The sequence below is a fragment of the Mercenaria mercenaria genome, chromosome 17, assembly GCF_021730395.1.
Source record: "Mercenaria mercenaria strain notata chromosome 17, MADL_Memer_1, whole genome shotgun sequence".
NCBI classification, from domain to species: Eukaryota; Metazoa; Mollusca; class Bivalvia; order Venerida; family Veneridae; genus Mercenaria; species Mercenaria mercenaria.
Genome location: NC_069377.1, coordinates 48,023,028 through 48,095,116, shown reverse-complemented (window position 1 = coordinate 48,095,116; position 72,089 = coordinate 48,023,028). Strand labels below are relative to the sequence as shown.

Sequence of the window (72,089 nt, the reverse complement as noted above, 5' to 3'; positions counted from 1 at the left end):
ATACCGAGTTCAGCCGTATCAACGTCCGTGCATATTTTTATTCCACTAGTCTCCAAACAGTATTCCCATAATCCAATGTTGAGAATAACATTCGATAAATTCGCCTCCTCCCAGTACTTTGACGAGAACGACACTATACCAAAAATAAGTGCTAACCCTGAAACTCCGATACCAGCGAGACCAAGAACATTAAATTTTGCCATGATCGAATAAAGTCTTACTCGCTTAAAAGTTTTGAAACTGCTAGACTGATTCTTCAGAGTTTCTTTTATACTTGTACATACGTGTGTTGCCCTGAAACGGCATATAAACAAGGAACAAACAAAAAGAAATAAATTGTTTCTTGTCCGCAGGCTGAAGGATTATTGTATATTTTCGTCTGTGCTTTTAATATTCATATTTAAAAGCTTTCCTGTGTGTTAGATTTTACTCTTCTTAAGTTTATTATAGATGTGAAATGAACATTTGTTTTAATCATCTATTCTTATATATTCAAGTGTTGTAGACTTTCCTATTCTTTATCTTTTGCGTGTTGTATTTTTTCCATGCCCCGTAGGTTCTCCTATCTACACGTATTTGCATGCCGTAGTTCGTCCTAACTACATGTAGCTGCATGTCGTAGTTCCTACTATCTATATGTATTTGCATGTCCTACTGTCTCCTAACTACATGTATTTGCATGTCGTACTTTCTCCTAACTAAATGTATGTGCATGTCGTACTTTCTCCTAACTAAATGTATGTGCATGTCGTACTTTATCCAAACTACATCTATTTGCATGTCTTACTTTCTTCTAACTAAATGTATGTGCATGTCGTACTTTCTCCAAAACTACATGTATTTGCATGTCTTACTTTCTCCTAACTAAATGTATTTGCATACCGTACTTTCTCTTAACTACATGTATTTGCATGTCGTACTTTCTCCTATCAAAATGCATTTGCCTGTCGCAGTTTGCATGTTGTATTTTCTCCTATCTACATGTATTGCCATGTCGAAGCTTCTGCTGTATATGTGTATTTGCAGGTCGCAACTTCTCCTATCTCCATGCATTTGGCTGTTATAAATTTTCCAATTTACATGCATCTGCATTTTGTAGTTTCTGTTTACATGTATTTCCTGTTTTAGTTTTTCGCATTTGTATACTGGACTTTTTTCAATTCGTGTATATTTTCATGTTATAGTTTCTCAAATCTACGAGTATTTGCATGTTGCACTTTCTCATATTAATATTTACATTTGTATGTTGCATATTATTCTGTTTGTGTATAATTTCCTGCTGTTCATTTTTGCTATTCGTGTGCATCTATGTGTTATAAGTGTATCTGCATATCTAAGTTCTTTGATTTTGACTATGCCATACCTTCTACTATGTGTTGCTAACTGCAGATTTATTTTAACATTTGCTATTCATATTCATTATGCATGCTGTGAATTCTCCTTTTTGTATGTATTTGGGTGCAGCTCCTGCTGTTTCATCGTGTGTATAATCATCATTTGAATTTGTAACTTCTCCTAACAACACTTACTCATCAATTCATATGTATGCGTTTACACTACTGATTTAAATATTATTAGTCTTAAAACGTAACAAATTGATGCCTTAAAAGCTTGCTCATTGTACATGGTTACTACGTATGTTTTAGAAGCATGCGTGTTGTGCATGGTACATTGATAATACTGTTGGAACATGGTACAGACATACTTTGAATCCTCTGACACCTCGAATCATTCGTGTTGTACATGGTACTTCAAATGACTTTGGGACATTTGCAGTATACAAAGTAAATACATACCTTGACTACTTTTTTAGCATTTGTGTTTTACATGATGCATAAATATTTGAAATGTTTTGGAGCATTTCTTTTGTACATTAACACCTTGAATATTTTAGAGCATTTGTATTTCAATGAACACTGAATGCAGTTGTATATAGTAGATGGATGCTTTTTGGAGAAACCGTTATGTATACAGAAATGTACTTGAAATAATTATATTTATGTATATAAGTTTTTTACAATAAAAAAAAACAACTTACATTAATTTTAGATAATTGTCTTTTATTATAGCGCTGTGAAGAAGGTGTTTGACGTGGTAACAAGAACCAAACAGGAAAATATGTTTGCCGTGTTTTTACATTTGCATTAATGGCTGCTGATCAACTAAAATGTACGTACTTTGAGATTGTAAAACGACTTTATTGTTAAAATAATTGATTATTCCACATATAGTTAAATTCTCACATGAATGTCCGGGGTGCACAAACTCTTTTTGTAAAGAATAAAAATGCAAATATTGACATTTCCGCTCAGTTACAAATGGCGATAGTTCGTTGGGTCAGTCGGTCAGTTTCGGGTATTTTTCCCTTATTTATATAGCTATATTGTTGTGAATTGGAACCTGTGCCTGTACATTAGTTTGCTACTTGAAACTGTAATAAAATCAGTTCGTTACAAGAGTTTAGCGCCTTTTCAATGCCACATAGGACAACAAGGCTTTTATTAGTAGAGATACAGGACTTGTTTTTGTATAGAATATTCTTAGTTTTTAAGGGCAAGAAAAACAAAGTTAAATATTCTTTAAATTTATTTAGAAGGATTTCTTTCTTTCTGCCGTAACTTCTTTGACATACGAATGTATTGCAGATATTTGTCAGCTAATACATTGATAAATTTTTAGCAATGCTCAGATGAGTTTTTGTGATCACTCGATGCCCGGCGTCTGTCCGTCTGTCTGTCAACATTTAGCTTGTGTATGCGATAGAGGCTGTATTTTTCAACTGATCTTCATGAAACTTTGTCAGAATGATTACATTGATGAAATCTAGGCCGAGTTCGAAAATGGGTCATCTGAGTTCAAAAACGAGGTCACTAGGTCAATTCAAAGAAAAACCTTGTGTATGCGATAGATGCTGTATTTTTCAACTGACCTTCATGAAATTTGGTCAGAATGATAACCTTGATGAAATATAGGCCAAGTTTGAAAATGGATTATCTGGGATGAAAAACTAAGTCACTAGGTCAAATCAAAGAAAAACCTTGTGTATGCGATAGAGGCTGTATTTTTCAATTAATCTTCATGAATTTTGGTCAGAATGATAACCTTGGTGAAATTTAGCTGAGTTCGAAAATGGGTTATCTGGGGATAAAAACTAGGTCACTAGGTCAAATCAAAGAAAAACCATGTGTATGCAAAAGAGGATGTATTTTTCAATTAATTTTCATGAATTTTGGTCAGAATGATTACATTGATGAAATCTAGGCCGAGTTCGGAAATGGGTCATCTTGGGTCAAAAACTAGGTCACTAGGTCAAATCAAAGGAAAACCTTGTGTATGCGATAGAGGCTGTATTTTTCAATTGATCTTCCTGAAATTAAGTCAGAATGATAACCTAAATGAAGTTAAGGCCAAGATTGAAAATGGGTCATCTGGGGTCAAAAGGTAGGTCACTAGGTCAAATCAAAGAAAAACCTTGTGTTTGCGATAGAGGCTGTATTTTTCAATTGATCTTCATAAAATTTGGTCAGAATGATTGCATTGATGAAATCTAGGTCAAATGCAAATATGGGTCATCTGGGGTCAAAAAATAGGTCACTAGGTCAAATCAAAGGAAAACCTTGTGTATGCGATAGAGGCTGTATTTTTCAACTGATCTTCCTGAAATTAAGTCAGAATGATTGCCTTGATGAAATCTAGATAGAATTTTTCAACTGATCTTCATGAATTTTTTTCAGAATGACAGCCTTGATTAAATCTAGGTCAAGTTCGAATATGGGTCATCTGGGTTCAAAAACTAGGTCACTAGGTCAAATCAAGTAAAAACCTTGTGTATGCAATAGGGGCTGCATTTTACACTGGATTTTCATAAAATTTGGTCAGAATGGTTGCCTTGATGAAATCTAGGTCAGATGCGAATATGGGTGGTCTGGGATCAAAAACCAGGTCACTAGGTCAAATCAAAGAAAAACCTAGCGTATGCGATAGAGGCTATATTTTGTAATTGATCTTGATGAAATTTGGTCAGAATGATAGCCTTGATGAAATCTAGGTCAAGTTCAAAAATGAGTCATCTGGGGTCAAAAACTAGTTCAGATCAAAAAAGTACTTGTTTATACTTAAGATTTTTGCTCCAATTTTAATGATAATCGGTAATATTTTTTTCCATGAAATCACTAGGTCAAACATGTTTACACTGTTATGTAATGTTTCTCAGGTGAGCGACATAGGGCCATCTTGGTCCTCTTGTTTAAAGATTGTGTTGGCTTTCTAGAAAAAAACCTTCATATGGTATTTCTCAAGTATTTATAGAAAGTTATAGAAAGTCTCACAAATTCACAATAGATTTTTTTCTGTAAATCTTGTCCAGATACTAGATCTGTAAAAGTTGTCCAGATACTAAATCTGTAAAACTTGTCCAAACATGTCCAGATACTAGATCTGTAAAACTTGTCCAGATACTAGATCTATAAAACTTATCCAGACACTAGATCTGTAAAACTTGTCCAAACTTGTCCAGATACTAGATCTGTAAAACTTGTCCAGATACAAGATCTGTAAAACTTGTCCAGTTTCTAGATCTGTAAAACTTGTCCAAGATACTAGATCTGTAAAAGATCTGTAAAACTTGTCCAGACACTAGATCTGTAAAACTTGTCAAGATACTAGATCTGTAAAACTTGTCCAGACACTAGATCTGTAAAACTTGTCCATATACTTGATCTGTAAAACTTGTCCAGATACTAGATCTATAAAACTTGTCCAGACACTAGATCTGTAAAAGATCTGTAAAACTTGTCCAGACACTAGATCTGTAAAACTTGTTCAAACTTTTCCAGATACTAGCTAGATCTGTAAAACTTGTACAGATACTAGATCTGTAAAACTTGTCCAGATACTAGATCTATAAAACTTGTCCGAGATACTAGATCTGTTAAACTTGTCCAGATTCTAGATCTGTAAAACTTGTCCAGACACTAGATCTGTAAAACTTGTCCAAACTTGTCCAGATACTAGATCTGTAAAACTTGTCCAGATACTTGATCTGTAAAACTTGTCCAGATACTAGATCTGTAAAACTTTTCCAAGATACTAGATCTGTAAAAGATCTGTAAAACTTGTCCAGACACTAGATCTGTAAAACTTGTCAAGATACTAGATCTGTAAAACTTGTCCAGACACTAGATCTGTAAAACTTGTCCATATACTTGATCTGTAAAACTTGTCCAGATACTAGATCTATAAAACTTGTCCAGACACTAGATCTGTAAAAGATCTGTAAAACTTGTCCAGACACTAGATCTGTAAAACTTGTTCAAACTTTTCCAGATACTAGCTAGATCTGTAAAACTTGTACAGATACTAGATCTGTAAAACTTGTCCAGATACTAGATCTATAAAACTTGTCCGAGATACTAGATCTGTTAAACTTGTCAGATTCTAGATCTGTAAACACTTGTCCAGACACTAGATCTGTAAAACATTGTCCAACTGTCCAGATACTAGATCTGTAAAACTTGTCCAGATACTTGATCTGTAAAACTTGTCCAGATACTAGATCTGTAAAACTTTTCCAAGATACTAGATCTGTAAAAGATCTGTAAAACTTGTCCAGACACTAGATCTGTAAAACTTGTTCAAACTTGTCCAGATACTAGATCTGTAAAACTTGTACAGATACTAGATCTGTAAAACTTGTCCAGATACTAGATCTATAAAACTTGTCCAAGATACTAGATCTGTTAAACTTGTCCAGATTCTAGATCTGTAAAACTTGTTCAGATACTAGATCTGTAAAACTTGTCTAGATACTTGTAAAACTTGTCCAGACACTAGATCTGTAAAACTTGTCCAGATACTTGTAAAACTTGTCCAGACACTAGATCTGTAAAACTTGTCCAAACTTGTCCAGATACTAGATCTAGTTTTCAATACAATCTGGTACAAAGTTTTAACCAACAAGGCGAGCTGTTGAATTCTGAGAAAAATCGAGAAAAGACAGTTCATAAATGATAATTTAATTTGCAATATGTCTTAGAATCTACGTGAAAATACAGTGTTGGCTCACTTTATACATTTCATAAATAATTCTAAGTACACATTCCTTTATTTGGAATACATCTTCAAAGCAGTTTACAATTTCATCATGTATGCAGCATAAACATTTGATTAACGTGTATGACTCTAAGTTATCTTTAAAATGAGTTGAACGTTTTTTTTTTATAGGAGTAACGTTAAACATTTACTATGTATTTCGTTGGAAGTAAGTGAAAAGGGTAAAATTCTATCATTCAGAAATTCGCCTATAATAATTTGTGTTTAATAGATATGAAAAAAATAAATAAAATTTAAAAAACAGCAAGAAGTAAGTCATTTTTCAATTCAAATCGTATTGATTCATACTGAATTGTAAGCATTACATAAACATATATCAAACAGGAAAAGGTAGCAAAATATCTAGCTTTTTTATATATATATATAAATATTCATATAAACAAAACAGTTTGGCTTTCTTTATTATTACAGTTCTTAAAAAGTGTTGATATTAAGGATATGAACAACGTGAAAAAAAAGTATTTCAGTTTTGGTCTTTGTGCAGTAATAAGGCCATTAAAAGAAGCCAGGTTAACTGCTTCTTAGTTAAGAAAATACTTTTATAAATGGAGCTACTCATATTGCTATCTTCTTTTTTTTTGGATTTAACGTCGCACAGACACATGATAGGTCATATGGCGACTTTCCAGCTTTAATGGTGGAGAAAGACCCCAGGTGCCCCTCCGTGCATTATTTCATTACGAGCGGACACCTGGGAAGAACCACCGACCTTCCGTAAACCAGCTGGATGGCTTCCTCACATGAAGAATTCAACGCCCCGAGTGAGGCTCAAACCCACCACGATGAGGGGCAAGTGATTTGAAGTCAGCGACCTTAACCACTCGGCCACGGAGGCCCCTGAAACTAGTAAGAGGAATATCTCCACGTATACTGTACAAATTGTTTTTATACAAATCATACAGCCGCTTTATTGTTGTATTGAGAGGGGTTTTTAATTTCTGGATTAGAACTAATGCGAGCAAATGTTACCAATTTAAGTGGCGTGGCTATGGATTTCGCCAAATATTTGTCCATTATATTATTTAAACATTCCTACAAATCTCCGTACTTTTCCACTTTAAACACATAGCAATGGAAATTTAATACTTGTTGTATTGACTTCTGAACAGTGAAATGATATTCTCGGGCAAAAAAAAAACAACATGACAACAAGATTAATCAATTGTTCAAACATATTTCAACAAATACAGTGGAAGCGAGTAAACAAAAACCTGGTACTATAGTTCGTTTTTGTAAACATCATGTTAGTAAACATTAAACAGAACAGAACATTTTATTTAGGATTATAGTAATATGCAATATATAAAATACAACACAAAATTTAGCATTAACGGGAGAGACAAATTTACACCTGAATTAACGTATCGCATATTAGTTCGTTAATTTTAAAAACTAAAAAAAAGCACCCCTGCTTTTCAGTTATTAAGCAGAAATGTATTAAAATACTGATAATAAACTGAATTGTTCTTAATTGATCATTTATTTCTGGTTAATAAAAGTGTTTTAGAAGCAAATAAAACAAACTAACACATAAGATTTCTAAAATGAATGGGTTATATATTACAGGATTGTAAAAAAAACTTTTAAAGAAGTGAGAATGAACTGTTTAACTGCAAAACTTTATCACAAAAATACTTTGATGTTGTACTTGTACACAAATCTAGTGATTGCAACATATTAATTCTGTTCATACGATTCTTAAACTGAATCTGCCAAATATTTTACTGTGAGTGTTACTTATATACCAACAATACGTGAAGATATTACTGTTAGTTCTACGAATATCCATTGAAATCAACCGATGCCACTGATGGGCAACATACTTCCATTGTTTCACAAGAGGGAACTGCCAGACAAACTCACCATATAGGACATTGTTGGGTGTAGAATTACCAGTGCCTAAAAAAGAACCGCATGGCTCTGGACTGAATAGCATTTATACAGGAGTATGACTTTGTACCGCAGACTGACGAACCATGCATAGGCTATGACAGGCCATACTGTGCCGTCATAAAGTAAATGTCATCGAAAGCATCAATAGCCCAAGAGCTCTTCCAGCACTCTGAGCAAAAGGCTCAAGGCGATTACACTGAAGTCTAAATAGTCATCAAACAAAAGACCAAGGTAGGTTTATCTGCCTGTCACTTATAGTTCATGATCATCACATGTGAAATTATATGAAATTCTGTTTACAGACTTTGGTCTAAAATGCACAATAGTTATGCTAGGCCTACTTTTAGACAGATTCATAATCATTGTATTAAACATTACACAATTCATTAAAAAATATTTAAGCATAAAATGCAAATCTTCTTCATTCTCAGCTAAAAGAATAATCGTCTGCATATAAAAGAATGCAAACTTTTTCATATTCTATACGTATACCTCTACCAGCAGCCTTTATTTTTACAGCTAAATCATTAATAAACCATCATATTTATATAGAAAACTTACAAAAAGAATGGGAAAATGATTTTAAATGCAACCACCATTATTGGAATATAATATTAGGCCACACCAAATTGATTACTTGGTCAACGGATTTCCCGCTCCATTTTTATCCAAAATCAAAAACAAATATTTTTTTTTGAAAATCAGCTTCCGCTCGCTTCAGTTTTTGCAGACCGATTTCAAAATTTCATAGCGGGCGTTTTTCACTGTTTAGGGGCCTTATTATCACTGTGAAGCGACAGTAATTCATAAAATTTAATACTTTTAATCATAATTGTTCATTAAAACACCAGAAGAACATGTTTGAGGCTCTGTGTTGTCCCAGTTTGCAAAACTGACAGCCGAAATGACAGTTAGATTGTGTATATAAATCCTTGAAAGATCATCAGAAAGAGTTCCCGTTGAACATTTTTTTCTCAAGATGAACATCAATATCTCATTATTTAAAACAGTGTCATTTGATAATGGCTGGTGATTAAAACAACGTTTTGCTTCAATCCTTAAAATTATACACATATATCAGCAGTAATTTGGTAGTACTTAAATGATGAACAGGCGGTATAATTCAGTTTGGACTTCACATACAGTGTTACATCATAAATAATGTATTGTTGAAATAACTTTGATTTTAAGGACTGGAACATTGCTTCTATCAGCTATGTAAAATGAACATAATTTTCTTGCGGAGAAGGGATACGCACATGGAACTTTATTAGGGCAAAGGAATCCTAAAGAGCTTACAAACTCACAATCCAAGAAAACAAGCATTAAAGGCTTACTTTTTTATTTTTCAAGTGGAGTTGAAAAACAAGAATATTATATAATTGTTTATAGATCCTTTTTCAGATTTGTTTAATGGGTACCATCAGATCTATTTATGAAAAAGAAACTGAAGATGATAATGCATTTATTGTTAAGATTTGCATCATCAAAAGTAAGTTTTTCCTTATCTGCCAAAGTTAAAAGTGAAATCAAAGAACAACAGAAAGTGCAAAATTTGTCATTGAATTTACAAGTGAATTTGGCCATCAGTGGATGATGGATTTCCTGGTATCTTGTGAAATTGCATGGAAAGTTGGCTGACACTATGGTATATAGGTCATGAGTATACCTAATGTACTGATGAGGTGATTGCAGAATTTTCCATATATATATATAATGATTTCTGTTATACACTACATGAGAGTAACAGCTTTCTTATTCTTATGTAGTGGCATAGAATCTAAGACAAAACCCTTTATGTGGCCAGGGTACTGGCTTGCCTAGGATAAAACTTGGCAAACACATTAGTTCTATACACTAGAAATACGGTCAAATTGCCAGATTTTCTTGTATCCGCCTGTTGTCCCCCCCCCCACCAGTTTGTTTAAATGTCTAATTGTTTGTAATGTATTTTGGGAACAGTTTGTAATTTAACCTTCAACATTTAAAGATCTTTGGTTCTTTTATGTCTTTTCAAGCCATTTTGATATGTTTTTGCAGTGCTTGTTGACTTTTGTGACAAGGTTTTTTTATTTTTTTCTTCAAATCGCTCCTCGCCCGCTCCAAAAGTAGGTGAAATCCAAAAACAAATATTTTTATTTTTATTTCGCTCGCTCGCTCCTAAATTTTTTGGAAAAAATCCGATGACCAAGAAATTAATTTGGTGTGGCCTTACTGGATAAATTCAAAAAATTATTGTGTTCTATCTATACTGAATTTTCGATTTCAATAGTAATTTGCTTAAAGTGAATTTAAAAATTTGAATAGACAGAACTTAAAAAAAAAGACTTGCTTTTCCCCCTAAAACGTAATGAAATTTATAACATATTCCTAAATAAATTTCTTATTGTTTTATTATTATGTTTAATCAACAAATATTTTCATTTTCATAAAAAAAATGCCAAAAATAGGTATAACTTTTAAAGTTATCACATATTTATTAAATAAAATACCCTGTTTCCACTTCTCACTAATAGGTAGGCTGACTTTCCAATAAACAATGACCCTTGTTTATTGGAACCATACAGCGATAGCCCCCCACTCCCCCCACCAGCTATGCTAATGAAGACAGAAATCCCTTGGCCCACTGCCAAGATCCAGGCCGTTAAAATTCAACTTAATTTGTACTTAAATAAATGCTGTATTTAACAGTGACTTATAAGCCCATGGGGCTGCCCCGAACCCGTAGTTGGTATCTCAATGATCGTGCGTGGAAAGTAGGGCATCTGACGGTAGATATGTTGGTTGATGCCCTAAATTGGAAGAAACGGTTGGCTCTGGTCGCTTTGTGTCAGTGGACTCTCAGGGACTTCTACGGTGCCATTCGTGATCTTGAAGAGCATCGACAGCCGGGCTATATATCGTCTGTGTTGTAAGGGTTCCCAACCAAGTTCTTTGGTGACGAAACGAGTCACTTTCCTCTGGACCTGTTCAAGGGTGTGTATATCGAAAGTGCAGGCCTGATCCCAGACTGCGGAGGCGTATTCGCTAGTAGGCCTGATGATGGTAGTGTAGGCTGCTGATTTGACCTGTGGTGTTCTGTCGATAAGCCCAAATGTCCTGTTATTTCTCCAAGTGAGGTTATCGCTAACTGCAACACCCAGCTACATGGTGTTTTCAGTCGTCTCGAATATGACCATGTTGAAACAACTCGGATTCAAACAGCACTGGCTACATTGAAGTTTACATAATAATTCCAGTACAAATATTTTTGCCTTTATCCTGTTTTTATCCCTACTAACGTCTTCCTTTCTGCACAACAGTTTATGTGTATGCTGTTTTCTCTATTCTCAGGGGCCTAAGGGGTTGTTTTATTCCCAATAACAGATTAACGATTTCAGAAACAGTATTTGGGTATTATTTTGTAGAAAATTCACTTGTCTTTCAGACGGAGCCATTTGAAGTTACAGAAATTATCCCATTAATTATTTTGTTACTATATTTGAAACCACCCTCAACCACAGAAATGGACCAAGAATTTCTCGTAGTCCCGTGGATTTAGATTTGACTCTTCATCACAAACATTTTTTTTTGTAGAATTTAAAACATTAAAATGACCATGGTGTAATAAAAAGGTATATTCTGTAGTAAAAGCATCAAGAAATTTGACAATAATTGCATTTAGTGAACAATTTATTGCAATTTTGCTTTCGCCATCAGAAAAAAATAAGGATTTTTTTGTTGAAAATTCAGTAAAATGACAATATTTTCATCAATTTGCGTTCAAATCACTTAAAATTTCCAGTGTGTCAGTTTTGTACCATAACTGTCTAGAAAATAACAAACATTATATAATTTGACAACTTTAAGGCAATCCCCACCCCACACCCCCACCCTGAGAATACCCGGCGGAGAAACGGGGAATATAGGCCTATATTTCGCAGTTAATGTGTTAGGTTTCTGCACCTTTTTTATCACAACTGTTAGGAAGCACTAGGTACAGATCGAGTAGCCTAGGAAATCTCTAACCCCCACGCATGGCTTGCCATTACTATTAAAAAGAAGAAGATTTTTATTTTATGCTAACTGATGAAATACTGTGTTTTATCAGTGAGATATAATCCATATCACTCACTGTAAATCATATAGCTTTGCTAAAACAAGATGAAAACTGTAGTCGCACTTTGTTTGGCCTATATTTTTCGATTCAAATTGTTTTACTTATTTTTAAGTTAATGAGAATTTCATAACGTTATGCAACAAGAAATAAAATAAAATTGAACTTTATGTCGTGTGTGTCTTTCTAACGTCACAGCACGTCTTGTCTTTTTGACGTCGCAACACGTCTGACGTCATGTTCGTTTCCACGCGTCTGTTTCCCGCGCTGAGATTAAAAAGTGTTGCAAAATGCAAATCTCAACTTAATTAAGCATAAAATAAAAAGAAAATTTGTCTGTTTTTCGTGAATATAGAATATCTCACCTCAAAGTGAGAAAACGTTCACGCGCTCGTGAAAATATTTGAAATTTTCTCATAGAATCTATTCCATATTCGCTCAAGACAAACAAATATCCTCTATTTATTGATACTATTGTGCTAAATGAAACTTTTTATAATGGTACTGCTTTTTAAAAATATTTTCTTCTTTCAACTGTTAAAAATAATAACACTTAAAAAGATAATAAAAGCGTCGGCTAAAGTATTTACAAATTTTGTCTATCTTAAAAAGAGAAGAGAACTTTCTTATCAACCCTCTAAAGTGATTTACACAGAACAGTAGTTTCATGATTGACCGGAAATTAGGAAAAAAAACAAAACAAAACAGCTGAAATAAAAGAGTAAATTACAACAGAATATTTTTATCCACAGTCATGACCGAAAAGGGATCTGGTAAATATTGCTTTTCATTGAATTAAGGTTTTAGCGTTAGACCTTGACACTGTTGAATGTCATGATTTCTGGTAGAAACTGAATCAGTGAATGCCCTGTTTTTAACCTAATTTTTATACAGGTACAGTGCTTTAGGGTATAGGAGAGATCGTGTTTGTAAACAAATCCATTGTATTTTCTATTTTTAGAACTGATAAGACAAAGACCGGGTGGCAGACGCCGAGCGTCCATGTTTTTTTGTAAACAGTGATGTTTTTCTAACGGCTTAAACTTTCTTAAAACACAAATAATATCAATAATTTTTTGATCAATGGAAAGTGTATAAAACAAGCAATTTATTGATTACTTTTGATTATAATTTCGAAATTAAAAGGATTAATTATGAACGCTTAACTTACAGTGTTTTTTCAAAAAGTTTGGAGGATCGCTACGCCGCTATTAAAATCTTATGTCATTTAAAACGGTTATTCATTTTAAAAAGATATTTAAATGGGAAAATATGAAAATCGTAAGCATTTCAAAACTTTTTGAATTTTTAAAATCCATAAATGAGCGAAAAAGTTATTAAAAATTAAAAATTCAGATCCCATACACAAACGATGTAAAAACATTTGTTTTACCCACCACCAGATAAACAGGTATTTATGCGTGACGTCATGGCGATCTCTCCTATAGCGGATAGCTAACTAATTTTTCTTGCATTCTAATTCAAAGAAACAAAATTTAATAGTTTTTTTTCTGTATATCAGACAGAAAACAGCTATTCTTTTCAAAACATTCAGGTTTTAATAGAAATTCATGTGATTTTTCTCTCCATGCTATTGTTTATGTACGTGGTGGTTTAGGGTGTACAGGATAGCTTTGGTCATGTTTTCCATTATTAGTTTAAAATCCACATCTAAACAAACTTCCCAATATTTTTTTACTATAAATCAGAATAATAATGTATTCTCTTTTCAAAAACATTCAGCTTTTTAAATTTCTATCAAATACTTTTCATTCATTGATGTTTTTTATATACACACTCATTTAGTCAGTAAAGGATAGCCTCGATTTTTATTTGATAACATATGAAAAATAACACAACAAGCAATCATTTAAAATGTATGTCAGAATATCTGTCTGCATGCCAGTTAAAGAATGATATGAAAATTTATACAATAATTCAAGTCTAAATATAAAATTAATCAATCTATCCTCTATACCCTAAAATCCGCTATACCCTAAAGCACTGTATCTGCATATACTTCTTTTATGCTTTTATTCTTTACTCTCTTTGTCAGTTGACGTGCATCAAAGTCTGTGTCCTCGCAAGGGGTTTGACTGTATGGAAGATAGATACTAGTAGATAGAAGGCAGTGGCTAGGGTTACAGTACCGTAATCTTATCCTCCAATTCTAGGATTATGGAAGTTCCGTATTTCTAGACAACCCTATGGGGATAGACTAGGATTACGGAAGTATTTAAGACGCATCAAATATATGTTACAACATGCATAAATGATGTTGTAAACTTACTTATTTCACTTAAAATAGCGACTTTTCATGCCTGTTGTATTATTTCGTGTTATCGATCCGCCATTTTGGGTTAGTAAAGGAAGAAAGAGAAAAGAAAAAAATATAGAGAAGAACGATTAAAAATGAAAAAAAAAATGCAAAATCATGACTATGAAATATTAACATACTCTAAACAAAAAACAAAATTACAACATAATAATACTGGTACTGATGATAAACCCGGACAGATGATAAAGTCGACCACCTTGGAATTATTCGATTGCAATCGGTTATTTATATAATTGAACTTACCATCTAATAGCTGTATCATTATGTAGATAATGTAGTATACTCACAGCGCATGCGTATATTTTATACACACCCAGTTTGGGATGTTGTTTCAGCAGTTGTTAAGGCGCACTCATATAATAAACATATACTTATAGTAAGAATACTGTGTTGGTCATTCTTTACAATAAGACATGGTGTCAGAAAATTAACAATTTTAATACATCCGCATTTGTCAGGATTATTAACAATCATTGTGCATATAGTGCATATAGTGTATCGGATTTAAATAATGGATTTAACCGGTGTACCGACGCCTACAATGGACTGGGACAGTCCGAATTTGTTGGAAACATTCAAAACCTTTAGAGGTCACGCGGAATTGATATTCCAGGGTCCGTTAAAGGGGAAAGATGAACCAGTACAAATCACATACTTGCTCCTATGGATGGGACAAAAAGGAAGAGAAATTTATAAAACTTTAGTGTTGACAGCTGATCAGAAAAAATCAGTAAAAGCTACCGCCGACGCATTTGAAAAACACGTTCAGCCGAAATCAAACCCAGTATTTGCGCAGTTCAAATTTAATAATGAAGTGCAAGGTGAAAATACCATGGAACAATTCATCACACGACTTAAGATACTTGCAAATGACTGTTCTTATGGCGAAGCCTACAAGGAAGATTTGATTAGAGATCGAATCGTGTTCGGTGTAAAGTCTTCCAAAATTAGAGAGAAGCTTTTGACAGTAGGTGAGAAACTAACACTGGCGAAAGCTGTTGACATATGTCAAACTGTAGAATATGCACAAGAGCAAATGAATAACATGCAAGAATCGTCTTCTATTAACTTTGTACGGAAAACTACTCACAAAAAAGAGGAATCGAGAAAACGAGATATAAAGTGCAAAGGCGGGTCGCGGAAATCAACGGAAAACAAGCCCGATGTCGCGCACAAATCGTGCCAAAACTGTGGTCAATTCCATGGGGACAAACAGTGTATGGCAAAGGGAGTGCAATGCCGAAACTGTAAAAAATGGAATCACTACGCGAGGGTGTGCAGGAGTAAACGTGTCAATGAAGTGAGGGCTGATGATTCATCTGAGGATATTTACATTGATACAGTAATTAGTGCTGTGGACAAGATGTGCAATCAGGCATTTGTGGATATTAAAACTGGACCTCTTGGGAAACAAATTTCTTTCAATATAGACACTGGCGCACAAGTGAATATTTTACCTCATTTTGCATTGCAACAATTAGGTGTAAAAAACGCACTTTGTTCCACTGTAACGAAGCTCACAGGTTATAATGGCAACCCTTTAGTATGTCTAGGTTCCATTACCCTGCAGTGTACCCATGAACCTTCTGCACAGACCAAGTATGTAGAATTTCATGTAGTAGTAGAGACACCCAGTCACCACCCTTGTTTGGTTTTCAGACTTCCATAGATTTTGGCCTAGTTAAACTCGCACATGCTGTCACTTCCAATTATGTATCCTCCCCCCTTAACAAAACAGCAGTGCTGAATGAATATTCCCAGGTTTTTAAGGGCATTGGCTCTATTCCAGGGCAATGTTCTATTTATCTGAAACATGATGCTAAACCTGTGGTTCATCCTCCACGTAGGATTCCTGTTGCATTACGAGATAAATGCAAGAAGGAGCTAGATAAGATAGAGAAATGGGGGTCATTACAAAAGTAAGTGAGCCTACTGAGTGGGTCAATTCAATGGTGACAGTACAGAAAAAATCAGGTGACTTGCGAATAGTACTTGATCCATCCGGGTGACTTGAACAGAAACATTCAACGTCCTTATCATCCGACGAAAACACTGGATGACATACTTCCCCAGCTAAACGGTGCTACATTTTTTACAAAATTAGACGCTAGGTCAGGTTACATTCAATACCATATTTGGGAGGTACAGGTATCTGAGGCTTCCAGTGGGTATTTCGTCTGCCATGGATCTGTTCCAAAAGAAAATAGACGAAATATTTGAGGGTCTCCCAGGGGTAGCTGCCATAGTAGACAATATTTTAGTATATGGCAAAACAAGGGAGGAGCATGATGCGAATTTGAGAGCAGTGCTCCAAAGGTCACTAGAACAAGGTATACGCCTTAATCCAGATAAGCTGGAGGTTGGGCAGTCCCAGATTAGTTATTTCGGTCATGTGATATCTAAACAAGGTCTTAGCCCAGATCCAGACAAGGTGTCTGCAATTCGAGAAATGCCTATCCCGGAAAATAGGTCACAACTCGAAACGGTACTTGGCATGAGTCACTATCTCGCTAGATATGCACCTAGGCTATCTGAGGTCACTTTGCCCTTACGAGAATTATTGGCGAAAGATGTAGAATTACTCTGGGGTGAATCACAGCAGCAAGCTTATGATCAGATGATTGATATCATAACGCAAGCTCCTGTCCTTGCTTTCTATGACCCGGCCAAACCCTTAGAGTTGCAAACCGACGCAAGTAGGTCAGGACTTGGGGCCACACTCCTTCAAGAAGGTAGACCTATAGGTTATGCCAGTAAAAGTCTTACGCCAAGCCAAATGAACTATGCTATGATTGAGTTAGAGTGTCTTGGACTGGTATTTGGCTTGAAGAAATTCCACCAGTGGGTGTATGGGAAAAAAGTCAAAATAGTTACAGACCACTTACCATTGATAGCTATATGTAAGAAACCCTTATTTGCTGCACCTGTTAGGTTACAGCGGCTGCTCTTAAACATTTCACAGTATGATATAGATGTCAGTTATAGGCAGGGAACTCAGATTCCTTTACCAGATACTTTGTCTAGATTTCCAGTCAAGGATACAGATCCGTCCCTGACGGAAACTGTAGAAGTCCAGGTTAATATGGTCAAAAGAAGCTTACCGGTAAGTGACCGGAAATTACAAGAAATCAAGGTCAATACTGACAGGGACGAACAACTTTTGTCCCTGAAGCAAGTCATTATTGAAGGTTGGCCTGATGAAAGAAATCACTGCAAGTCAGAACTGCTAGATTTCTGGAATTACAGGGATGAGCTTACCGTCATGGATGGGGTAATAATGAAGGGTCACAAAATTGTTATTCCTAAATCCCTAAGGGCAGACTTATTGTCAAAACTACATTCTTCAAGTCATATGGGAATAGAGAAAACAATAAGTAGAGCAAGTGATATTGTTTTCTGGCCTAGAATCACCCAGGAAATTAAAGGTCTCGTTCTGAAATGTCCTGTATGTTTGCAACACAGAGACTCAAACCAGAAAGAACCGCTTGTCTACACCCAAGTTCCAGAATACCCATGGCAGGTAGTTGGCACAGACCTATTTGAGTTCAATGGCAAAGACTTTTTGATAGTCGCTGACCATTATTCACATTACTTTGAGGTCAAAGAGCTGCCTAACTGTAGAAGTTCGACAGTTATAAGTAGGCTCAAGGGCATATTTGCTAGATTTGGCATACCAGAAATTGTAGTATCTGATTATGGGCCATGCTATGCATCTCATGAGTTTGCAAACTTTGCAAAGCTCTGGGATTTTACACACCAGACCACAAGTCCTTACCACAGCTCCGGTAATGGTTTTGCGGAAGCGTACATGAAAATTTGCAAGCGCATTTTCACGAAGGCCAGAGCATCAGGCACCGACCCAATGATAGGAATACAAGAATATAGGGTTACAAAACTTAAAATAGGTTTTTCACCCAGTGAAATCATGTCCCAACGTCAAATTAGGTCAGTGTTGCCAGTTGCTAAGTCACAATTACTTCCCCGGCAAATCTCACACAAGGTCATTCGTGAGAAATTGTCAGCAAACAAGGAAAGAGAGAAAGTGTATTATGATATGACAGCCAAGCATTTACCACCATTAGAAATAGGAGATTTGGCACGAATTCAGCAAGCAAATAAAAATTGGAGTCCTGCGGTAGTAGTGCAAAAACATCATGATAGGTCATACTCTGTTAAAACACCTGACGGTAACACATATCGTCGCAATAGGAGGCATTTGTTACAAACCAATGAATCAAAAGAGTGCATACCTGAAGTTGACATGCAAAATGTGGAAAATAACAACCTTTCGGCGCCTCAAGAAAATTCTGACTGTATTTCACAATTCTCAGATAAAAGCAATAAAAGGTCAGATAATGAAGCAAGTGAAAAAACATATATGAGTAAATCTGGCAGGGCAGTTAAACCTCCGACAAGGTTAATTGAAACAATGTAATATGATAACATTAGATAGCGGAACACGCGTGCTATGTAAACAGTGAACAGAGATAATTAAGTGCTGATAGCAAAAATATGCCATTCATGGAGAAACAGACTTTATGAATGAAATTTTACGTTATAGTAAATTTGGAGTATTTTGATTTATTTTATTTTAGCTTTCAGAAATTGTGTTTCTTGTTCTTTGCCAAAAGGGAGATGTATCATTATGTAGATAATGTAGTATACTCACAGCGCATGCGTATATTTAATACACACCCAGTTTGGGATGTTGTTTCAGCAGTTGTTAAGGCGCACTCATATAATAAACATATACTTATAGTAAGAATACTGTGTTGGTCATTCTTTACAATAAGACAATAGCAACCACTTACAACACCAACTGGTGTAAACTAAAACAAAATTGGTAAATATGCTGTATAAATTAATGAATAACATTTATTTGTATAACAAATATTTATCCAAAATTACTGGGGAAGAGAGTGTTTTTTTTCACCCATGCTCACTGTCAAAACATAATTAAAGGCCTGACATTGGGTCACTTTTCATTATTTGATAAGAAATGACTGTTGCAGCATTTTTGGGAAAGTTTCAATATAATACTTAGAGGAAAATTTTGTAAATGACAATGTGGTCGAATTTATCATCAGTCAACGCTCGTACAGTCCCCATTTTATATACCCCTTTTGGGGCCTCACTCCATGTGAGTTTGCTTAATAAACATAAATTTGAACTATGTAAAGTTTTCAGCAAATGTTTAGCTTTATTTTGATACAAACCAATGATAACAATTTGCAGAAATAAAAAAGTTACAGGTAAAAAATCTCATTTTCTGTTTGGGTTTATCATCAGTACCAGTATATTAAAAAAAAAACAAAAAAAAAACACGATTATTTTTTATGGAAATTGAAAAGAAAAAGAAATGGGCCATGCACTGAGCGCCTCCTCGTGATGTAGTTTGACAATTATGTAAACATTGAAACAATGGAACATTACTATTTTCATTTAGAAGATTTTAACTTTTATCATTCATAATCATTCATCAACAGCGCATAAATAATTGTCCACCTATATTTTACTTTTAAACCCAAAATGGCGGATCGATAACACGAAATAATATGGCAGACATGAAAAATTGTTATTCTAAGTGAAATAAGTAAGTTTACAACATCATTTATGCATGTACTAACATATATATTTAATTCCTCTTAAATACTTCCATAATCATAGCCTATTCTCATAGGGTTGTCTAGAAATATGGAACCTCCGTAATCCTAGAATCGGAGGCTAGGAAAGGTACCATAACCCTAGCCACTGCCAAGATAGAAATCAAATTGAATAAGCAAAATCAAATTATAAAATTTAAAGTAATGAATATTTTTTAAAATCCTTTGAAGCTTTTATTAAGAAAATAATTCTACGTTTGTATGCCAATTTTCAAGAAAAAATATTTATATTTAGTATAGTCAAAGAGCTATTATGCCTATAAAAATAAATAGATTGGCAACTTGAAAGGCTTACGCAAGATTATCTCCTGTTGCCATTCTGTGTATTCTATACTTCTTTGGTATGGTTTTTAAACGAAAAACGTATACGGGTGTTGATTTTGCCTGATTTTATATTCGCAGAAATCTCAAGTGACAGGCAAAATCAGATCATAAAAAAGAAGGATTTGTTTGCCCGAACCATAACTTTGACATGCATGGAGCAATCTTGTAGAGCCCGCTTGTGAAAGCGAAGATACAGTTGTCCAAATGGCTGTTTGTTGTATGTGCATCAGTTCTGTCTTGTCTGTATTTGGCATGAATGTCGAAGACCTGCGCCAGTCCTACCTTTTAACCTTTCATTGTCACTGAATAAGCATGAAAATCCTGACTATGAACAGTGACGCCTGTCAAAATTGAGTATTTTATATAAAATTCTATATAAAATACAAAATTCTATATAAAATACCTGTGGTTTTGCAAGCTAAAGTGTGGCACGTGGCCGTTAACTGTTACCTACATGTATTGTAATCATGGGTTGCATACACACAATAGAATTTGAATAGCCGCAGAGCAGGGCTTTAACCTCAGTGAGACAGAGTGTCATGCACAAACCTCAGGTTCCTGTCTTAAAGTTCAAGGTCATAGTTAAGAGGTCAAAGGTCATGTCAGATCTTGTCCAGCCCATAACTGCAAACCGCGGGTCCCTATCTCAAATATCAAGGTCACACTTGGGGGACAAAGGTCATTTTAGAGCTTGTGCGGGCTGTAACTTTGCCATGCATAAAGCAACCTTTTTTATTTGGCATAAATGTTAGCCTCAATCAGACGCGTGCAACTCCCAGACCCAGGGGTCACACTGGGAATTTTTTTCTCTGAGCCACTGCTTTTTCCGAAGATAAAATTATGAGGCCAACAACGGCGAAGCGCATAGCATTGACGTTCTTGTAGGACTACATTATATGTACCAAAGTACTACTCAAGAAATTAATGTAATTAATTATAACATATTTCTTAGTAACCCTTTAAAAAGCTATTTAGAAATCAATTTGTGTTAATTTCTAAAATAATCATTTTTTTATAAACATCTGCAATGTAATAAAAAAATTCTGAAAATCACATTTAAAATAAAGATGTCAAAAAAAGAAAAAGAAAAATTGTTTAAAAAAAACAGTGTCTTATTTTGCACATTGCCTATAAGTGGGTGGGGTTCGATGCCTTCGCATGTTTTTTTCTCGAAAAATACTTCAAAATTAGAGCTCCTTTTGCAACAGTTGTCATATTTTCTTAAATGTAGACTTTTTATTGGCTTTTTATTAAGATTGCACTAAAATATCTCGTCAGAAATGACAGTAATATCCGAAAATCACGGTCGCGAAAACGGGTGACAAATTCGGAAAACGTAAGTTGGAATTAAATATTTGATAAAATACCTATGTTTTATTGCTTTTCTATCATCATACCTATTCAATATTTACAATTTCTGCTTGTCTAAAGCATTTTTATTTGTTTTTGCCCAAACTAACCCTCGGCAATCATAGAAAATTTGTCTAACGGCCGACTGCTCATAAAATCGTATCAAGTGCACAAAATGATGATTATAATTATCCAGTTTGTTATTCAATAATCTAATTATCGCCAATTAACTGCCTGATCAAATAAAAAAAATTCAAATTGGCTCCCTCCCTTTCAATAATGGATGTTGTGTCTACACAGATTATCGATTTTTCACACCTTTTGGTTCGTAAAACTGGCAATATTCGTAGTTTTGCAGACAGATATAGCTTCGGGCCATTTTCGCCAATCAGAAAATTTCGGAGCCACATTCAATTTTTTGTCGCAAATGGCTCAAGTGGCGATCGACAGCGTGACCCCTGAGACCCCTACCTCAAAGGTCAAGGTTATACCTTGAGGTTAAAGGTCAAAACTTGTGTAGTTTTACCTTGTCCGATCTGTAACTCAGGCTTGGATTGAGGGTTTCTTAAATAACTTGGCACAATTATTTGCCTGAATGAGACAATCTGTCAAGCGTAAGTATCTGAAAGGTCAAGGTCACACTTAGGGGTCAAAGGTCAAAAGTTGATGCAGTTTTTCTTGTCTGGGCTGTAACTTAGCCATGGATAGAGATGTTCTTAAATAACTTGGCAGAAATGTTTGCTGCAATCAGTCCTTTTGACAGCTGGCGGGCTCGACATGTTGCCCGTCGGCATCTAGTTTATATTTGGCATGAGTGTTAACCTTAGTGAGACTGAGTGTCCTGTGCAAACCACAGGTTTCTGTTTCAATGGTCAAAGTCACAGTTGGAGGTCAAAGGTCATGTCAGATGGATTTGTTTGTCCAGACCATACATGTAACTTTGACCTGCCTAGAGCAATCTTGTTTATATTTGGCATGAATGTTAACCTCAATGAGACGGAGTGTCATGCACAAACCCCAGGTTTCATTCTCAAACGTCAAGGTCATAGTTAGAGGTTAAAGGTCATGTCAGATCTTGTCTACCATAACTTTAACATGCATTGCGGAATCTTGTTTATATTTATCATGAATGTTTGACTCAGTGAGACAGAGTGTCATGTGCAACCATATGTTCTGATTTCAAAGGTAAAGGTCACAGGGCATGCTCGACACCTTGCCGGTGGGCATCTAGTTACCACAGTTATGACCCTTTGATAGTTTTTGCTATATGGAATATAGAGAACTATTTTGTGTGTCCAACTCCTCCCACACTATTAGCCTGATTTGCTTCAAACTTTCACAGATGAACAAGCTTGATGTGCAGATGACCGTACATGAAGGATTTTTTCTATGACTATTTTTACCACAGTTATGGCCCTTTGATAGTTTTTGCTATATAGAATATAGAGAAAAATTTTGTGTGTCCAACTCTTCCCACACTATAAGCCTGATTTAATATAAACTTTCACAGATAAACAACCTTGATGACCATAAAGGAAGGAATTTTTGCTGTGACTATTTTTACCACAGTAAGTTTAAAGGACAAGGAAAGCCTGACAATAAGTTAATTTCATATGAAAGCCATTCTCAAGCATTTCATAACGCTGAGATAATTTTTAAAATTGGACCACTATTGAAAAAGATATGGCAGTTTGAAATTTAAGAAATATGCTGATCGTGGAGGCAGCCATTTTGTGTGTTCATGACGACATTTACACACTGCTGAATTCTTTATTTAAGCAAAAAACATTTTAGATAGATTAATTTTATATGTTTCTTGAGTGTAAGATGTAAAACAAGGTAATTTCTTTTTTTATAGCTGGAAATTTAAGTAGAGAAATTATTTTACAGAAATAAGTTAATACAATTCAAATATGTGTCTAGAAATTTAATAAATCCACCATTTTGTGTTTTGTTGCCATGGAAACAAAATGGCCACCATTTTGATTGGAAATTTAATGCTCATTACTTTCTCATTTTTAAGCCGATTTTGAAAATTCATTCACGTCTTTAAATGATTAAAAAGGTCCCAGCAGATGAAATTAACATCAAAACAACATTGCCCTCCCCTTCAATGTTCAGAAAATTAAATTTTTACAGTCATATGACTGATTATATCTGGTCATGATGAAAAACGATTATGCTAAAACAATTTTGTAGAACACATTTGTTTATTTCAGAGCCACTTATGTCAGACTGTGTGCAGTCACATCAGATTATGGGTTCTCCTCCACCCGTATACCCAGGACAGCCAAACAACATTCCACCTCCTCAGGCAGGATATGTTATACAGGGCCAACCAGCTCAACAAGGATATGTTGTGCAGCCACCTCCACCTTATGGGGTGCAGTATAATAATGCACCGGTAGGTAAAGTAAAGTAGCTTTGGATTCACTAAAACTGCTGATTTTTAAACTTCCTTGGGCGTATTAAATCTTGTTTTGTTAGGTTTAAAGTTTGTAGTTATTATGTCTCCCCCAGGAGACATATTGTTTTTGCCCTGTCCGTCCGTCCGTACGTAAGTCACACTTCATTTCCGAGCAATAACTGGAGAACCATTTGACCTAGAACCTTCAAACTTCATAGGGTTGTAGGGCTGCTGGAGTAGACGACCCCTATTATTTTTGGGGTCACTTCGTCAAAGGTCAAGGTCACAGGGGCCCGAACATTGAAAACCATTTCCGGTCAGTAACTTGAGAACCACTTGACCCAGAATGTTGAAACTTCATAGGATGATTGGTCATGAAGAGTAGATGACCCCTATTGATTTTGGGGTCACTCTGTCAAAGGTCAAGGTCACAGGGGCCTGAACATTGAAAACCATTTCCAATCAATAACTAGAGAACCACTTGACCCAGAATGTTGAAACTTCATAGGATGATTGTACATGCAGAGTAGATGACCCCTATCGATTTTGGGGTCACTCCATTAAAGGTCAAGGTCACAGGGGCCCGAACATTGAAAACCATTTCCGGTCAGTAACCTGAGAACCACTTGACCCAGAATGTTGAAACTTTATAAGATGATTGGTCATGAAGAGTAGATGACCCCATTTGATTTTGGGGTCACTCTGTCAAAGGTCAAGGTCACAGGGGCCTGAACATGGAAAACCATTTCCGATCAATAACTAGAGAACCACTTGACCCAGAATGTTGAAACTTCATAGGATGATTGTACATGCACAGTAAATGACCCCTATCGATTTTGGGGTCACTCCATTAAAGGTCAAGGTCACAGGGGCCTGAACATTGAAAACCATTTCCGGTCAGTAACTTGAGAACCACTTGACCCAGAATGTTGAAACTTCATAGGATGATTGGTCATGCAGAGTAGATGACCCCTAACGATTTTGGGGTCACTCTGTGAAAGGTCAAGGTCACAGGGGCCTGAACATTGAAAACCATTTTCGGTCAGTAACTTGAGAACCACTTGACCCAGAATGATGAAATTTCATAGGATGATTGGTCATACAGAGTAGATGTCCCCTAATGATTTTAGGGTCACTCTGTTAAAGGTCAAGGCCACAGGGGCCTGAACATGGAAAACCATTTCCAATCAATAACTTGAGAACCTCTCGACCCAGAATGTTGAAACTTCATATGATGATTGTTCATGCAGAGTAAATGACCCCTGTTGTTTTTGGGGTCACTCCGTTAAAGGTCAAGGTCACAGGGGCCTGAACATTGATAACCAGTTCCGATCAATAACTTGAGAACCACTTGACCCAGAATGTTGAAACTTCATAGGATGATTGAACATGCAGAGTAGATGACCCCTATTGATTTTGTGGTCAGTCTATTAAAGGTCAAGGCCACAGTGGCCTGTTCATGTAAAATCATTTTTTGGAAATAACTCGAGAACCGCTTGACCAACAATGTTGAAACTTAATAGGATGATTGGACTTGCAGAGTAGATGACCCCTATTTATTTTGAGGTCACTTGATCAAAGGTCAAGGTCACAGAAGCCTGAACAGTGACTTGAGAACCACTAGGCCAAGAGTGTTGAAATTTAGCGGGATGATTGGACATGCCGAGTAGATGATCCCTATTGCAGCCAACCATCAGTGTCTCTTTGACTTTTGCTCCTGACCCCTATTGACTTCTTGCCTATAGGACTTTGCATTGGGGGAGACATGCGCTTTTTTACAAAAGCATTTTCTAGTTTCAGGTGTATTTAACCTTTAGCCTGCTGGTGGCGAGTGAATTTGCCTTTGTGACCAGTGCTGACCAAGATCAGGCTGATCATGGTCTGCACTGTTCACTATTCAGTCAGTAAATTTTCAGAGAACACACCTTTGAATAATAAGTGGTACTGACTAAATTGAATGATGGACCAGTCCATTTTAGAAATTAAGCAGTTTAAGGGTTAAGCTATACACTAAAAGTGAGTGAAGGACAAAGATCTTCAATCTGTCATCTTCATCAGTCATCACAAAGACATTGCCTGGGATTCCAACCTACAATATCCTGGTTCATTTAAAGCTGTGATCTCCTGGTTCATTTAAATCTCTGATCTCCTGGTTCATTGGAAACAACGGCCTCAGGTTTGGTTCATTTCAGGTGCATTTAAACTGATGATCTCCTGATAAATTGTCTTCCGTGATAGCTCTAGTTTATTTGATTTGATTTTTGAGTCGGCTAAACGCTGTCAAGTGTTTGACGAGTCCTTGCTATTGCACGATTTCTCATTCTTAAATGGCCTCACAACACAGCGAAGTGATGTAGTTCCATTGGATTTTCTCTAATTTCAAAGAGTTCATTGATGGAATGAAGTTCATTTATGTCAATCCTATTTGCTATGACCAATATACGATGTAATCTGTCATATTTATGACTTGTAATTGTGCAATACTCGAATAAAGCCATGTATTTTCTTCCGCGGTAACTCATTAAGCATAAACACGCATAACGATTCTACAGGATTTGGTAATACATTTGCGCATATGATTATGGTGACGAATTTTATGCCCTTTTGTCAAAAAATAGCAAATATGATGTTCACAAATTCAAATAAAAACTGCATATTAACTTATTAGCCAAATTATCCATTTGTTACCCTGTCCGTTTCAAAAAATAATCTTTAAAATCATTGCGCAAATAACAAATTTATTGTGCTGTGCATTTTATGAATTGCGCAGACATACAAAGCTTGCGTAACATCCAGCGAAAGACAAAATATAGTTCCAGAACATACTGCTAGTATTTTATTGAGTGGGTACCTCTGAAAGCATTGGAATGTCTCTTATCAAAGAGTTTACCACATCGATGAAATTAAATTATGGCAGCTTCATTTTAAATGACCCGAATAAGATATGTGCAGTACGTTAATTCTTCCGCGGGACTTCGCGGATGAATCCTAACTACATTCTGGACACTTCTCGGCGAACACGCGTGACCTGTTTATAACAATGCTTCTACGACTTTTCGTGGGTTGAATTTTATAGTCAGTAAACGGATAAATTATCGGAAGAAGAAGCTCTTACTGGTTTGTTTAGTTACTACTGATATTAAAAATGATATTAATTCTTATTTTTCGAGAAATAAACAAATCGGCGAAACATTAAATTGTATTTTATTGTAGTTTTTGAAATCGAAAGTAGATCGTCTATGTTTGGCTGCTTTGACGAAACGAAACAACTTTTTTATGAAAAGATTTAAATAAGAGGTAATTTAACCGTAAACTTCAATGTCAGATACTGCCAATTGCTGCTAAATGTCTTCGTATCATCTAAATTTGTAAAATATATTGTTGAAACTGGAGAAAACTGAAAAGTGTAATCGTATCGGATATAATATTTCGGGTAAATATCGAGCTGTGTTATGAAATTTTAACATTCAAGTAACATACATGATAGATATTATTGTAACAGAAATGATTCTAGAATTTATTTTTATTACACCTACATATAATCTATGTCAGACTCGTATTCTAGTCCTGAGGCATGATCTGAAAGTAAAAAGATGAAGTGACAGTCATACTTTGGATATTGTAATACTAGAAAGAATCTAGATAGTAACCTTTCTGGAATTTTGACTGGTTTGGATAATTTGCTTACGATTCAGGTTCGCAAAAAAATGAAACCGTCACCCATTCTGCTTTTCATGATGACACATGGCTTGATTTTTGCAGTCAGTAAGCGGATAAATTATCCCGAGAAAGAGCTCTTACTGATTTGTTTAATTACTACTGATTTTAAAAATGATTTTATTTCTTATTTTTCGAGAAATAAACAAATCAGCGAAACATTAAATTGTATTTTCTTGTAGTTTTTGAAATTGAAAGTAGATCGTCTATGTTAGAGTGCTTTGACGAAACGAAACAATTTTTTTTATGAAATGATTTAAATAATTTCACCGTAAACTTCAATGTCAGATACTGCCAATTACTGCTAAACTGTCTTCATATCATCACAATTTGTGAAACATATTGTTGAAACTGGAGATTTTGGCAGTATATAAGAAAGTGTAATCATATCCGGATATAATATTTTGGGTAAATATCGAGCTGTGTTATGAAATTTAAACATTAAAGTAACAGACATGATAGATATTATTGTAACAGAAATGATTCTAGAATTTATTTTTATAATACATACATAGAATCAATATCAGACTTATATTCTAGTGCTGAGGCATGACCTGAAAGTAAATAATGAAGTGACAGTCATTCATACTTTGAATATTGTAATACTAAAAAGAATCTAGGTAATATTTAGAAATTGAAACATAAAATTTTCAGTTAGAAATCGCACCAAAGGCTGTATCAAGGGTCTACATTTTCAAAATTTCCTTGTGGTGATACCCCAAACCCTACTTGCAGGTGGGGGTATCCTCCCACACCCTCCCCCCATATTGCCACTTTATAGTTTGATACATTTGCCCTTTTACCACCTGCCACAATGTCCATTTCAAAATCTGACTGCAGTTCAAAGCGGGAAGGAACACCCCTCCCCACACCCACCCTGCTACTGACCACGTAAAAATGGCTCAAACATTTTTTCAGCCCAGTCTGGGCCTGACTGTCTACATGAATCAAAACGGATAATTGAAAGTACAATGTACATAGACTTGGGGACTACTGACATGGTTTTGAAGGGGTTAACAGGTCTGAAATAGAATAAATGATGGTTTTAACTAAAAAAGAACTGCATTTATTAATATTGGTTATTTTTTCCGAAATTGGTAGCTAGTCCGAGTAACTTCTCTTAGTTTCGAATGCGCAATTTTCCTGTCAGTGTAAACATTCATGACACTGTATATTGACACTCAGCAACATTTACATATCTTTACAAAAGTAAGTATACTTTAAATTCACATCCCTTATAATATGATTGAACAATACCTAGCGTGTTACACGGTTATTGCCAGGCCCCTTATCTGTAAAATATCTGAACAGTTCTTTCGTCTATCCTTTACAAATTGTATGTGGCAATCCGCGCTATAAAATTTCAATATATAAATTTTCATATTCAAATTTTATCATGTGCGAATATATACCAGCCGATAATTGCCTGTTTTGGTAATGCCAGAGGAAAATGTTTACTGGCAAAATATTTATAGTCATGGGCAGTATCTTAGTGTCACCTGTCAAATTGTAGTTTGTACTTTCAACATTTTTATTTTTGCGAACCACTCTTCAATTTTAGAGAAATATATTGGGTTTAAATACTTGTATAATGTCAATCAAAGTTTTACTAGGCATCGATTGAATGTCCATTTCATCTATTGTAACAAAATCTCTGTTCAGTTGGGAAAAAAACTAAAACCAAACTGAAACTGGTAGACTATACTACCAGTACATCAATCATTAGCCGACTCTCAGGCCCTTCAGGCCTTTGATTTTTTTTTTGCAGCATTTCAAAAATGGGTTAGGTTATAAAAATTGTAGGATTGCATGATTTGATTTTCCTGCAATTTTTACATGTTATTCACACACAAAAAATTCTAAATGTGCATAAAATTTCAAAAGTGTTGATGAAGAAATTTAAGAGATCATGGCAAAATCTAAGTGTTGCATTTGAAGATTTGTCAAGAGTTTATGTTTCCATAGCTACCATTGATGGTTTAAACCTCATACAGTTCAGCCTGTATTAAGCGGCCAGCCACTGAAGTGATACAGTCTGTTTAAGACAAGTTAAAATTAGAACAAGAAATCCATTTAGGAAGTAATGAAGGTGACTGATTGCTTTAGGCAAGTGGCCACTTAATACAGGTTGCCATTAAGGCAGGTTAAGATGTACAAAGTTAAGTTGCATGCTAATGACCTGACAACATAATACAGATATCTCAACAAATGAAATTTTAATCTCAGATTTCAAATGACATTAAAAAGGAAACTTTAGTTTCTCATCTCTGACACTCTTGGAGCTATGAGTCAAGAGTGATCAATATACATGTATCTTGTAGAACTAAATTCTCTGTCAACCTTCAATGGTGACATAAATTAGTATAAACTAAAAGTCACATTTTAACATATGAAAGGTCTACCTGTGATCTCAGGTAATTTTTCTCAGGGACATAAATTCGAAACCCTGATGGATGAGCTTGTAAAAGTCATTTTAAAAAATCAAAAGGCAATATGGCAGAGGAATATCTGCTAGAATTAAAAATATTGCATTTGCCAAAGTGCTTGATAGAAAAGCAGACTATTAAAGTCTCTGATGTCTATTTGAAATGATGTTAAATATTATTACAGACATAGGATGTAACAAATCTGAATATGGGTAAAACTAGACTATATTGTACATGTATATTTCAGCCAACAGTAGCAACAGTGGTACCACAGCCACCTGCCGAGGACCATATGATTGCAGCAATTCTTGTAACAGTCTTCTGTTTCTTCCCTACAGGAATTCTCGCCATTATGAGGGCTTCAGATGTAAGTTATTTTTCCTTCTGTTAAGTCAAGAAAAATAAATCACAGTTGGCAGAATTTTTTAGCTCACCTGTCACATAGTGACAAGGTGAGCTTTTGTGATCATCTTTCGTCCGTCGTCCGTCGTCAGTCCGTGCGTCCGTCCGTGCGTCCGTCCGTCCGTCCGTCCGTCCGTGCATGCGTCAACAATTTCCTGTCTGCACGATAGTGGTTTCATTTATGATTTTATTTTAACCAAACTTGCACGCAACTTGTATCACCATAAGATCTCGGTTCCTTACTTGAACTGGCTAGATCACATTATGGGTTCCAGAGTTATGGCCCCTGAAAGGGCCAAAATTAGCTATTTTGACCTTGTCTGCACAATAGCAGCTTCATTTGTGATTTTAATTTAATCAAACTTACACAAAACTTGTGTCACAATAAGATCTTGGTTCCTTCCTTGAACCAGCCAGATCCCATTATGGGCTCCAGAGTTATGGCCCCTGAAAGGGCCAAAATTAGCTATTTTGACCTTGTCTGCACAATAGCAGCTTCATTTATGATTTTATTTTAACCAAACTTGCACACAACTTGTATCGCCATAAGATCTTGGTTCCTTTCTTCAACTGGCGAAATTCCATTATGGGTTCCAGAGTTATGGCCCCTGAAAGGGCCAGAATTAGCTATTTTGACCTTGTCTGCACAATAGCAGCTTCATTTATAATTTGAAATTAATCAAACTTGCACAAAACTTGTGTCACCATAAGATCTCGATTCTTTTTTTAAACCAGCCAGATCCCTTAATGGGTTCCAGAGTAATGGCCCCTGAAAGGGCCAAAATTAGCTATTTTGACCTTGTCTGCACAATAGCAGCTTCATTTATGATTTGATTTTAACCAAACTTGCACACAACTTGTATTACCACAAGATCTTGGTTCCTTTCTTGATATGGCCAGATTCCTTCATAGGTCCCAGAGTTATGGCCCCTTAAAGGTCCAAAATTGCCTATTTTGGCTTTTTCAGCCATATAGAGACTTCATTTATGGTTTTATTTGATACAAACTTCCAAAATATCTTCAACAACAATAAATCTTGGATTCCATGACAAATCAGATCCAATCGTAGGTTCCAGAGTTATTTTATATTTGATTACCTCCCCTGATTGTAATCAAAATGGATTTATATCAGTAAGTACTTATAGGACTTATTTGAAATTTCATTATTGTCTTTAGTTGGACTGAGCCAATCAGGGTAGATAACTATGGACTGATTTTATGTCAAATTACCTCCCTTTATTTCAAATTAAAACAGGTATTTCTTCGTAACTAACGAAGATACTGATTTGAAATTGCATTTATGTCAACAGATTTATTTGGCAGATCCTTCTTTTGTTCACTTACAATAATTTTTTTTTTTAATTACTTCCCTTTTACGTTACTATAAATAGCTTATTTTTAGTAACTTTTTTATTATTGGCCGTAGGGAAAAACCGAGACCACTTTTCTGTGGTACAACTTGGATGGTACCTCCAATTTTTAGGTGTATTTTGACATATCTATACCTTGTATGAATTTTTTTTTCTTTTTGGTTAAATTTCTTCCCTTTGTTGTTCCTGTCCTTTGGACAGATATTTTTTCTGAGGACCTTCTTGTCCTCAAGTGCAATGATAACAGGTGAGCGATATAGGGCCATCATGGCCCTCTTGTTTGGATAAAATGCCAGATTATTAGTGTCAGGCCTTGAATTTGCCATTGTTTTCCCTATTTTGCTATGAAATATAACTATTTTCCCTATTTTACAATTATTTTCCATTATCTTACTCCCAGATACAAAGTGTATGGGGGCTGTACTTGAATCATGCTTGTCCATCCATTGTTCTATCCATACACAAATGTATGTTCGTGAATTGTGTCAGCTTCTTATTTTCCTAATTATTGGGAAAGTTTTCATAAAATAGTAATGTTTACAAAATGGCCTTTGCTTGGTATATTCTGAAAGGTAACCGTGTTTTGCACTATTTTGCAATTTTTAGCTCGACTATTCGAAGAATAGTCTAGCTATTCTACTCACCCTGGCGTCGGTGTCGGCGTCGGTGTCGGCGTCACACCTTGGTTAAGTTTTTGCATGCAAGTACATACAGCTATCATTTAAAGGCATATAGCTTTGAAACTTATTTATTCTTTTTCTAGGTCAATTACCAACCTCACTGGGTCAAGTTCCATAACTCTAACATGTATTTTGAGCAAATTATGCCCCCTTTTGGACTTAGAAAATGCTGGTTAAAGTTTTACATGTAAGTTGCTATCTCCAAAACTAATGCAGATATTGAATTGAAACTTCACATGTGTCTTCGGGGTTATAAAACTAGTTGATAGCACCAAGTCCCATAACTCTGACCTTCATTTTAACCAAATTATGCCCCCTTTTGGACTTAGAAAATTCTGGTTAAAGTTTTGCATGCAAGTACATACAGCTACTACTAAAAGGCATATAGATTTGAAACTTATTTTTTCTTTTTCTAGATCAGTTACCTACCTCACTGGGTGAAGTCCCATAACTCTGACATGTATTTTGGCCAAATTATGCCCCCTTTTGGAGTTAGAAAATTCTGGTTAAAGTTTTACATGCAAGTTACTATCTCCAAAACTAATGCAGATATTGAATTGAAACTTCACATGTGTCTTCGGGGTTATAAAACTAGTTGATAGCACCAAGTCCCATAACTCTGACCTTTATTTTGGCCAAATTATGCCCCCTTTTTGACTTAGAAAATTCTGGTTAAAGTTTTGCATGCAGCTATTACTAAAAGGCATATAGATTTGAAACTTATTTTTTCTTTTTCTAGATCAATTACCTACCTCACTGGGTCAAGTCCCATAACTCTGACATGTATTTTGGCCAAATTATGCCCCCTTTTGGACTTAGAAAATCCTGGTTAAAGTTTTACATGCAAGTAACTATCTCCAAAACTACTACAGATATTAAATTGAAACTTCACATGTGTCTTCGGGGTTATAAAACTAATTGATAGCACCAAGTCCTATAACTCTGACATGTATTTTGGGCAAATTATGCCCCCTTTTGGACTTAAAAAATCCTGGTTAAAGTTTTGCGTGCAAGTACATACAGCTATTACCAAAAGGCATATAGCTTTGAAACTTATTTATTCTTTTTCTAGGTCAATTACCAACCTCACTGGGTCAAGTTCCATAACTCTTAACGTGTATTTTGAGCAAATTATGCCCCCTTTTGGACTTAGAAAATTTTGGTTAAAGTTTTACATGCAAGTTACTATCCCCAAAACTAATGCAGATATTGAATTGAAACTTAATATGTTTCTTCGGGGTTATAAAACTAGTTGATAGCACCAAGTCCCATAACTCTGATATGTATTTTTGGTCAAATTATGCCCCCTTTCGAACTTAAAACTCTTTTGATATTTAACATTCTGGGTAATAATTTCCTGCTTCTGTGACAATATTTCGAATAGTCGAGCTTGGCTGTCTTACGGACAGCTCTTGTTAAACAACTTTTACCCTGCCGTTTTTTATAAATTTTGTATAACTTACGGTATCTCCTCAAGCTCAAGTAGAGACAAATTTCAAAGTGATAGCCACTGTCCAAAACGTTTGCAGAGAACTCATTTTACCATTAATTTTAATAAAAGAAACATCAAACTACATGTATTGGTAAACAATTATAAAACACAAAATAAAAATGTCCGTATCATTTTTAGCTCACCTGAGCCAAAGGCTCATGGTGAGCTATTGTGACCGCTCAATGTCCGTCGTGCGGTGTGCGTCGTGTGTCAGTCAACATTTTCTAAAAAAATCTTCTTGAAAACCACTGGGCAGAATTACACCAAACTTCACAGGAATGATCCTTTGGTGGTCCCCTTTTAAAATTGTTCAAAGAATTGAATATCATGCAGAACTCTGGTTGCCATGGCAACCGAAAGGAAAAACTTTAAAAATCTTCTTGTCCAAAACCACAGGGCCTAGGGCTTTGATATCTGGTGTGTAGCATCATCTAGTGGTCCTCTACCAAAATTGTTCAAATTATCCCCCTAGGGTCAAATATGGCCCCGCCCCAGGGGTCACATAGTTTATATAGACTTATATAGGGAAAACTTTAAAAATCTTCTTGTACAAAACCACATGGCCTAGGGCTTTGATATTTGGTATGTAGCATCATCTGGTGGTCCTCTAGCAAGATTGTTCAAGTTATCCCTCTAGGGTCAAATATGGCCCCGCCCCGGGGGTCTCAAGTTTTACAAAGACTTATATATGAAAAAAAGTTTAAAAATCTTTTGTCTGAAACCACAACACTTAGACCTTTGATATTTGGTTTGTAGCATTGTCTTATGGTCCTCAAACAAAATTGTTCAAATTGTACCCCTGTGGTGAAAAGAGGCCCTGCCCTGGGGGTCCAAAGTTTTATATAGACTTATATAGGAAAAAAACTTTAAAAATCTTCTTGTCTGAAACCGTACTACCTATGCTTTTGATATTTGGTATGATGCATTGTCTAGTAGTCCTCTACCAAATTTGTTCAGATTATGCCCCTGGGGTTAAAAGAAGCCCCACCCTGGGGTAACTTAGTTACTATGTGAGTTATATAAGAAAAAATACTTAAAATATCATTTGATCCTATTTGCATGATTTGCAAGACTGTTTAATAATAATTACCTGATGAACCCAAGTAATATGATGTCACTTGACTTTGACCTTGACCTACTGACCTTCTTTCTTGTTTTTTAAGATACAGCCTTGAAATTTTGATGACATACACAGTTTTGCACACCAATCGTAAAACTGAATATCATTGACCATTAATGTGACCTGCTGACTTTCTTAATATTTTATCATCAGTTTGATCCTTGAAACATGTAGCTCATATTACTCAGGTGAGCGATCCAGGGTCATCATGACCCTCTTGTTTTCTATGGTGCCTCAGGTAAACGGATTAAATGAGACAGAATTCATACTTCAACATTGAAATAATAAGGGCGAATCCTGTGTTTCTTTTTTGAATTTTGCTTACTTCATTTAGAATTAACCTTAGGGCAGATGTAAAACCCATCTAAATTTCTTCCACAATTATTTATCGAAAGCAATATAGAGAACTTTCACCGCGTGTAACTTAATATTTTTAAAGATGTGTAACTCTACCCCTTCTGCTTAAGTAGTAAATTCACTTTGAACACCAAGAAATCGCTTATAAGATTCATCTTTTTCCATTTTTAGCTCGACTATTCGAAGAATAGTCTAGCTATTCTACTCACCCTGGCGTCGGCGTCGGCGTCACACCTTGGTTAAGTTTTTGCATGCAAGTACATACAGCCATCAATTAAAGGCATATAGCTTTGAAACTTATTTTTTCTTTTTCTAGGTCAATTACCAACCTCTCTGGGTCAAGTCCCATAACTCTGACATGTATTTTGAGCAAATTATGCCCCCTTTTGGACTTAGAAAATTTTGGTTAAAGTTTTACATGCAAGTTACTATCTCCAAAACTAATGCAGATATTGATTTGAAACTTCACATGTGTCTTCGGGGTTATAAAACTAGTTGACAGCAGCAAGTCCCATAACTCTGACTTTCATTTTGGCCAAATTATGCCCCCTTTTGGACTTAGAAAATTCTGGTTAAAGTTTTGTGTGCAAGTACATACAGCTATTTCTAAAAGGCATATAGATTTGAAACTTATTTTTTCTTTTTCTAGATCAATTACCAACCTCACTGGGTCAAGGCCCATAACTCTGACATGTATTTTGAGCAAATTATGCCCCCTTTTAGACTTAGAAAATTTTGGTTAAAGTTTTACATGCAAGTTACTATCTCCAAAACTAATGCAGATATTGATTTGAAACTTCACATGTGTTTTCGGGGTTATAAAACTAGTTGATAGCAGCAAGTCCTGTAACTCTGACCTTCATTTTGGCCAAATTATGCCCCCTTTTGGACTTAAAAAATTCTGGTTAAAGTTTTGCGTGCAAGTACATACAGCTATTTCTAAAAGGCATATAGATTTGAAACTTATTTTTTCTTTTTCTAGATCAATTACCAACCTCACTGGGTCAAGTCCCATAACTCTGACATGTTTTTTGAGCAAATTATGCCCCCTTTTAGACTTAGAAAAGTTTGGTTAAAGTTTTACATGCAAGTTATTATCTCCAAACTAATGCAGATATTGATTTGAAACTTCACATGTGCCTTCGGGGTTATAAAACTAGTTGATAGCAGCAAGTCCCATAACTCTGACCTTCATTTTGGCCAAATTATGTCCCCTTTTGGACTTTGCAAATTCTGGTTAAAGTTTTGCATGCAAGTACATACAGCTATTACTAAAAGGCATATAGATTTGAAACTTATTTTTTCTTTTTCTAGATCAATTACCAACCTCACTGGGTCAAGACCCATAACTCTGACATGTATTTTGAGCAGATTATGCCCCCTTTTAGACTTAGAAAATTCTGGTTAAAGTTTTACATGCAAGTTTCTATCTCCAAAACTAATACAGATATTGAATTGAAACTTCACATGTGCCTTCGGGGTTATAAAACTAGTTGATAGCAGCAAGTCCCATAACTGATATGCATTTTGGTCAAATTATTCCCCCTTTTGAACTTAAAACTCTTTTGATATTTAACCTTTTTGGGTAATATTTTCCTGCTTCTCGGACAATATTTCGAATAGTTGAGCTTGGCTGTCTTACAGACAGCTCTTGTTGTACAAGAAATCAATAATAAGTCTTGAAAGAAGTAAAAACTTACTAGAAAAAAGGAAAATGAGGAAAAAAAATTGGTCCCAGTAGGGCTTGAACCTACGCCCCCCTAAGAATTGCAGTTAAAGTAGGTTTATGGTAGGAATTGAATACTCTTCAAAAAGGAGGTTCTCTATCTTAACCTCATGAAGACAGAATAGAGCCGAGTACATAATCTAGGTCACTACATCCAAGATCATAGTCACACTTGGAGGTCAAATGTCAGTGAGCTTAAGGATGTGTTTGTTGCATTTTGTCTGAAACACTCGAAAGATTTCATAAAACTAGCTGCAGTTATTTACCTCATCAAGATGATGTAGATCACACATCCCCTATCATTAAGTCCAAGATCAAGGTCATCCGTTTTGGTCAAAGGTTAAATAGCTTAACATCATATCTGCTCCATATCTTCTAAAAGGCTTGGAAATTTTGGTAAAACAAGCATCAGTTGTTTAGCTCATCGAGACAACATGCAGAGAAGATGACCTAGGTCACTAAGTCCATCATCAAGGTTAAGTATTTAGAGGTCAAAGATGAAAAAGCTTAAGTTTGTGTCCACTCCATATCTTCCAGAACACTGGAACTATCTTCATTAAACTAGCATCAATTTTTAACCTGAACCAGCCGACATGCAGAGAGAACTAGGTCACTAGGTTAAAGGTCAATTTCAGTCTTAGAGGTCAAAGATCAAAAGGCTTAAGTTTGGAAGGATTTTCATAAAACTAACATCAGTTGTTAACCTCAGCAAGACAACAGTGCAGAGTGCAAGACCCAGGTCAGTATTTCAAGGTTAACACTTGAAGATGAAAGTTCATGATCACATCACTTTACTTTGTCTGGGGGTATTAATTGCATTTAGTGATAGCTCTAGTTTCCCCTGCTATTGTTTTTCCTATTTTACAACTATTTTTCCTATCTCTGTTTTTCTAACTCCATCTTGAGTTGATCTTTAAAATCAGTTATTAATAAAGACTTGGAATACTTGAATAAAAATCTGACATTTCTAAGAAATTCCAGCTTGATAAGAGAAGTGCTTGTAAATGCCTCTCACCTGCCCTATAAGTGTACGATTTTTAAATAGTATTCAACAGAGATATAAATAGTATATCTATAGATCTTGTACAGTCAATTTGATATTTCAGGCTAAAGCAGCAGCATCATATGGGGATATGCAGTCAGCGGACAGGCATGCCAAAAGCGCTAAAAAGATGATTAACATCAGTATCATAGCGGGAATCGTGTGTACCCTCGTAATGATTGCCCTCGTGATTGTTTACGTCATGGTTCTTACGCAGGCCGCGCAGTCAGCTTATGATAACCGTTATGATTAACTTACAACAAATAGGATGCAACTTGTTTTGTGACCTAATTGTTGCTTGTTAAGCCAGAAAAAAAGTCATTCCTATTTAATGGTCCCTTACCATTGTTACTGTTTTCGACCAGTTTCAATAATTTTATACACAGTTGTCTATTTTAAAAATTGCTTATGCTTCACTGAGCAAACACGATTAAGAAGTCTCATTTTGTTGCCCTGGAGATGTTGATTTACTGAGAATTTCAACCAAAGGCCATTTCACATATTGAGGGCTTAGAGCGAAACTGTTCTACCTGCTGCTATTTCTGTATACAGATAAGACCAGTTTCTTTATTTTATATACCATGCTGAATCTGAGTCTGAACTTATGCAGTTTTTCATTTTGGAATCGGCATGGGCTTTCATATATACGCTAATTTGGTCTGAAATCTCTGATTGAAAAAGTGTAAAATAACCAATTTGTGGAAAAACGACTTTTTTCATTCATTTTTATGTCTGATTCGGTAACCAAACTGGGATTGCAATTATTGTTGCATGTTTTTATTTTGGTTTCATTTTTCTGTTCAGTAATGTTCTGTTTCGGCATTTATGTGAAATGGCCTGTTTATTATTATACATGTTAATTTTGTGTATAAGAAGCAAGACAATATATACATGGTATCTATGTAAGAGGTGCTTGCTTTACAGAGGTGTTATTAATCAGGGGCACAGTGTAAATTACAATCTATGTCATATTAAAGTTGATTTGATACTGGTTCTGAATCAATACCATACATTAGCAAACAAAGATAATGCATTGTCTAAAATTCTTTGTGTAGTAGTGATTGTTGAAAAAAAAAAGCCAAATAACTCTGTCTCATCAAAATCTGAAGTTAAAGATTGTTATTACTTCAAGAGTTGATTTTGCATTTTGATTTGATCTGAATTTTGATTAGATACAAGCTTGCCTATATTAATTTGTGGAATATTTTGCAGTATTATTTTATTACCCATTACAATGAAATAAAAGCATTCTTCTGTCAGAAAATGATTTGCGGAATTAATGAATATTGATGCACTTTTGAACAATTATAGTTCATAAAATATAATAAAAGTTGTGGCATGGAGACAGAATGACTGCCAAACAAGGAAGATGCAAGTTTAACAATGTTTTCTTTTCCTTTCTGTTACTAAGGAAGATAAAATACTTCATCTAGTGCTGTGAAAAAGGTGTTTGCTTGTTTTTGTCTTTGATCACTTACATTAATTATTGACATTTTACATAACATATTTTAAATGGTCGACCTCTGAATATAGACTTAACTTATAATGTTTGTCACTAATCAATTCATGTATTGCAAGTCCACAAGATTAGTTTTTGGGAGTGATATTGGAATTCCTTTGTCCCGTCCATCCCCCTGTCCGTGTTTACAAATGGCAACTTACGATGCAAGGAGGACAATACTTTACAGTAGATCTTGTTTATGTTCACTTATATGGCTATAAAGAAATAGAGAGAACAGTATAGTAGCCACCTAAGTATCTTTAGTGCCATCTGTTTGTCATGAAACATTTAACAAAATATTTTGACACCATTTAATATAACTTGTCACACTGATGAACAGTGCAAAAAGTCTATCTTTAATCATTTAAGAACTAGAGATGCTTTTGAGAAAAGCGCATGTCTCCCACAACTGCCCGTATGATTCAAGGGCTGTAACTCCAAAATGCATGGACTGATTTGGCTAGTTATCAAACTTGGCCGAGGTCTCATGGTCAAGAGTAAAAAGGCCAATTTTTCAGTAATTCAAGGGCCGTAACTCAAAAATGCCTGGACCGATTTGGCTAGTTATCGAACGTGGCCGAGGTCTCCTGGTCAGACACATTTTGTTCAAGTTTGGTGAAGATCGGATAAGAAATGTTCGACTTAGAGTGCGGACAAGAGTGAAAAGGCCGATTTTTGGTAATTCAAGGGCTGTAACTCCAATACGGCTGGACCGATTTGGCTAGTTATCAAACTTGGCCAAGGTCTTATGGTCAAACACATTTTGTTTAAGTTTGGTGAAAATCAGATGAGAAATGTTCGACTTAGAGTGCGGACAAGCTTTGTGACAGACACACACACACAGACAGACACACAGACTGGAGTAAATCAATATGTCTCCCACACCACTGTGTGGTGGCAGACATAATGATCTCCCTTGTTGTGCTTAATGCTTTGCAATATTGTGTATTATTTAAGAAAATGAATTTAAATTTTTTGAAAGCAATTTAAGATAACAATATTATGATAGATGGCAAAGAGAAGAAGTGTAAGCACAAGAACCACAACTGTGACTTAAATAATTTTAGGATTTTCTCCTGTTTTGTACTTAAATTTTCACCTTTTTTCAGCAATGAAAATAGCTATAAATCCTGTTGAGGGGAATTTTTAACTTGATACAATAAAAGGTGGAAGTGAGAGTAAGTGTACACCTTTGAGAAACATAACTTTACAACAATTTTAGAATGATCTCCCGTTTTGTACTTACCCGGTACTTTTTCACTTGTTTCTACATTTACTGGTAAAACAGTTACTTTTCCTCCACTGATAGATTGAATATAACTTTACACAAACTTGAGTTAGCCCCTTTTTTGCACATAAATTTTCACATTTTCACATTGTTATAAAGGCAAATATTGGCGCTAAAAGGTAATTTAAAGGTCCATTACTAAGGGAAAGTGAGTTGGCATTTTTTTTCATAGCCAGTGCATAGACTTCTGCAAGACACTAAATAATGAAGATTGGCAGGTCAAAATTTACAGAAGGTCTTTGGAACTCAAAGAAATGTATGTGTATTATGTTGAAATTTCAATGAATTGACAGAATGACCCCCCAGGTCTTTTTAACTTTCTTCATACTTCATAGAAAAATAATTGTACATATACTACGATTTATTTCAAATTTCTACATACCAACTTTCATTTTCCAATAAAATGAAATAGTTTCTGTGCTTTTTAAAAGAAATTAAAATATTCACTTTTCTTAGTATTGGACCTTTAATGTTCTGCATTTGAAGCAGTTTCTTTGGTCAAACACAGTTTTTAACTAGCTTTTCTTGGGCAACACCTCCAGTGATAGCTGAAGTTATACGGTTTTGAAATAACTTGTAAAACTAATTTGGCTGTTGTTTAAGGAGACTGTTATAGCAAGTTGGATATAACAAAAGTGTTGTTTTGTAATAAATAGATATTATTGTGTTTAATGCCATCACTTGTCTGTAGTAATTATTATCTGTTGTATTTCTCTGAGTTTCATCTGTTTATTCATTGTATTTGTGTAACAGAAAAATGTTGTATATCATGCAAGGTACCCTTTACTACCTACCATTACCACCGTTGTTTATATGACTGAAAAATTGTTGAAAAAGACGTTAAACCCGAACACACACACCTACCATTACCACCATGCTGTGCATTGTATTTCATGTAGGAGTTAGCAGTCAGACATGATTATAGAATTCCTTCTTTGTCCTTTCATTTATTAAACTTTCAGCTGAACTTTCCTCCTACAAAATTACATTTGACCTTAATTGCCAGTAAATTTCATATTTTAAGTTCATTAACGTTTAACATTAGTGTGAAAACATTTTAATAGCTGTTTATTAAACTTACGTCTCATTGAATTACTATACAGTCGCTTGATTGTGAAAGTAGAATGTTGCATTTCGACTTGAATTCATCATTTACAGTTAATGTAGTGGATGCATAGTACAAATCAGCTGGTACAAATGGCAAATTAGTCTTTCTTGTATTGGCAATTTTGGTTTCATCTGTATATGGTTTCGGCATTATCTGTTGTTTCTTTTTTAATGAAAAATAATGTTCATGTAAAGCTACATTTAGGACCAAAGAATTCCTAATTGATCAATTCGAAGACACAATTGCACAGTCAACGACCTTAGGAAAAAACACTGCCAGCATGAATCTCAGTAGTAACAACAAGACCTATTTATGCTCTATCATATGATTGGAAGTTCATCATTTTTAACAGTTTCTCGTAAATTTCATCTAGGGTGTGGGAGTGGTGATAGTTTTAAATGTTGCCCACATGAATGGAATTGTTTTCAGTTTAATAGTGAAAAATTCTTACGTTAGGCACCTTTGATCAAAAGTTAAACTACGATCATGTTCAGCATTTTTAAGCACTGAAATTAGTTTCGTTTTAGAATTATATCTCGGTTATTTGGATAAGGTAAACAAACAGTAACTTTTAGTATGGCTGTTTTTTTTAACTACTCAGAATTGTTGTCTCTCTGTAATGGTGAGATGGGGAGAACATTTAGAACTATTGCCCAGGTCAATTAACTTCTTGAAACAGTTTAGCACCATCTCCGCTACATTGTGAATATAGTTTATCACACACGAAAAACTGTTCATTGAATCTCATTATGAAGAGTTTTGACTTGAGTCTTTATTTTGTATATTATATGCATTTCAGGTGTTGAAATACATGTAATAAAAAGTGTCACAATGACTTTGCATATAATGCGCTGCCTCATTTTTTGGCAGTTTTCATCAGATATTTTTCTTCCTTGTATTTTGGATAATAATATTGTATTCTGATTGTCAAAGGACTGAACTTAAGATTTTCATTGTAGAAAGTATTACTGGGTCCATTGTATTTTATTGTCTCCCTTTATGGCTCTGGCTGTAATTGTGTTTGTGTGCAATATTGACAGTAGTGCTCTTCTATCCATTTAGTTATGCATACTCTTTATTTGGAATACTGCTTTATCTGTTTTAACCTTACTACTTAAAACAGTGTAATTTCAGACTAATATATTTTTCATTTTTAGCTCCACTATTCAGAGAATAGGGGGGCAATACTACTCGCCCCGGTGTCGGCGTGACCCTTCTTGGTTAAAGTTTTTTGGCAACCTTTGTTTTTCTGTCATATCTTTGTTACTGTTGCTTATATCTTACTGTAATTTCACATAAACATTGTCCAGTATACAAACAATATATGTGTAGGGGCTGAGCCCATTATACCCAAGGTCAAGGTCACCAGGCTGTTATACTTAGGTTATTTTTAAGTTTAAAGTTTTTCGGCAACCTTTGTTTTTCTGTCATATCTTTGTTACTATTGCTTATATCTTACTGTAACTTCACATAAACATTGTCCAGTATACAAACAAAATATGTGTAGGGGCTGAGCCCATTATACCCAAGGTCAAGGTCACCAGGTTGTTTGTTTTTCTGTCATATCTTTGTTACTATTGCTTATATCTTACTGTAATTTCACATAAACATTGTCCAGTATACAAACAATATATGTGTAGGGGCTGAGCCCATTATACCCAAGGTCAAGGTCACCAGGCTGTTATACTTAGGTTATTTTTAAGTTTAAAGTTTTTCGGCAACCTTTGTTTTTCTGTCATATCTTTTTTACTATTGCTTGTATCTTACTGTAACTTCACATAAACATTGTCCAGTATACAAGCAAAGTATGTATAGGGGCTGGGCCTATTATACCCAAGGTCAGGGTCATCAAGGTGTTATACTTTGAATTATTTTCATGTTAAATTTTTTTGAGAGCTCGTTTATAGACATACCTTTGGTACTTTAAAAGATAATGGCTTGAAATTAAAAGTATTTGTTTATAATCATCTGCATGTGTGGCTACATACCCCATAACTCTAATTGTGTTTTTGACAGAATTATGCCCCATTTGTACTTAAACTTTTTTGCAATCTTCGCTTTCTGGATATAACTTTAATGCAATATATGATAAAGACTTGAAACTTAAAATGTATCTTTATCATCATCATCTGCATGTGTGGTACGAGTCTCCATAATTTTGATTTGTATTTTTGACCTAATTATGCCTCTTTTATACTTAATTTTTTTACAAAATTCGTTTTCTGGACATAACACTATATAAGATAATGACTTGAAACTCAAAATATATCTTTATCATCATCATCTGCATGTGTTGTAACAATCCTAATAACTCTAATTTGTGTATTTGATGGAATTATGCCCCTTGGTGTATCTTCCTTTTGAAGTAGAGGTCTCTTATTCAGACATATATTCATTTTACTGTCAAATCCCCGAATAGTGGAGCGCGCTGTCTTACAGACAGCTCTTGTTTACATGTAAATATCTGTTGTAGATCAATTGAATGGGTTTCTTTTGTTATTTGTTATAAGAAACAATGTTATTTGTATTTATGACATTAATTGATTAAAATATTAAATAAAAAATAATAAATTTCTGATAATATAAGAATTTTGTCTTGCCAAATTTGAAGATTGAAATGGTATTATTTTACATTCTTATATGAAACAAATCATGACATTGTATATTTCTCATTAAAACACAGCAATATTGACTTCTTGCCAGTATATTAGTTGGTGCAATAAATACATTGAGAAAGAGCACTACTGCATAATTATGATCTAGTCTATTTTATATGAAAGACATTACAGTATTGACATGATATATCAGAATGTTGTTACACTTAATTCACACACTCTGAATCAATTATTGATTTTATTAGGCATAAAGATTAACTCATTAGAAGCCTACACACTCCTCAACTATTTTGCATGATGTGTTGCATCCTGTGTATTACTAAAACATGGTTGTAATGATGTCACATAGACCTACTTTATTTGATGCCATACGTTATCTATGAAATAGTGCTTCCCTGTTTCGAAGGGTTGTTTACATAAAAGATATATTAGAATTGAAATAAAATATACACTGAATTTATTATATGCCATATAGAATAATTTACTATGGCTTTGCACTTGTGAAATTTTTCTGCAGGTGTGTAAAAACTCTTTGTCATGTTTGAATGTGTTAAAGCATGGTTCTGCTATAATAATATAATGTTTTTTTTTTTGTTTTTGTTTTTTTTTATTTAATTATCATAAGTGCTCTGCATGATGTCTTTTCTCATGAACATTCAATATTTCTAAGTCAGAAATTCATTCGCGATATTACGTTATTTCAGTATAAGATTGAAATATCAGCTGCCATATTTTTGAAACTTTGAAGACAAGTCTGAAATTGAAGTTGGGTTTGTAAAAGAAAGAATATGTGATTAAATCAAGTGTATCAGCTTTCACTCTTGTAACATATTTCAGCCGATATTATTCTTATTTCAGTGTAAATGGAGGTAATTTACGTACTTCTTAAATTTCAAGAGGGAATGTAGGTTGGCCTATGATGATGACATATGTTGATTTATATCACCCATTTTTAATTCTGTAGCGTAATCTCTCAATAGTTACTCTTTTACCTTTATTTGACTAGATATTATTGCTTTCTTTTACCTAAAAGCTTTTTTTTTGTACATAAAGGGACAATACTCTAAACCAGTACCACATTTTGAGCTCAGACACAGCTAGATTAAATTGTCACACATGACATATATAGGACCATTTAGTTTTCATGTTGTCACTGCTGATGCTAGTTGTTTTCATTTAAAAGTTTAATTTTGTGACAGACTTATGCAGTGTTGTGGCATACCTCATTGTATAATTATGTGACACATTTCATCTTATTCGTGACATTTTTATGTGATAAAGAGATTTTATTTTGTTTTATGGCTATTCATGTCACAAATAAAATTGACAGTATTTTGGGCACATATAGTTTTGCCATTTTTGTGACACATTAACTTTTATGTCAAATTTTGTTATTTTGACACGAGAAGTTTGTAGAAAACTGAATTACGTCTTTCATATTTTGTTAATATGATTATTTGTTTTCTTAGATAATTTATAATAATATAAGAGAAAAAGGTGCATATATATGATGTTTATGAAATGTGAGGATTTCAATATTTCATTTGTAAATCTATTGTATTTTGTGATGCAATAAAATGACAGAAATGTCATGCTATTTGTGTTGTTCAGTCATACTGGAGAAGAGCATGTGTTGAAGCTGAGAGACCATGTTTCGCCCAGTTATAAGACATTGCTACCACGGGCTGCACAGTTATAAGGCATAAGACTCTTGTACAAGTAGATTCACTTTTGTCTGCGTCTTCAGCTAACATACATCGTCCTGTGATGCATGCTGGGAACAGGTTAATACCCATAAGAACTCTAAAAGCATTATTGGTACTGGAAGCTGAACCCAGATTCAAACTCTGGATCATGCCTGAAAAACAAGAAAACACTGTGAAAATGAATTAGAAACATTTTTTAGCTCACCTGTCATATAGTGACAAGTTCATTTATGTCAAATTACCTCCCTTTATTTCAAATTAAAATGGGTATATCTCCATAATTAATGAAGATACTGATCTGAAATTTCATTTTTGCCATCAGATGGACTTTGATAATCAGTGAAGATACATATTGACTGAATTTATGACAAATTACCTCCCTTTATTTTTTATGTAAATGAATACACCTAGCAGCTTCTAATGAGATTGGTTTTAAAAGTTATTTATGTCTTCCATGTTAAGAAATTTCTACTTTTACTTACTTTTCTAATATATTGTTGTTAAGGTTGTACTCCGTATCTTCTACATGCATATACCAATGCATGATTACTTCCCCTGATTTTAATAAAAATCGATTCATCTCAGTAAGTATTTATAGGACTCATTTGAAATTTCATTATTGTCATTAGTTGGACTGAGAAAATCTGGGTAGATAACTATGGGCTGATTTTATGTCAAATTACTTCCCTTTGTTTCAAATTAAAATGGGTGTATCTCGGTAACCAATGAAGATACTGATCTGAAATGTCATTTATGCCATCAGATGGAGTCGGATAATCAGGGTAGATAACTTTTGACTGAATTTATAACAAATTACCTCCCTTTATTTTATGTAATTGAATATACCTCACCACCATCTAATGAGAGTGGTTTTAAATGTTATTTTTTAAGTCTTCCAGGGTAAGGAATAGTCATACTTGTACAAAATGCAGCATTTGAGCCTAGGACCCTCAAACTTGGTATGGAGATTGGCCCTGACTAGTACGTGACGCATAGGTCAAAAGTTACTGTTACAAGAAACACTTATCCTGTTGATATTCAATGTGTATGCCTATGTGACCTATGTCAAAACTTGATATCATTTAGAGCAATGGTACTCAGGTGAGCGATATAGGGCCATCATGGCCCTCTTGTTAATAGAAAGCAATTTATATCCATTTCACAGTTACTGTTGGCCTTGTCAGCTCCCAGAGAAATATGTTAATTAACGTAAAACCTAATCACTGTTATTTGACGGAATTTGATATATTAATTGTTTGCTTAAAGTATTTATGGAAACATTTATTTTTTTTCAAAATACGAACAGTTAGTAACAATTAACATTTGTCTGGTATTTTATGAGAAGTTATAATTGCACTTTATTAATATGCTAATTTAAAGACTTCATTAGTGTCATATTTTTCTGATTTTATCTAATCTTCGTAATGCTAGTGTTGACATTAAGAAATATTTTGATAGGCCAGGCATTTTTCCATATTTGATACATCTGTTTTTCATGGTGCTGACCACGTGGACTCGCTCGGAACGAAATGACTTTCATGGCGGTCATATTTATTTTTTTTAACGTCACACGCACAAAATTATAGGTCATATGGCGACTTCCCAGCTTTTCATGGTGGAGGAAGACCCCAGGTGCCCCTCCAGGGATTATTTCATCACGGGCGGGCACCTGGAGAGTCGCTGGTTGTCGCATACGTATAACTACATAAAGGCGTATGCTGTATACTGGCCTTTGTTCCAAGGTATCAACAGAAACATAGAAATGCAGATTACAGTATTGTGGTACTGATTTGTTCAACATTGAATGAATGTTGGGGCGATATTTCGTCCTTTAACAAGATTCATCCGCATATACAATGACGTAAATTGGGTTTTGATGGAAAGCAATACATTGTTTTTATTATAAACTTACTATCATGTAAAGCGACACGCAGCAAAGGTGCGCAGTTTTGCTTAGTTAAATGTTTTTTACTTTTAACTTATTAGAGAAATCCGATATTTCATTTTGTATATCAAATGACAACTGAAAAATGTCGTTTTTACATGACAAAATATCATACAGGAAACACATACTTTTTTAAACAATGCCTGACGTTGAACTGTTTGTCGCGCCAATACCAAAGATAGCTGTGCCCACAACAGACCAAAGATAGAAAATGATATTGAAAATGAAGATTTCTTTAAGTTTGGGAATTCTGTTTTTTCTACAATATTCTTTTGGTAAGTACAATGTATACCTTCTTTTCTGAAATGCGTAGTTATAAACATTTTTATTTTTTAGTACTTTCTTTCTAAGTAGATCAATATTCTCTAACTTTCATTTATTCATATAATTGTTTGTTCTATATATATTTAAACAATTAGTTTAAGATTGTGTGTTTGTTTTGCTAGACGAGTACCCTGAGAACTGTACGCAAAATCACATCAAATTTTATTGTTCCGCATCGGCAGCGTTTCTTTACGATGCAGTGCCGTCGCTCGCAAAAATCTGTATTTACTCGAAAGCTGACATATTCAGATTCTTTTTTCATTTTTTATATAAAAGAGCTGTTGTTTTACAATTATCTATGTTCTTTGTAGCTGTACAAGGCGGTACGTCGTCGTGTCCGGACAAAACAACCTTGTCATGCCAGGATGAAGGGTTTCCCTGTCCAAGGAGTAAACCACACCCAAAAATGACGTACTTCCGCCTAGAAGATGGAACAGAATGCTCAGCTTGCCAGGGATGCTTTAAGTCATGTGAGCTACATTCATTTTAATAATTTCTTTTCATTTGTACATAGAATTTGTGGTATAACAATCAAGTTCTTTACGTTAAGTCTTTTGGTTTGTTACATTACATGTCTGGTAGGTCTACTAATGTGTCAGAAGTCGTAATTTATATTTCACAATACCTACCATATTGATCATGATTATGAAAATCGGATTAATAGTAACACAAATGATACTTTCCGCGGGATCCATACATGGTAAATCAATGAGTTAAAACTTTTAAGGTCGCAATGAAATACGAACCTGATCTTAAATGTAGACATACCTTTAATTGCACTTCCATTGTATTAACCATGATTTTGCCATGAATACCATATTAGGCGATGCCTAAATAAGGAAAGAGCGATGGTGTCACTGTGTCCAAATTGCCTGCTTTTAGCTGATTGAAATAATGTCAAATATTGCATATTCCTCTTTATTATATACTTTCAATATGATTAAATAGTACGATATAACGCGTGAAGTGGTAGAGTAGCATATTTGGGCGTTGCCCAGTTCGCCTAATGAAAAGCAGAACCTACGCAGTATAAACTTAAACGATTGAGTCTGTACATGTATATTTCAGATGATACATGCCCTGATGCGTCGTGTTGGACCCGAGTTCTTCCAAAGGATTGTAAAACACTTAACAAATATTCCACCTTCATGAAAATCCCAGATGATGAGTGCAACACGTGCGAAGTGTATTCGTGCATTAACTGACCCGTCGGTGGACAGAAACTGATGTTGAAATGAAAATCTAATACAGTTTTAAACCGCCTTTTGTATATTTTCGTTGCCATGAAAACAAAATGACTGACATTTTTATTAAATATTGAAATGTTTAACTCTGTTACATTCAAGAACATTTTGAAAATTCAATGCCTCACATCATTATATTCGTTTCTCTTAGCTCCCCGATGCGAAATTCTACATGGCAATGTTCTTATGCATATAGCCGAATTACACAATCGAAAAAGCATAATGATGAATTAAAATAGATCTCGGATTTGTTTTTGTCTGAAGAGAAGTTGTCTTAATTTCATTTTTGTCATTGCCAATGGTCTATGGTTAACTATGTGGTAGTATTTCCACCTATCAGAATACAGTTCAAAATGGTGCCACCTTTGTTTACGTCTAAATATGTTTCTTCAATTACCGATAAACAATATTTCGGGTTGAATTTTAATGCACTGTAAGAAAATCGGACACCAAATATTTTTAACTGATTCTTGACCCCAAAATAATGATTGATCAGTATATACGAACTGTTTCCCTACCTCCCAAAACGTTTAAGCTGTCTCCCCCTGCTGGCAAGGTTATGCTGGTTGCTTTGTGGGATTCATGTGATATAATACGCTCATTTCATGCAAAAAGGTCAAACTGTGACTGCTATTAAAATGCCATTTTTTTTTTGTCTGAGAATGTCAGCAAATGTAGAAAATGCATCCCTCAGGCTCTTATTCATGACGGAAGGAACCATATTTAAGAATCCAAGTAAAAGATAATTCAAACAGTTGAAACTTTTACCAAACATTACAACACAACGACCATAGGGCCTAAATATAGCCCTGTAAATAGGTAGGGGTGGCTTTCATTAAATGTCTTTATTTCTGTAAAAACCTAAATTTTCTCGATGAAACTTGGCTATATGGTTGGTATTACATCTTTCAAATCAGTCAAGCTAGGAATGAAAAATTACTTCAGTTAGGAATGACAGTTACTGCAGTACTTCGGTAGCTTGCACAGAGACCAAGGTTCAGTTGCATTTTGGTTTGCTTGGGTCAAGGTCATTATTACACCTGTACTTAAAATATAAAATGTGTTTTAATAAATAAATTCTGTTATAACTGAGATATTTTTACCTAAAATTTGTTATTTGTTTTAACTAATTAACTTGTATAAAGAATGAGACACTGGCACCAAATTGACATCTGTTTTGAAAATATAAGTCCATTTTGTAGACGGGTGAAATCTTTATCCCGCTCGGCGGGGGATACTATTTCGTTTGGTTTCGTTTTCCTTCTCTAAAAGCGGCGGGGAAGTGACAATGTTTGGTGTAACTCTATAGTGGGAGCATCTGCTTTAGGCAGAAAACTTTTTAAATTATACAATGGTTTCTACTCTAACCGCGTTTCCCTATTTTTATTTAAGCATTGACATAGTCCTATCTGTCATCGAAGATTGAGTGGTATAGCTTCAGTCAGAAAGTCCATCAGTCATTCAGTCTTAACCCATTGAAGAGTATTTGTAAAACTGGTCTGAAGATTTATCGCATACACACTGTCCCAAATTGGCAGACCAAAGGTCGATGTCTCAAATTGATGTCAAATGTTTGTACCGGTCCATATCTCCTTAAATGCATATAATTGATTGAATGTTCCATTTATCAAGATCACTTCCAGAACCCATGTTCTAGTTGCGCCGGCCACTACTCTCTCTCTCTCCCTCTCTCTCTCTCTTCAAGAGAAAGATATTTATGAGCCATCTGTTGATTAGACGTTAGATGTTTAATGTGCCGGTGTAACGTTGTAAACTGACCCCCATAGAATAATGGCCCCCCGGTCACTATTTTATATAGAATAATAACCCCCGGTCATTATTTTATATAGAATAGTGACTCCCCAGTCATAATATTATGACCGGGGGGTCATAATATTATGACTTCCCCCACACGTAGAAAAGTGACCCTCACATTGAATTGTGACCCCTATAGAATAACGACCCCCTAACCCTAACCCGTCTAAGGTACACTTACAATATAATTATTTCCCACCGATGGGCATCGGAGGAGAATATGGTAATGGCACCCGTACGTGCGTGCGTGCGTCCGTGCATGCGTCCGTGGAACAATTTTGTGACCGCAACTCCTCATTCGTTAATGGACGGAATTGATTCAAACTTTCAGGGATGACTACTACTGATGCTTAGTTGTGCAGGAAGAAAAAAAAATGGATTTGCTCCACCTATTCGGGAGTTGTGGCCCTTTGTAACAAATCTTGGATTAGCTCAACCCGTTCCGGAGTTATGGCCCTTTTTTCAAATGGCATTGGCAGGAGATATGGTTGTCATTTGACTGCAGCCCTTGTTTGTTTTTCTAAGAAGTGGTCCTGGCTTCCCTGGTTTCTTTAAAAACACATTACAACTTTATATATAAATCGTGACGGGTATCGTAACAGAAACTAAGTTAACATATTGTGCAATGGCTTTGACTGTTATAAAGGGGTATAATAATTGCTCAATACGTGTTACTTAAAAGCTCTTGAAAAGTGACAAAAATCACCCAAACCTCCAGGGGAATGACTATATTTCAATATCATACTGAACTTTGAACAACATCTTATTGTCATTGGCGTCACAGGTCATAAAACGTGGGACTTCCTAACAACTGATTTGCATATTTTATGCCTTATATTGATATAATTGTTGATATTTTCTACTTAAAAACGCCTGAAAAATAACAAAAATACCCAAAATCCAACGAAACGTGTCTCTTCAACAATATACTGAAATTTGAATAATTTCTAACAATGAGGAACGTCATATGTAATAAAACCACTGGGCTATCTCATACCAGTTTCGCCTATTTTTGGAGGTATATATGAGTGATATATAGGTGACATAATGAAGGTTAAGGGTATTTGACATTACTTTCAGGGTTAGCATAAACCATTGTGCTTTTCCACGTATAAATTACCTTTTAACAATCTTGCACTCCAGAAAATGAACTATTTTACCGTCAACAGCATTTTTTCGTAATGAGCCCGCGAGCCCATGCTATTACGAAATAAGTGCAACATGTAGGATGCAATAGCAAAATGATGTTTCCTCTAAAATTTCGAACAAAATCATCATTATTATAAGTTCCAGAATGCTTACACTACATTGTACAGAAGGTAAATTAATAATTATTTACATGTATGCGTAACATAATTATACCCCAGCAAACACCTGACGTCGGATCAACGTTGAAACAACGTTGGATTTTGTTCGCGACGTCGGTGACCTAAATACAACGTCGGTTCAACGTCATATTTGTTGTATTTTGGTGAGAAAATCATCTACCCAGTGTAGGACTCGAACCTACGACCCTCTGCTTGCAAGTCAGGTGCTCTACCAACTGAGCTTACCGGGCTCCTGGTTTACCAGAAGCCTCGAATCACTACACTCCTCCTCACTTTAATTTTGAAGGCTTAAACCTTATCGTGGAACCATAGAGCGAGGCATCAACTGTTCAGCTTCCAACAGAGTATAGCCTCTGCAAATACCGCATGCTCTATATAACTGGCCACGTAGCCTTCCTTTACAGTGGAATTGCAGAGCGGGACATCAACTGTTCAGCTTCCAACAGAGTATTATTGTAACATCATTGAATTAAGCCACAGTCAGATATACCTTATTGGCCAGGGGGAGGACGGGGACTTACCCACGGAGATGTAAATTAGTAAGAAGAGATTACATACGTCTGTTCTCTGTGGTGACACTGTAAAGTCTGCTCTTCTAGTGGGAGAATCCCGCACTCTATCGACTTCCGGAAGTAGGTATCACACCACTAATAATACCAACCTGTAGGAACACGGCCGCTAAATGTATCATCCGTCACAACACTCCCCCCAACTTTATAATGAAAGCCTCAGTCCAGTGTTGGAGAAATGTTGTGAATAATAAACCAATGATGATTAGAAACCATCACAGATTTATTAGCCTGTGGAGAACTGGAAGTCCTTTAACTGTACATGACTGGTAGTCATCGAACTGGACTGGAACTCTATATTGGACTAGAAGCCCAATAACTATCATCGGGAACACCTTCTGTAGTTTGGATTAGAAATCCAATGGTTTGGCTTCTGGCACTCATGGACATCTGGTGATGACGGACTATAAGTCCATCCTGTACGGACGATGGTGCACCTTAGCCGACTAGAAGTCTGGCTAACGTGGACTTTACGTTACATTACTGGGACTGCCCTCTGTAGAGATACACTGCGTTGGCAACTGTGATCTCTAACACTCGCTCCACAGTCATCTGTCGGTGTGTGGCTACACTCTTGACTGCTGCGAAGATCTGACTTGGAGATGATACCTCGGAACTCATACTTGGAAAATATGGCGCGTCGGACTCCAGAAGTAAGCGGTTTTCGTCGATACTTCGAAGTGCTGCAACCTGTTCAGGATTGAACGACTCGACCAAGTTGGTAAATCCAAAATAAGTTCTTGGGAATATCTCCAATCATCTCTGTATCACATACTGGTTTCCCGTGAAGCAGTGTAGATGAATTAGGTGATTTTGTCGTACCTTCTTTTGTAAGAAATGGAGAAGCAATAGAAAGGCTTCTGTACCACAATTCCCTTTCATCCCACGGCAATGAATAATCAATATGTGACGGTCTTCAAGCAATGGCAGTACTTTTTCCAGTAGTTCCACTTGGTACGACCAGTATTTCATTGGCTCGGAATGATCGAGACCTATCTCGCCGAGCGCTTTTACACGAGGATTCTGTAAAAGCTTCGATAACTGCATCGTGTCCACATCAATGCTATGTACGCTGTTCTTTGCATGTTTTGGATGAAATACAATAGCAACTGTCATATCCTCTGGCAAGTCTAGAAGACATTGTTCAGACGGACAGCTTCTAGGATCGCAGTAGACGGCGACTGTTCCAACTAGATTGACCTTTTTATCTGCGTCTACTGGAACACAATTGATAATGTCATCCAGGTTTCCAGCTGGATTGATGTTAAGCTTGTGTAGCGTTCTATCCAGGTGGAAATGGCTGTCGAAGGCTGCTGGTAGGCGTACTTGTGCTTCAACATGGGGCTGGATTTCTGCGTTCTCTGGCACTGGATAGTAGTCTTGCCAATACTGTCTCTCATCTGCGTCCAGACTTGCAGCAATCAGCAGGACAGCTTTCCAGTGAATGAGGCATCCTGGTGAATTAGCTGGTTCCAATACAAAATTATCAGGAACTGGTATCCGCAGAAATTTGCACAACTCGGCCATGGCTTCTTCTTGTCTAGGCGTTACCTCGGTGTTATCAGCCGTACTGAGCATTCTCTGTATAACAACGAAAGTAACCAGTTCATCTAACGAAGCAGGCCTACCCAAAAGCCATCTAGTAGCTTGATTCAAAGCATTTCTCCTACCCCGTAGAACTTGTTCATCATCAGGTCTGAGCCTTTCGTCGAAAATTCCGGGCACATGGTACTTGAAAGCGTGTACCTTCATATAGCTGTTTGGTTTTGTACAGCCAGGTACCCAGCAAGGTCTGGAACGACTTTTACCCGAGGATTTTCTTCTTTCCTCTACAGTTTCTCTGACCTGATGCAGAATATCATCAGTCTTCTGTCTCTCCAGAACTGTTGTAGATATAACCAAAGATTCTAGAGGGACAGTAGCTGATCTCTTCTTCAGGCCTACTGTCGATTGTTGGTGATCAACGGTCATACCTCTGCCAAATGTCACGTGGCGTTCAACATCTCTGAAGCCGGTTTGATCTGATGATCTTGGTGCCTTCTCATTCCCGTTCTTCCCTGAGCTAGAAGCCCCACAGGATGTACTGGAATGTGGCCTCGATTTTGCTACGGAGTAAGCATCCCGTTCTTGGTGATGATGAGACGAACTAGAAGCCCGGTCATCCTGGCGAGACTTAGAACGGTCTGAATGCCCTCTTCTGGTCTTCTTTGTCCTTTGATCTATGTTCTTTTGGATGTCTAGAAGAGGAGCTAGAAGCCCTCTTCTGGTCTTCCTTGTCTGTAGATCTCTTGGAAGCTTTAGGAGACTTCGGCTTGGCGACTTCCTGAGGAGGTGCTTTTACCGGTGAAATCCTGGATTTCTCAGCCAGTCTGGGAGACTTCCCGGGACTGACTTTGGCAGTAGCTGATGGTGAATCTGCCTGCTGATCCACTTCCATGGGTTGTGTTGGATCCGCTGCAGTTTCTGTATTAGACTGGACTCTTGGTGACGCAAGAAGTTCGTCTTCGTTTAACTCCAAATCCAATACATCATCATCAACACTTTCGTCTCCTACTTCTTTTTCCAACGCTTTATCAGATTTTGAAGTTGGAAAGTATCGGATGTCCCTTTTCCCTTTTGTTGGGTCATATACTTGTTCAACAGGTTTAGGTAGATCCGGGAGCTTCCAAACATTGCTGCTGATCCAATCCCTGTTGGCTACTTAAAAGGTCAATATACAATGTACTGTGTGCTGCCTCTTTTAGCCAATTTGTGAGCCTTCTTTTGTTTCTGGTGGCATCTTTCTTTTCCTTTACAAGGTTTACCATTTTCAACAGGGTGCTCAGCAGAAGTTCAGCCTTTTCCCTCCCTGCCAATCTTGGGCAAAGTGAAAGGTTCTTGACGAAGTCATCGGCTGAAAAATAGACATGACCCCTTTCTAGGTGTTCTTCTACTGTGGTCAGGAAGTCCTTGACGTTACTCGATTGTACAGCCATATCTGAAAAGTACAAGCAAAATGACATACATAATTTACGCTCACCCTAATTATTATCTTTTGTCTTTGCATGCCTTGCACTTATATTTATCAATGTCTAGAGCGTCTGTTGCGGTGATGTTAATACAAGAGCCGTGGAACCATTCATCACAGTAGTCACACTGTATCATAAATCTTCCGTTCCATGGTTTCCTGCAGATACAGTACATATCGTTATCATCATCACTGTCATCTTGCTGTGAAAGATCTGTGTAATCAGGTGATTCCTTGTATTTCGTAATCCACACGGGTATCTTTCGATCCTTGCAAGGCATCATTCTGTCGTGGTTTGTTACGAAAACTGCATTCCGCAATTTCACCAGATACAAATATGATGTGATCTTTTTCACGATGATGGCTGGATCTTTCCAAGGCGAGCAGAGTTTGCGAGATTTGCCTTTCTTGACTGCTGTATCTAGAAGATACACAATGTCACCTTCTGAATAAGGTCTTAATAAGATCTTTAAATTGTAGTCCCGCTTCATGCGCTTCAACGATGTCTTCAGAGTTTCTCTCGCAGCTTCGTGTGCTTTCTGGATGTTCTGCAACAAATTAGAGACATATTCACCATATTCTTCAGACTTTTCTGCTTTGGCATTTGGAAACATTAGCTGAGCTGGTGTATTCACCTCTCTTCCCACCATTAACATGTTTGGTGTAAACCCCGTACTTCTGTTTACCGAAGCCGTTATAGCTGCTGCTATCTGTTGGATGTTTTGGTCCCATTTATCTTGCGATTTACCAATGAAACATCTAACAGCATCCATCACCGTACGGTTGAACCTTTCGACTTGTCCATTCGAAGACGGTCTGTACGGCGTTGTCCTGGCTTTATGAATGTGTAATGCTTTACACAAGGTCTCAAACAATTTACCATCAAAATTGCGCCCTTGGTCTGTATGGATCTGAAGTGGAAAGCCAAATCGACTGAAGAACTCATCGATGGCTGCCTTGGCTGTAACTTCAGCTCTCTGCGAAGGTAGCGGTACACATTCAACCCACTTGGTAAACTGGTCTACCATCATCAAACAATGTTCGTTTCCTTGTGTAGTCTTCGGTAATGGCCCCATAAAGTCTGATTCTGCTTAAAAAGTACACCATCAATCAACCGGAATACTTCTTTATTAAGGCAATAGTATTTTGCTTTTGGACTGGGTAGGAATAGAATTCCTTCATCCGGTTCTTTCTGTCTTTTCAACCAGTCGATAATGATACGCAGATTTTTGTCTTTTGCCTGTTCTGTTTGCAACTCTTCGAAAGTGAACCCCCAACAAGAAAGTTGAGTTGTACTTGAATCTATCGCTGCATTTACTGAGCATGCACAAAGGTACCGCTTCTCACCATTCCCTATTGTAACGATATCGAAATGTGATTCACTTCCGCCAAGACCCATGAGGTCTACTGTAAGAATACTGTCTAGAAGACTAGTTTCTTCACTGTTCTTAGTACTGTCTAAAAGACTTGTACTTTCCCTGTAAGATGTACCATCTAGAAGACCTGTACATCGTTCAGGATCCCAGGGCTGTTTAAACTCTGGTTTACTGTTAAACTCTGCATTGTTATACTTCGAACGAACAGCATCTTTTACAATTGCTACCTCTTCTGGCTTTGACTTGTTCATCTCTGCAGTTGCCCCTAAATGAACATTACTGTTCTTCCTTACGGTTGTCTGACCTTCCTGTATTGATAGTTTGACCGCATCATCTATTTGTTTTGTGAATTGGTTCCACTGGTTGTGAGCTCGTTTGCAGTAATGACAGCCACCACATGGCAAATCTGCAGGCTTTATGCCAGCTATATATGCTGAACACGGTACCAAGGTGTCCGGAATCCTTGAAAGTGCATCCGCATTTCCGTGTTTAACCCCTGGGCGATGTTTTACAACCGTGTTGTATTGAGACAGTTCCTCAGACCATCGTGCCAGGTGACCCTGCGGTTCTTTGAACCGTAATAACCAAGTCAAGCTTGAATGATCTGTTCTCACTGTGAAGACTTTGCCTAGAAGGTAATGTCTATACTGTCTAGTAAACCTAACAATGCTCAAAAGTTCTTTTCTGGTGGTGCAGTAATTTTTCTGTTCCGGAGTCAATGTGAAACTGCTATAAGCAATTACTTTTTCCACTCCATCTTGCACTTGTTCTGCACCTATAGCCTTGTCTGAGGCATCACAGTCAAGGATAAATGGATCCTTGTTGTTTTGTAAAGCCAGAACTGGTGGTTCAGTTAAAGCTTTCTTCAACGCCTCAAATGACGCTCTCTCCTTATCGCCCCACTTAAACTGATTTTTCCTGTTAAGTTGTGGAGTGGTTGTGCTTGTTCCGCAAAGTTCTTTACAAAGGGACGATGATAGTTGACCAATCCTAAATACCTTTCTACGTCTTTCGATGATGTAGGTTCTGGCAAACTAGCTACCGTTTCTGTGTCTTTTCTAGTCATAGCCAAATTAGTTTTGCTAACGATTCTCCCTAGAAATTCGACTTCAGTCTGGAAGAAAATACATTTTCGTGGCTTCAACTTGAGACCATACCGGCGGAACCGCTCCAGGGCGTCTGCTATATTCTTCAAGTGTTCCTCAAAACTTGTCCCCATCACCAGTATATCGTCCAAGAAGGCCAGTAGTGTTTTCCAGGTCAAACCTCTTAGTATCAAATTTACTACTCGGGAAAACGTTGCTGGTGCATTGGTGAGACCGAAACCCATTCTAACATGTTCAAAGAGTCCAAACTTGGTTAGAAATGCTGTTTTCTTTCGATCTTATTCTTTAACTTTTACTCGCCAATATGCTGAATTAGCATCTAGTTTAGAAAACCAGAAACTACCTGACAATGTATCTAGGCAATCTTCCACCAATGGTAGGGGGAATGTATCTTTAATCGTGACGTCATTAAGAGATCTATAATCAATACACCATCTGACTGTATTGTCACGTTTCCGGATCAGAACAGATGAGGATGCCCATTCTGAAACTTATTCTTGAATGACACCGGCATCTAACATCTTCTTCAAATGTGCTTCCTCCTCTCCAACAAAACAAGCTGGTGTTCTTCTCATACGATGCTGTATCCCCAGTGTCAATCTTGTGTTCAATTGCGGTGAAGTTTCCCAAATCAAAATCTTCTTTTGCAAATACATCTGCGTAATCACATAGAAGTTTTGCTTATTTCTCACATTACCCTTCATCTAATTGTTCTTTAGACGCTTTATATACTTCTTGTAAATGATCTGGGATCTGTGTTATTGCATCTTCTTTCTGTTTTGGTGCTTGGTTCTTTACTGCTGCATTTATCTTTGACATAGGTTCTCTTTCGACTGTTTTAACAGAATAACTAGAAGTCACTTCTGTTCCCTCATGTACTTGCAAGTATCTGAGTGGCTAGAAGTCATCTCAGATTCTACATCTTCTGTTTCCAAGATACCCTGTATCTCGAAAGCATTGGCAATTTCTTTACCTTTCTTGAATGTCTTGTAAGAGTTTGTGGCATTGACTATACAAACTATTGGTTCCGATTTTGAAGATCTAACTGTTCTTGGCATCATTACACCCAACCGATCCAGCAACTCATTTGGCTCTATGAAGTAGTCGCTGAGCTGACCATCCATCTTGCATTACATCCGAACAGCTGAATTTGGTGGAACCACGGTTCTTTTAGCCACTGTTACTCTTGCAACAACTGGTTTACCTTCTTTGAACTTGGTATTCATTGGAATTCTTTCCCCATTTAGCACCAATGTGTCAGAGTGCATATCTAACATCACGCCTTAATGATGTAGGAAGTCGTGTCCTAGCAGCATTTCATCGCTAATTGGTGCTACATAAACTCTTTCGTGGAATGTTTGCGAACCTATTTGCATTCTTAAAGGTGTGGTTGTAAAACCTTTTAAGACGGCGTCCTTATCTGCCATTTGCATAACGACATCTATAACCTTGCCTGGCTTTTTCGGTAGCTTCTCATACACTTGCAATGATAAAATGTTTATTTCTGCACCCGAATCTATTCTGGCCTTGACCTTGGTGTTGCCAACTGTTATATACACATAGGAAGACCCTGCGCGAACTTGGTGTACACTAACCACTTCATCTTCATTGGTTTCTTGTGTATGTCGTCCCTCTTCTACTCTTGTATGTGTACTAGAAGTATCACATACTTTACCGGTTTCCTGAATGCCGTGTAGACAAGAAGTCTTACAGTTGTTTGCATTCTTGCTAACAGAAGATTGGTTCTCTGTAATATTATCAGACTTGCTCAAGATATTGACCGTTTCGTCTGTGTGAGGACTAGAAGTCGCTGCAACATTTTCTGTATCTAGGCCACTTACTTCTTCCGGCTCGGATGAGAGGCCTGCGCACCCGGCCCTTCCTTGTTTAAATCTCTGTTCATGCCTCTACCTCTACCTCTGACTTTACCTTGTGCTACCCATGCTTTGTATCTAAGGCAATCTTTCTTGGCATGGCCTATCTTTCTGCAGAAAAAACATTCGATGGAACTGTATCGTTTAGCTGGTTTTTCTGTACCAACATTCATCTTCTGCATTTTACCGGTCAATTTCTCTATTGCTTTTTCTATCATCTTCTCAACCCTTGCTTCAGATGGAGAACCGACAGCATTCACCGAAACATCTTCTTTACTTTTTCGCGGCTTATGTTTTCCGTCGACTGCCTGTGAGATATACTGGAAATGTCTTACTGAATTGATTGCGGTTTCCATGCTTCTTGGTCGTTGGAAACACGCATGTTTTCCAGCTTCTTTATCAATACACCCCTGGCAGAATTTGGAAATTGCCTCCTGCATTCGGTGTTGCTCAGGAAGGTCTCTAAATGCAGGTGTAGCTAGGGTTAGAACTCTGTCTGACCAATCTTCAAGTGACTCTTCGGGACGCTGTGAAGCTTGTTGAAATTTGGCCTTGGATGTTTCCGCCAGTTCTCTTGCACCAAAACGACCTTCAAGTTTCTTCATAATCTGACTGAAGGAAAAGTGGTCTCCCATTCTAGTTGTTAACATAAAGAAATCCAAAGCTTTTCCTTCAAAACTCCAATTCAGATAATCTCTGCTTTCATTTTCAGACCAGTTCAGGACCGACATGTAGCTCTTGAACTTCTGTTTTAATGACAACCAACAGGACTTCCCATCGTACCTTAAATTCTTAGGAAGTTTCTTTGGGTCACCCCGCTTTTCTTGATACTTTGGTACATATTTATGGTAATCATAATCATCTTCTTCTGAACTACTGTAGTAATTCTGTCGATTACCATATTTACTGCGTCGGGGTCGAAAGTGTTGTTGTCTATCTGTAGACGAAGATCTAGAAGACCTATGTCTTGAAGAAGTTTTTCTACTGTCATAATATACAGATTCCTTAGCTCTGGAACTGTATTTATCACTTTGTCTTGTCTCTTTACATTTTATGCAAGTACATCGTGACCATGACCTTTTGTCGGAGTTTGCTTTACTATGATGGTTTCCTGAACTGTGTCTATCCCCAGATCTGCTACTACTACTACTTGACCTTGATGACCTTTCAGATGACATTAATGATTCAGATGACCTTGAACTTTCAGATGACGATGACCTATTATAGGACCTTGACCTTTTGTTGTTCGAGTGTCTAGATGTCTGATGTCTTGAAGATCTTTCTTTATATTTAGTATCTTCTGACCTTGATGTATGAGACCTAGCACCCTTGTCATCTGTCCTTGATGATTTAGTGTCTTCTGACCTTGCTGTTTTGTCCACCTTTTCACTGTGTGGATGTTGATGATGTAATTTAGTATCATCTGACCTTGGTGTTCTTTTGCCAGATTTAGTGTCTTTTAACCTTTTTCCTTTACTACCGGATTTAGTGTCATCTGACCTTGAATTGTATTTATCTTGCTTGTGATATTTACTGGGAGATGCAGAACGTGAGGCGAAGATTGATATGGATATGATTTTTTATCTCTTGACCTTACATCACGTGACCTTGATCTATGACCATTTGACCTTCGATGTGGAGACTGTGACTCATGTCGCGATTTAGATTTATCTGACCTATGTCTAAACGGAGATCTAGAAGATCTGTGTCTAGTAGATCTATGCCTTGAATCAGATCTTTGATGTTTGGGCGACCTTGACCTTTGACTTGTGGAATGTTTATCTGTAACATTACTGTCGCTGGATTTGGTCGGTTCTTCGTGTACATGTCTGTCACCTGACTTTTTGTCGCTTGATCCTGAATGGCTTTCGTGATTACATGTTGACTTATCTGCTACCGGTTCTGGGTGCGAACTATTTTTGGTCAGAGATATTTTTGGTATGACAATATCTTTCTTGATAGGAGACCTTGACCTTGACCATGTGCTAGAAGTACTAGGCCCTGTATGTAGTGATATTGCTTGATTTGGGCGTTCATCAAACTGTGGTGTTTTTGGTAAGGCTGCTATCATTGAAGCAATGTCTGTTCTATTCATGCCTTGACTTAAAGCTAACAACTGTTCAAGACATTCTTCAATTTGTTGATTTAATATTTTGTGTGGGGAGATAATGGTCCCAAGGCGCCTGTCATGAGTGACGTCCCTTTCGGAGTCGTAAAACTATCTGTCGCAGTCGGTCGCACTAGTGGACTGCTTGTAACAGGTGCATCTGTTGTTGTCTTTACAGATAAAGTATCTGGATTAGGCGCAGGTTTTGGTGAAACACTAACTGCTACATTCCCCCCTGTCTTATTAATTTTATCTGGTGAAGTAACTGGAATTGTGAAATCAATATTTTCCAGTATGTCTGTTGTTAATTCACCAGGGAATACCATAGCCAAAGTTTCTTTTGTGAGAAATCCATATGTCTGTCTAAATGTTATTATTTTTTCCGCCTTCTTCGGTCCTATTGAAGGGATGTTCTGCAATTCCTCTTTGCCTGCTGTATTAATGTTGATGGACATTTTGAGTGTAATTAAATGTCAGTTGTCGGACAAAGCGTAATCACAATTTTTAATATTATGGGTATAGAATACACCAAAATATTTTATATTTTTTGTTGTAAATTGATTTAAGTATAGAATACTCAGACACAATTTATTTTTCTTGTTTATTTATTTACATTTATTTCCAGTATAGAATACTGAAGAAATAATTCAATTTTTATGGTCAAGTAGTAGAACTGTTTTGTTTTGTGTATAGAATACAACGAAAACAATTTATCTCCAATGTTTATCTATTTAAATCTATTTCCAGTATAGAATACTGAAGAAATAATTTAATATTAGCGATCTATATGGTAGAACTTATTTGTTTCGTGTATAGAATACGCCGAAAACAAAATACCTCAGATTACAAGCTACAGACAGCCACTTGTGTATAAAATACCCTTTTTACTCAAATATTTAAACCGGTCACTCAGACTCAAACAATAAATATTCAAATTTCTTATAGCAGTGTATTGGATACACTAAAATATTTTTCCGTTGGTAGACACCGCCATTTATATGGAAAAAATAAACCAACCTTATTTCTGTCTGTATATCTGTTGAAAATAGGTAGGTCTAGAAGACTGCTACTCTATAGATTTATTCTGTAATCTGTTTGAACCTGTAAGAAGAGCGCTATAGCTAGCATGCTATTATATGATATCCATGCAAAATGTTATAATTAATTGAAATAGCTAATTTAAAATGGCTTCATACGTTTTATTAAAAGAGGTTACGACCTAGCTATTTTTAGACATACCGCATGTTTAGTATTCAACCCGTTTACAGTTGGACACTATGCTTCCCTCTTTGATTGTGTCTGGCGGAAGAGGGAGATGACTCTGTGATAAGCAGTTTTTAAATCCCACCAGGACTGAACTGAACTGTTTTGATTTCTGTCTTCTGGCCTGTTTTATCGGGTCCTTAAGTGTGTTTCTCTTGATGCTCTGTCTTCTGCAAAGGCATAGAGTTCATACGTTTTTGGTTCTTAAGGTTTGTTTTTTTATATAATTAGAGCATTTTTGTGTTTTACATGTCATGCCTTTTGTTTCCATTGCGTGTGCTAGAGATACACCTTGCGGGGATTACTTTTATTTACACTGCCCCGTGACTTTTGAACATGGTGGGGGTAAGAGTGACGTTGGGTGCGCACCATAAACCGGTTTAAGCTCCCCAGTGGTGTTTTTGCCACTGACCGTTCCAGGGCGGTGCCCCACTGTGTTCCTTTAATTGTTTGTTTTGTCCTCGCGTGTTTGCTTTGTATGTGAGTGAGTGTGTGTGTGTGTTAGAAGTGTGCACACGTGCGTGCTGTGGGTTTCGTTTTGGGGAGGCTACGTTTTTGGAACGTGGCATTCCTTGTTTGATATTAATCTTTTGTTTTTTTTCATTGAAAAGGGTTTGTATTAGGGTGTTTCATACATTTGCATGTAAACTTTGTGAAAATGTTCCCAAATGTATACCTTGGCACAGAGAGAATAATACCGTTGTCGAACTTGTTTTGGGTCTATATTTAATGTAACAGACTTCAATGCAGTAACTAAAGACAGCAAATGACCTACAGAGACCATCAAACTCTTATTCCTTTTCAGTGTTATAACGATCCTTAGGTAAGTTAGCTACAAATGCTGTACAACACTCAGATGGAATCGCATGACTTTGCAAATAACATAATTCTAATTGTAAAATTAGAGAGAAAATAAATATAACAAAGAAGTAGATGGATAGAACATATTTTAAAGAACTATAACAGATGAACGAATTATATGAATTATATCATCTGGTATCCTTTAAAACATCAAGGTATGTCTATAAAAGATCAACACTACTTTGAAGTACATCGAAATTTCAAAGGTGTCGTAAAAACATCCAACATGTGCCTTGATACATTAAACAGTGCGCGATTCATGGATTTGCCGAACTTATTCTGTCGTTCATTTCGCATGAACACCGAAAAAAATATCTCATTTCTTAAATTTTTTTTTCCACATGAACATCATGTCACTCCCGTAATTTTCACGCATAAATGATTTCGGATTTGTACCTTATCTTGGTATCCAACATTTTACCCCAAGTACTCAATTAAGGTTTTGGCAGAACCTCAAAATATGAGCTTTTCCGAAGCGTTTCTATGGTGGCTCGATCGTTCCTACCATGCCGTGATTTTGTGTCGACACGCCCGCCAGAAGAAAAAACAGGACAACATGAAAATTAATGTTATTTTACACGAATTTGCGCAAACAAATCGGAACATTAGGACCTATTTACTTTGGACTTCTTTCGATATACTACGGAAGCACATTTTCGACCGATTAACTGCACAGAAAGCAAGGTAAAAAGTGCATAAATGGCATTCGATGGCTACGGTCTTTTTGTTAGTCTTAAACTAAAGTCCTATCGTAATACCGTCCAGTCGAGACGGACAGGAATACAGAAACATTCACTGAGTCCAAAATATTGCCTGTTTATTTAAAATAGACAATACCCAAACAGAGGTTACGACCCACCTATTTTTAGACACACCGCATGTTTAGTATTCAACCGGTCGTTTACAGTTGGACACTACGCTTCCCTCTTTGATTGTGTCTGGCGGAAGAGGGAGATGACTCTGTGATAAGCAGTTTTTAAATCCCACCAGGACTGAACTGAACTGTTTTGATTTCTGTCTTCTGGCCTGTTTCATTGGGCCCTTAAATGTGTTTCTCTTGATGCTCTGTCTTCCGCCAGACACAATCAAAGAGGGAAGCGTAGTGTCCAACTGTAAACGGGTTGAATACTTTGAAATTTCGATGTACCTCAAAGCCGTGTTGATCTTTTATAGACATACCTTTATGTTTTAAAGGATACCAGATGATATAATTCACATAATTCGTTTATCTGTTATAGTTCTTTAAAATATGTTCTATCCATCTACTTCTTTGTTATATTTATTTTCTCTCTAATTTTACAATTAGAATTATGTTATTTGCAAAGTCATGCGATTCCATCTGAGTGTTGTACATCATTTGTAGCTAACTTACCTAAGGATCGTTATAACACTGAAAAGGAATAAGAGTTTGATGGTCTCTGTATGTCATTTGCTGTCTTTAGTTACTGCATTGAAGTCTGTTACATTAAATATAGGCCCAAAAAAAGTTCGACAACGGTATTATTCTCTCTGTGCCAAGGTATACATTTGGGAACATTTTCACAAAGTTTACATGCAAATGTATGAAACACCCTAATACAAACCCTTTTCACTGAAAAAAAAACAACAAAGATTAATATCAAACAAGGAATGCCACGTTCCAAAAACGTAGCCTCCCCAAAACGAAACCCACAGCACGCACGTGTGTACACTTCTAACACACACACACACTCACTAACATACAAAGCAAACACGCGAGGACAAATAAACAATTAAAGGAACACAGTGGGGCACCGCCCTGGAACGGCCAGTGGCAAAAACACCACTGGGGAGCTTAAACCGGTTTATGGTGCGCACCTAACCTCACTCTTACCCCCCACCATGTTCAAAAGTCACGGGGCAGTGTAAAAAAAAGTATTCCCCGCCAAGTGTATCTCTAGCACACGCAATGGAAACAAAAGGCATGACATGTAAAACACAAAAATGCTCTAATTATATCAAAAGCAAACCTTAAGAACCAAAAACGTATGTACTCAATGCCTTTGCAGAAGACAGAACATCAAGAGAAACACATTTAAGGGCCCGATGAAACAGGCCAGAAGACAGAAATCAAAACAGTTCAGTTCAGTCCTGGTGGGATTTAAAAACTGCTTATCACAGAGTCATCTCCCTCTTCCGCCAGACACAATCAAAGAGGGGAGCATAGTGTCCAACTGTAAACGGGTTGAATACTAAACATGCGGTGTGTCTAAAAATAGCTGGGTCGTAACCTCTTTTAATAAAACGTATGAAGCCATTTTAAATTAGCTGTTTCAATTAATCATAACATTTTGCATGGATATCATACAATAGCATACTATAGCGCCGAAATGTTATTTTGCTTTTCGAAACGCTGGTTTTATGGACGATATTGTTAGAATTACTTTATCAGCAAGTATACCTTTTATGGCTGACTGACTGTCAAAAACATTTTATTCGTTGTAAGTCTTGCATTTTCATAAATATACTAGTATATCTGCGTTGTCTGCATACAGTTTGGGAATGTTATCAAAGGCATGCACGATCCAAACCAAATGTATCAACAAAGAAAATTGAGACGCCTGTGATACTAAGAGCACGTATTACTGTGGTATTAAGGAATCAAATGATCATGTATTTTAAACAAAAGAAGCATTTTTGAATTTGACTAATAAAGATCAAAGAAGAAACATTTGAGAAGTTCCCTAACAATTTCTCCAGTCTTACAAAATCGAACAAAGTTACAAAGTTTTACGTAAATGTCTTTGTTCATAACAATCTTTGTAAAGTTTCAGTCAGTCAGTGCTTAAGTTTAATTACGGTCCATCTACCCTTTCAGACACAATGAAGCATATGAATGCATGCCCCGTAGGGTATAGACTGCAAACATGTCCCTTTTCATGTTCTTAAAAGGTGTTTTTGTCGCCAAATAGGGATAAAGATTACCTCTCTGCAATTCCCAGAGAGTTCTGCCAGACAAAATAAATTTTGTTGCCAATTAATGATTATAAGTACAGCGGCCAATGAGACCTGGACGTACTTAAGTCCGAATTTAGTGTTGGTAGAAATGCGTGTGTACAGTTCACTTACTTTCACCACTTACTTTCACAGATGTATCTTTTCGGGCCATCTTTGTGAAATTTCCGGGTTGTACGTTATTTCTGAAAAAGTACATGAGAATTTTAGCCGTTAAAAAGGCATGTGTGAAAAAATATGACTATCACAAAACGGCTGGTAGTAATGTCGCTAACACGGCTGTTCGCATTTAATGACCATCCATTAACTTCGATGATTATGCATAGCTTCGTATGTAAAACGTATTATTTGTAGTGATTTGACCAAACTTAATGATTTTTTTTTAAATAATCACCTTCCACTTCAACTGACTTTGTTAAAATATGACTATATTCCTTTATATTTTAACTAAGCACAAGCGTTGTTGCCATTTCTTTGCCATGCAAAATCCACCTAAAGAATGTAGCAAATGATATTTATGTACTTCACCCCGGGTTATACAAGTTTTGCATCTGATAGTCAATTCTTTGGATGTGGTTTATTTAATTTACGTAAGTGTGGAACGGGCCGTTTGCTGATGTTGATATAACGCGTGGCCGAAATCCATCTGTATATGTTACATTTCGTGTTCATACTATTGTTTATATGGCTTGATAACGAATATAATAAAACCTATTAAACTAATTAACTTAAGTACTGAATGTTATTTTTGTGCATTAATACGGTTAAAAACCACATTTGGACTTCCTGCAAATCATCCAAGAATCTAGCGCAATTCTTGGATTTCAACAAGTCTCAATGTGATTTGTATCCCCCTAAACGCACAAAAATGGCATTCATTTCTTACATCTGCCTTTTCAATCTAGCTTGCCACAAAAAATGCTATGTGTTTCGGCCTTTTAATGCAGTAGGTGCTCGTATTAGGAAAATAAGCGTGAAATCCATCCATCCAGAGTCTTGGCACTGCACTGGTAACGTCTGATGTCGCGCTAAAGCCTATGTTTTTTCAAATCATTAGAAAATGCTGAAAATTGACTTCCCATTCACGCGCATGCTTTTAGACGGGTTGACCCACTGCGTGTGAACCCTGAATATAGACCAATACAAAGGCGACTTTCGTTTTCAAGTGTAGCCTGTGTACTTTCATTTTCTTTATTTCGGGGAAAAGTTGAAGGTCGTCTGACGTCAATTTCTGTGTTTGCCTGGCGATATTGTCTAAAAATGTGTTAGGTGTCCTAAGGATATCAGAGAGTCAAAAGCACAGACTCTTGGGGTCTGCCCCACCCCACACTCCTCCTCCGCCCCTGTCAACTGTTAGCCAGTATTTTTAGCACTATCTTCCAGGCCAGGAAGCTTCTAGTATAAGTTTTCAGATCTTTGGACCTCAGCACTCGCAGCAGGCGGTCTACCAAGACAGTTTTCGTGTGTGAATGTGTCTAATATCAGTGTCAAAATAATGTTCAGTTTTTTTCTCTAGTATTTCAACCTGCGATAAGATATCTTTATCACTTTGCAATAGAATGTCTCACGAAAGAAATTCCTACATTTAGCAGTAATAAAGGCTTCTTACAAAGTGAAATCGGTACGTAAAATCTATTTAATTAATGTGCTCATAAGTTGGGTAAGGACATTTCAATCTTTACGTTTGCCGATTCTGCCATTGAATATGGTTTTATTTACTAGTATATCTGTGTTGTGTTGTGTTCATTTATGTTTGCATCGGAAGCCCTGCTGGATTCAGCGACAGACACGAGCTCCGAGCACATGTCACTATTGCAGCTGGTGTCGCAAGAGCAGTCAATGAGGCTTGAACTTGAATCGCAAGTTCATAAGCTTCAAAGTCAGATCCAAACTCTACAGTCACAGCTGAACAACATCACAGGTAAGGCTTTACTATCGTTTTTGTTTCATTTAAGCTGTTTTTTTTAAGTCGTACATCTAGATAAAAATTCTAACTGATTATTAATTTGTGTTGTCTAAATGTGGTATTTCCAACACATTGCTAATATAAGTTCGTTGGTGAAATGATGCAAAAATGACTTTCTTTAACTAACCCTAGCTTGTTTGTAGTTGCAGCGGCCAAAAATCAACAACAGGTTGCCTTTTCTGGAAGATTGCAAAACAATCTACCGTTGTCTGGCAGCACAGCAATTGTAAAATTTGAAAACGTCATCACAAATATTGGCAACGCATACAGCCAGACCACCGGAATATTCCATTGTCCGATAAGTGGACTGTACCTGTTCACCGGAAACATCCTGTCTGATGCCGTTGGATTTATATCAATGGGCATTTATCAAAATGGAAGACTTATTGCGAGGCCCTATACAGGTGCTGGGGTACACGAGCATGAAAGTGGATCAGACACGGTTGTAGTTCATGCGAATGTAGGAGATGAAATCTATGCAAAGGACTTGGGCGGGTCGTCAGTTTACCTAGATCAATATTCATTATTTACCGGAGTTCTTTTAAAAGCAGATGAGTAAAGAGCAAAAATACGCTTGATTTCGTTGGAACATAAAACGTCTTCGTAAAGTGTTGCAGTGTTACTTTTACATTTTGAAGCAGCTTGTCTTCATACCGAACAATGATGGACAACTAGTACGGTATGTCTCCCTTGGACTAGCCTAGGAGAGCGCCGTACAGCCTTTTCAATGGTACAGTTTAGAAAAATTATGGTATCTTTTTATCTGGGTGGCCACCCATGTAACTTTTCGGTATCGTACACTCGATTCATTTTTGCTCATAAATTCCTTATAACTTAACAGATTTTAAAAAGATAAAAAGCGCCGAAGACAGGAAAAATGGGTGCTTTCCTCGGCACAAATTGTCTGCCTGAAATTCTTGATACTTTTCTCAAACATTTCGCCCAAATGTATAACTAACGTACACTGAAATTTCTGCAACGTGCTTGAAGACAGTACAAATTAAAAGTGTAAGACGTTTTGTGCCGAGAAAAGCACTCGTTTCTCTCTTTTCGACACTTCTTATTTTATTAAAATCCATCAAGTAACAAGGAAATTACAAACAAAATTGTTACACGAATGAAGTGATTTTCCCCGTGTTAATCACTGTATAGGTGAAAGTATACATGTATTTGTTTGGGTATGGCTATTTTAAATAAGAGGGCAGTATTTTGGACTCAGAGAATGTTTCGGTATTTCGTCCCGTCTCGACTGGACGGTATTACGGTAGGATTTTAGTTTAAAACTAACGAAAAGGACTGAAGCCATCGAATTCAGTTTAGGCAATTTTTACCTTGTTTTCTGTGCGTTAATTCGGACGAAAATGTGCTTCCGTAGTATATCGAAAGAAGTCCAAAGTAGATAGATCCTAACTTTCCCATTTGTTTGGCGCAAATTCGTGTAAAATAAAATTAAATATCATGCTTTCTTGTTTTTCTTCTGGTGAGGGTGTCAACACAGAAAAACAGCATGGTAGAAACGAGCCACCAAAGAAACGCTTCAGAAAAACCCATATTTTGAGGTTCTACCAAACCTTTATGTGAGTATTTGGGGTAAAATGT

At 36.2% G+C, this 72,089-nt stretch overlaps 3 protein-coding genes and 1 long non-coding RNA gene across 4 annotated transcripts in view; 3 read left to right on the top strand and 1 right to left on the bottom strand.

The window, feature by feature from the left end:
• Positions 1–289, bottom strand: part of LOC123536454 (uncharacterized) — a 4,169-nt gene extending 3,880 nt beyond the window's left edge. The window contains exon 1 of the mRNA XM_045319652.2: positions 5–289. Within this exon, the coding sequence (XP_045175587.1) occupies positions 5–203 (199 nt within the window). The 5' untranslated portion in view covers positions 204–289. The remainder of the gene's footprint in view (positions 1–4) is intronic.
• A 12,457-nt stretch (positions 290–12,746) lies between these two features.
• Positions 12,747–46,618, top strand: LOC123535740 (proline-rich transmembrane protein 1-like). The gene is made up of 4 exons (XM_053528095.1): positions 12,747–12,873; positions 23,995–24,179; positions 30,573–30,692; positions 38,579–46,618. The coding sequence occupies exons 1-4, from the start codon at positions 12,855–12,857 to the stop codon at positions 38,765–38,767; spliced, it is 513 nt and encodes a 170-aa protein (XP_053384070.1). The 5' UTR covers positions 12,747–12,854; the 3' UTR covers positions 38,768–46,618.
• Positions 46,619–48,794: 2,176 nt separating this feature from the next.
• On the top strand, positions 48,795–51,337 carry LOC123537067 (uncharacterized). The gene is made up of 3 exons (XR_006683457.2): positions 48,795–48,952; positions 49,313–49,471; positions 50,070–51,337. It is a non-coding gene; the product is annotated as an uncharacterized LOC123537067 (long non-coding RNA).
• An 18,857-nt stretch (positions 51,338–70,194) lies between these two features.
• Positions 70,195–71,109, top strand: LOC123535743 (complement C1q-like protein 2). Its single transcript, XM_045318492.2, has 2 exons — positions 70,195–70,445; positions 70,634–71,109. Exons 1-2 carry the CDS (start codon positions 70,274–70,276, stop codon positions 71,047–71,049), a joined length of 588 nt encoding a protein of 195 aa, XP_045174427.2. The 5' UTR covers positions 70,195–70,273; the 3' UTR covers positions 71,050–71,109.
• The last annotated feature ends 980 nt before the right edge of the window (positions 71,110–72,089 follow it).

Excerpts from the sequence above, each read along its gene's own strand:
- LOC123535740 (XM_053528095.1), top strand. Across the intron at positions 24,180-30,572 it reads TGCAGTATAATAATGCACCG|CCAACAGTAGCAACAGTGGT; the intron begins GTAGGTAAAGTA and ends TGTATATTTCAG. Across the intron at positions 30,693-38,578 it reads CCATTATGAGGGCTTCAGAT|GCTAAAGCAGCAGCATCATA; the intron begins GTAAGTTATTTT and ends TTGATATTTCAG.
- LOC123535743 (XM_045318492.2), top strand. The coding sequence starts at position 70,274 with ATGTTTGCATCGGAAGCCCTGCTGGATTCAGCGACAGACACGAGCTCC. Across the intron at positions 70,446-70,633 it reads ACAGCTGAACAACATCACAG|TTGCAGCGGCCAAAAATCAA; the intron begins GTAAGGCTTTAC and ends GCTTGTTTGTAG.